The 72,089-nt window shown below is 36.9% G+C and overlaps 1 protein-coding gene across 1 annotated transcript; it reads right to left on the bottom strand.

The window, feature by feature from the left end:
- Window positions 1-35,637: 35,637 nt before the first annotated feature.
- LOC141722396 (mavicyanin-like) lies at window positions 35,638-36,667 on the bottom strand. The gene is made up of 2 exons (XM_074525040.1): window positions 36,417-36,667; window positions 35,638-36,096 (listed from the first exon to the last, which is right to left on the bottom strand). Exons 1-2 carry the CDS (start codon window positions 36,571-36,573, stop codon window positions 35,732-35,734), a joined length of 522 nt encoding a protein of 173 aa, XP_074381141.1. The 5' UTR covers window positions 36,574-36,667; the 3' UTR covers window positions 35,638-35,731.
- Window positions 36,668-72,089: the final 35,422 nt, after the last annotated feature.

Raw genomic sequence — 72,089 nt, 5'->3', positions numbered from 1 at the left:
ATAAGCATGTAGCATACATAATATCTGGTCTACTTGCAGTAAGATAGAGTAACGAGCCAATCATACCTCTATAGCTTGTGACATCTACCTTAATGGAGTTTTCACATGGTCCAAGCTTGACAGTTGTAGTTGACGGAGTCCTTGCTGATGCAGAATCCTCTAGATTGTACTTTTTGAGGAGTTCCTTGAGATGCTTGGATTGAAAAATAAAAGTTCCATCTAACCTTTGATTTACTTGTAATCCAAGAAAGAACTTCAGCTCTCCCATCATGCTCATTTCAAATTTGCTGTGCATTAACTTAGCAAATCTCTTACAGAGATTATCATTAGTAGACCCAAATATTATATCATCCACATAGACTTGGACTAATATTGTATCATTCTTATGCTTTTTAGAAAAGAGAGTTTTGTCTATGACACCTCTAATAAAGCTATTTTCAATAAGAAATTCAGAGAGAGTGTCATACTATTTTCTCGGAGACTGTTTGAGTCCATAGATAGCCTTGAAAAGAAAGTAGACAAAATCCAAATGATCTGGATCTTCAAAACCAGGAGGTTGCTCTACATATACCTCTTCATCCAGCTTTCCATTCAGAAAGGCACTCTTGACATCCATTTGATAAACTTTAAAGTTAGAGAATGTTGTAAATGCCAGAAATATCCTGATGGCCTCTAGTCTAGCCACTGGAGCATAGGTTTCATCATAATCAATGCCTTCAGCTTGAGAATACCCTTTAGCTACCAGTCTTGCTTTGTTTCTTGTAACCACACCATCTTCATCTAGTTTATTCCTGAATACTCACCGAGTACCAACAGCTTTCTTGTGTGTAGGTCTAGGTACCAGTTTCCAGACTTGTTGATGTTCAAACTGATTAAGTTCATCTTGCATAGCAATCACCCAATCTGGATCAGTCAGTGCTTCCTCAATCTTCTTAGGTTCCATCTCAGAAAGAAATCCTGAGAACAGACACTCATTTTTGAGTAGCACGTCTAGTTCTGACTCCAACATCTGGATCACCAATAATCAACTCAAAAGGATGAGTGTAATAACCCCCAAAATTTTCAACTTTTTGTAACCCTTGTGAATAGTGTTTTTTGCTGAATGAGAAAACTTTTCATGCCACACTATGTAGGGGTTCTGTTATTGATCTTCTGGGATATTATTAGTACTCTATGTGGTATATAAGTGTATGTAAGGATCGTCAAAATCCAATTTCCGAACACTTGGATTTTTCCCGGAAATCCACTAGATACGGAAAGGATTGAGTGTAAGGTAACAGGATAAAAATGATTTAAATTAAAGGATTATAATAGAGGATCATAAAAAGGAATATAATGTATTGAGAAAGGTTAAGGGAACCTAAGTAATAAGATCCCGGGTATGATCCTTCAAACGATAAACGAGAACGAAAGTTAAGCGAACCGTATAACAGATCAGCGGTCATTAGGCAAACGACTAGGAAGTTAAGCAAAGGGATTAGAGGGAGTGATGTCACCCAACCAATGAGAGGAGGACAAGGAGGGAAAGATGACATCACAACATGACATTGGCATGACATGGGAAGGAAGGAGGTGTGGTTGAATGAGAACCACACAAATTCAAGGGCAACAAGGTAATTAACTAAATCAAACACAAAAACAAGTCAACCAAGCCAAGCAAAATCATTTTCATCAAAATCAAAAAGAACCAAGGCTTTGTTCTTGAGAGCTCTCGGCTTTTTACTATTCAAAAGGCAAGGAAATTCAAAAATCAAAGATCCAAGCTTCCTAAATTGGTGAGTTAATTCCCTAATCATCTTCATACTTAGTTAGGGCTATATCATGAGTTTAAGCCATTAATTCCTTCTCCATCTTCTTTATTTAATCAAAGAAGAAGACTATGAATAGTGTTTTCAAGTTTTTAACTTGAAATTTTTCTTGTTTTCCTTGAAGATCCAAGCATTCCTAAGACTTCTCAAAGCTTCTTAAGGCTTCCTAGCTCCTCCCACCACTTCAAGGAAGGTATACCATCTCCAAACCCTAGATTCCTATGTATTATAAGATGATTTTGATTAGTAGGGTGATATTGTAGCTTGTTGTTGTGATTAGAGTTTGGGATTTGAAATGGTAGTGAAATGGAATGGTAAATGTTGTGGTTTTGATTAAAAGAACTTAAGTATGATTAAAGTTAAGCTTAGGCATAAGTATGAATGTTAAAATTGAATTGGTTGGGGTTGTTATGATGTGATAAGGATGGATTTTGGTTGTATGTTGGATTTGAGGTTGAATTGGGATGGTTTTGAATGGTTTAAAATTTGGAAATCGCGTAAACATAGCCGTCGTAACGTCCGATTTTCTTTGGACTATTTTTGTGCATAACATTAGGACCCGAGAAACCCCTGCTAGATTATTACCACTGCCATGTTTAGATAGCTCATGTTACGAGCTTCGTTTTGATATGTAGTTTGTTCGATTCCGATGCACGGTTTAGGAGAAACGACTGTTTCAGGTAACGGCGTTTCGCGAACGAAACTTTTCCCCTCGCCTTACTTTGAAACATAGGTTAAAGACCAAAAAGGGTTAATCAATGTATGAAACATTTATGGTAAGTGTGTTAGGCAGTTGGTAAGACACTCGCGAAGGAATCGTCTTAAAACTCGTAAAGGTTAAATTATTAAAAATGATGGAGCCGAGGGTACTCGAGTGACTTAAGCGAATCAGTAAGCGCAAAACAAGCGTTAGAGTCTAAGTTAGTTAAAGTATAGATTTACAAGTGACTTTGGTTTAATTCCAACTTGCTTGTTGTTTATAGGTTACCAGACTCGTCCCGAGCCTTTCATCACCCCAAGTCGCTCAGGCAAGTTTTCTACCCGTTATAACTGTTGTGGTGATGAGTATATGTATTTGCATTATCTTGCGATAGATGCATGTTGGTTAATTAGCAAATGTTGTTATATATTGAAGCATGCTGCTATGGTATATATATATGCATGCCTGTTTCGTATTCTTTCCATATATAATTGTTGACAATACCTATGCTAGAGGATAGCGGTAATTTGCATATACCCTTAGTATAGGGACCCAAAGGTGGAAATATTTTCTAAAACCGGGAGTCGAGGATCCCGAGTAGATTTTGTATATATGGATATAAATATATATATATATATACTTATATATATATATGGTCATAGTTTTCAAAACTATTAATCGAATAAGGTTTATTCGGTAACTTTAACTTTATTTTATTATTGAATATTATTTCGAATATTATTCGAAAGCTTATGACTCCTTTATATTAAATGAATATTATTTTGAATATTCAATCGAGGGCTTACGACTCTTTTATATTATCTATTGAATATTATTTGAATATTCATTCGAGGGCTTATGACTCAGTTTATATTATTTAATGAATATTATTTGAATATTCATTTGAGGATCTATGACTCCGATTATTTGCTGAGATATATTCTTTATTTTATTAAAGAATAAGGTGTCAATAATCAAACTTATTTTCGATTATTCAAATAAAGATAGTACTTTCATATAAGTATATCTTTGGTTATTTAATACTCATTTCAAGTATAAGTTTTAATACTTCTACTTCAATTATTTTATAAAGATTATTCTTTGTGGGAATATAATTTAAATAATAATATTCAGACATTTTCTAAATATTCTGGGGACTGATTTACTTCATTAAATCAGCTTTACTCCAAACACTCTTTAAAGTGTTTACGAGTCTTCAAAATGATTTTTAAAAGTTAGAGCGGATCCCAAAACTCATTTTTATATTTAAGATCTTCCTTTTTAAGGGGATTTAAATACTCGCTCAAAACCTGAGGGATCCGGCTCTGTGGTGTATTTTATATTCGCAACACGGTTGCAGTTTTGGTAAATGAATTGATTACTTACCCAACGTTCGGGAAGTAAGTCCATCTATTGAGTCGGCATAAGCAACATGGGCTCAGTGGGCGTCCATGATAGTGTAAGTGGCTTAGTGGGAGTCCATCAAATGCATAAGTGGCTGAGTGACAGTCCAGCATAAGGTCCTATTACGACCAGGGTGATGACCAGTGGGGAATTCGTCCATCTACTAGTAGAAAAGGTTACTTATGGGTATCTTCACCTGATCAGCAAGATATCTGGTTTATGCCAAATTCTTTTCCTTTCCAAATTTATTGGATATTGCAACTCTGTTCATACTTTACATGACAGAGGTTTCAGGAAATGTATAAAGAAGATGTATATGTGGATATATATATATATATCAGAACTTAATGAAGTATGTCATAACTTCATTTCCTTTAATAATATTTTAAAGATTTAATCTATTCAAATCTTGTCTTGTAGTCTCATCTATGTGATGAACTGTTGAAAACTCTTTATACTTTGAACAGTGGTAGTTCAAGTAGCTTTATAAATGATATAAGTATAGTGAAGTATTTGGTAACTTCATCCCTTGTTTTTACTTATATCTAGTAAGTAATTATCTTACACTTGATAAAAGATTCTAGTAAGTATCCATTTAGATACTTATATTATTGTTATCACTATATATTATCTTGCGAGCTGTAAGGCTCACTCTTGCTTTATTTCTTCATCACACGACAACAGTTAGGAAAGATGGCCAGACTCCAGCAGACCCAGCGCAAGCGCGTGGGAAGCATCCCGCGTCTTCCCGATGATGTTGTAGCTGCTATAGCTGCAGAGGTTGATCTATTGTAGACCAGACCATCTACTTTTGAGAATCAATTATGTATAATTATAACTTGTGGCAGATAATGGCAATTAACTGTAAATTTATCAAGTAATCGTTTTGGGTTGTAATAACTTTTAAATTGTGGATTCAAAGACTTGTACTTATTTCAATTTCATCTCTGAGACTATAACGGGTTGTGGTGTGTGTTAGTGTGGGGTCACAGCATAAGGTTATTATTATTAATTAAGTGAAGTGATATTGTGGAAAGAAAGACCGTGACGACCCGAATCCCCGACCCCGGATCTGGGGGTGTTACAGAAATGGTATCAGAGCCAAGCGTTATAAACCTCAGAGATGATGCGACGATATAATAACAAACTCACAAAGATAATAAGAACTCTTGCCAAGTTCATGGTCGGACTACTTAAAGTAGTGCTGACAATTAAAACCCTTATGGGAACCCTTATAAGTATCATGATAGTAACTTAGCTCGTTTAATGTGTAGGCGCCTGAGATAGAGTACCCTGAGATGTTCGAGCGTGAGCATGATGAGGCATTGCTAGATGTTGAGGATCAGGAGGAGCCTGAGATGGAGGAGGATGAGGAGGACCCCTCAGAGGAGTCAGAGACAGAGGTCATTGCTATTTCAGATGAGGAGGACCCCTCAGAGGAGTCAGAGACAGAGGTTATTGCTATTCCAGATGAGGAGGACCTGGATGAGGTCCCAGTAGCTGAGGAGCGTGTTGGACCTATGGTAGTGTATGCTGGTACCCCATTACCCACACTTCCGGTGGTCAGAGCCCCTACCCCTCCACCACTATCCTGGAGTCCCGATGATGACAGCTCAGAGACCCATACTTCCGAGCCTAGGCAGACCGAGGAGGCACCCTCAGCGGCTCCGGATTCACCACCTCTTGACCCTGCCCACAGGCAGTCTTCGTTAGCTCATGGATATGTTCAGGATGTTCTGAGGACCCGAGTGGCCATTGCCGAGGGCCGACTGGATGAGGCCAGGAGGGAGCTGGATGCAGAGAGGGCGGGTAGGCGTACCCGAGCTTATGAGACTAGGGCTTCTATACCCCGATCCTTGAGGAGGGAGCTTACGGGGATAGAGCTCACATCCCGAGCGAGGCTCAGATCGCTCCAGGGGGACAGGCATGGTAGGATCTCCAGGCGGCAGGCCGACTATATCTTCCGTCGTGCGATGGAAAGGGTATGGGAGCTGACCCGCTCCGGTGTGTGATTCAGGATTGATGATGGAATAGTCTAGTTGTCTAGTTAGCCGAGGCCTTAGTAAGAGCCAATTTTCCGGGATAGTTGACTTGTATATAGCATCCCTTTTTCTGACTAGACAGATAGACTCTTGTGTATCACTTTTGGGACCGATGACTATAGCACTGTTGTACTTTTGACCAGATCAAACTATGTATTTCTCACATTATGTATATATTTGTTTCCTTTGGTTCAGTTCATTAGTGACGGGATCACTGTTTTTATCATTATTATTACTGCACTTCGTATTAGAACTTTCTTAAAATAATAGAATTGCGATATACGTTCTCCCCATTATAAGAGCTGTGCAAGGCACAATGTTGTATATGATTGTGACCTAACGTTGAATTTTCCCAATAATTTTTTTATTATTATCAAAATCATGCCGCCAAGAAAGATTGGAACTAGGGCGAACCCTGGATCTGAGGACCAGGGAAGCTATAATCAGGATGATAGGAACCAGGAACACAGTGAAGAGGAAGATGAGGATTATGTGGAACAGGATGACTCCCTGTATGAAGAGGAAGAGGAAACATATGATGTTGAGGGATTTGAGATAGAGGGTGAAGAAGGAGAAACCGAGGTTGAGCAACCAGTACCAAACCCAGGCATGGATCCCATGGGCCAGTTCATGCAACTCCTAAGGCAGAATTTGGAACGTCAACCCAACCCACCCCCTCAAGAAAATAACAATACTGTGGCAAACTCTTTCAGGGCTTTTAAGTCCCTTAAGCCCCCTGAGTTCCACGGATCAGCCTACCCAGTTGAGGCAAGGGCATGGTTAAAGGAAATGGAGAAATCCTTTGAGATTTTGAGTACCGATGAGGCACAGAAGACTGTATTTGCTACCTACCTTCTGAAAGGATAAGCTAACTACTGGTGGGAGGCCAAGAAAAACATGGAGACAGATGCTATTATAACCTGGGAGAGATTTAGTCAGTTGTTTCTGGGAAAGTATTTCCCGAGGTTTATGGAAAACCAGATGGAGCTCAAGTTCTTGGAGCTAAAGCAGAATAACTTGTCTGTAGCAGAGTACGAAGCGAAATTTACTGAGTTATCAAGGTTTGTGCCGGATTTTGTGAGCACCGAGGAAAAGAAAGCTAGGAGGTTTCAGTAGGGACTGAAACCGTGGATTCAGAATAAGGTGGCAATCCTTGAGCTTACGGACTATGCCACTCTGGTGTAAAAGGCAACGATTGTAGAAGTCGGAAGTGAACAGATGCAGAAGGAAAGAGAGAAGAAAGGAATAAAGAGGAAAAATATGAGCATGGGTGGAGGTTCCGCAGGAAGGAGCTTCCCAACTAGATTTAATCGAGGAGCAGTGTCCCTACCAGGAAGGAACACTGGGTTTAAGCGGCCAATGAGTGTGAGTGTGAGCCAGGGCGGCCAGAAATCAAGAATGTCCTATTCCAACCAGTCTCGACCCCCATTGCCAGCCTGTAACATATGTGGAAGGAATCACACTGGGGAGTGTAAAGGAAAGCCAGTAACCTGCTTTAAGTGCGGTCGGGAAGGCCACTATTCAACTAAGTGCCCATCATCAACCCCTGCCGTCATTCCAACCACCACTTGTCATCAGTGTGGACACCCAGGTCATTGGAAGAGGGAATGCCCAATGAACAAACCAGCAGCTTCGGGAGCAAGCTGGGCCGCTTCTAATAAGCCACCTACTGCGAGGACTTTCAACATGACAGTCCAGGATGCTATGAAAGATTCAGATGTGATAGCAGGTACCCTTTCTCTAAATTCAGTCAGTGCAAATGTTTTATTTGATTCGGGAGCAACTAAATCTTTTATATCAAAGGACTTTGCGCGTAAGTTAAGACTTAAGGCTGAACCCTTGATAGAACCCTTGCAAGTAGAAATAGCCAATCATGAAATTATTCCTGTTAACCAGATTCACCCCGCCTGTGAGATAGGCATAGGGGAGCAATCCTTTAGTGTTGATCTGATTCCTTTTAAATTAGGGGAGTTTGATGTAATTTTGGGAATGGATTGGCTATCTAGCAATGATGCTCAGATAGACTGTAAAGGGAAGAAAGTTAAGCTAAATGTCCCAGGGAAGAAAGAAGTTATATTTAGAGGAAAGAGGCAGACGCAGAAATTTTTGACCATGGCCCAGGCTTAAAGGATGCTACGAAAAGGAAATGAGGCCTACCTAGCCTATGTGGTGGACACGCAGAAGGAGGTGCCCAACTTACAAGATATTCCAGTAGTCAATGAATTTAAAGATGTATTCCCACAAGACCTTCCAGGATTACCACCCGATAGAGTGATTGAATTTGCTATTGAGTTGGCCCTAGGGACGGCGCCAGTTTCAAAAGCACCTTATCGGTTAGCCCCGTTAGAAATGAAGGAATTAGCTATCCAATTGCAGGAACTCTTGGATAAGGGTATGATAAGACCCAGTGTGTCTCCATGGGGAGCACCAGTTTTATTTGTTAAGAAGAAAGATGGGAGCATGAGGCTGTGCATAGACTATCGAGAGTTGAACAAGCTAACCATAAAGAACAGGTACCCATTACCTAGAATAGACGATCTGTTCGACCAGCTAAAGGATGCTGTTTATTTTTCCAAGATCGACCTGAGAACTGGATATCACCAACTAAAGATTAAACCTGAAGATATTTCCAAGACAGCGTTCCGTACCAGGTATGGGCATTATGAGTTCTTGGTAATGTCCTTTGGATTAACCAACGCCCCAGCGACTTTCATGGATTTAATGAATAGAGTATTTAAGAAGTACTTGGACAAATGTGTGATAGTTTTTATCGATGATATTTTGATCTACTCAAGGACTGAGACAGAAAATGCAGAGCATTTGAGGATAGCTCTAGGAATACTCAAAAAGGAACAGTTATATGCCAAATTCTCGAAGTGTGAATTCTGGCGGAATGAAGTACAGTTTTTAGGACATGTGATCAATAAAGAAGGAGTATTGGTCGACCCCTCCAAGATAGAGGCGGTCTCAAATTGGGAAAGGCCAACCACACCCACAGAGGTAAGGAGTTTCATAGGATTGGCCGGCTACTATCGTAGATTTGTACAGGACTTTGCGAAGATCGCAGCCCCTTTGACACGACTTACTCGTAAGACAGAGAAGTTTGAATGGACGGAGAAATGCGAGAACAGTTTTCAGGAATTAAAGAAAAGGTTGATAACGGCTCCGGTATTGGCATTGCCGGACGGAAAAGGAGATTTTGTGATATATAGTGACGCGTCGCACAAAGGACTAGGGTGTGTGCTTATGCAGCACGGTAAAGTGATTGCGTATGCGTCGAGACAACTGAAGGAATACGAGGTTAGATATCCTTCTCATGACCTTGAGCTCGCGGCAATAGTATTTGCCTTAAAAATTTGGAGGCACTACTTGTATGGAGAGAAGTGCGAGATTTTCACAGACCATAAGAGCCTCAAGTACATATTTACGCAGAAAGAGCTCAACATGCGCCAGAGGAGATGGTTAGAACTAATCAAGGACTATGATTGTGAGATTCTCTATCATCCAGGGAAAGCCAGTGTGGTGGCTGATGCCCTTAGTAGAAAGGAAAGACTCAGAATGATAACGACTTCGGAAGAATTGATAAGGGATTTTGAGAAAATAGAAATAGAAGTAAAGGTAACCGGAACCGGAACTGAAAAGCTTTTTGAGATCTCAATGCAGCCAGAGTTATTGGAAAAGATCAGATTGTGCCAGGAGAAAATAATGAATGAAGGCAGAGAGTCAATGACTGGAGAGGAGATCCATACTGAGAAAGATGATAAAGGGATAAGGAGGTACTCCTACCGGATTTGGGTTCTGAATGTTCAAGAGCTTAAAGATGAGATATTGGATGAAAGCCATAGTTCAAGGTATTCCATTCACCCGGGAAGTACCAAGATGTATAGGGATTTGAAGGAGTATTACTGGTGGCCCAACATGAAGAGGGACGTAGCAGAATGGGTAAACAAATGTTTGACTTGCCAAAGGGTAAAAGTAGAGCACCAGAGACCCAGTGGACTCTTACGACCCCTGGAGATTCCCGAATGGAAATGAGAACAGATAGCGATAGATTTTGTTGTAGGCTTGCCAAGGACGAAAGCCAATCACGACGCCATATGGGTAATTATAGACCGACTGACAAAGTCAGCTCATTTCATTCCTATCAATGAGAGATACACAGTCGATAGACTGGTGGACATTTACCTTAAGGAAATAGTGACGCGATATGGAGTCCCAGCGTCCATTGTCTCAGACCGAGACCCCAGGTTCAACTCCAGATTTTGGAGGAGCTTTCAGGAATGTGCGGGGACCAAGTTAAATATGAGTACCGCGTATCATCCCCAGACGGATGGGCAGAGTGAAAGGACCATCCAGACACTAGAGGATATGTTGAGAGTCTGTGCAATAGACTTTAAAGGGAGTTGGGATGATCACTTGCCGTTGATCGAGTTTTCTTATAACAATAGCTTTCATACTAGCATCGGAATGCCGCCTTATGAGGCCCTGTACGGAAGAAGGTGTCGATCTCCCTTATACTGGGATGAAGTAGGAGAGCGGAAGATGCTCGGACCCGAAATGGTCCAAAGGACCAAAGATATAGTGGATCTTATCAGAGGGCGACTTGTAGCAGCCCAAGACAGACAGAAGAAATATGCAGACCTAGCCCGAAAGGACAAGGAATATGAAGTAGGGGACTTAGTACTGCTAAAGGTATCCCCTTGAAAGGGATTGATGAGGTTCGGAAAGAAAGGAAAACTAAGCCCAAGATACATTGGACCTTTTGAGATATTAAGACGGATTGGAAAGTTAGCTTACGAGCTAGCCTTACCCCCTAATTTGCAACAAGTTCATAATGTGTTCCATGTGTCAATGCTAAGGAAGTATCATCGGGATGCCAGACATATAGTGGAGTATGAGCAGGTGGATATGCAGCCAGATCTAACTTACGTGGAGAAGCCAGTAAGGATTATAGATAAGAAGGAGCAGGTGCTTCGGAACAAAGTGATCAAGCTAGTCAGAGTACTATGGCAGAATCATAATATGGAAGAATCAACTTGGGAACTAGAGAGCGCAATGCTAGAAAAGTACCCCCATTTGTTTTCTGTTTGATTCCGGGACGGAATCCTTTTAAGGAGGGGAGACTGTAATAACCCCCAAAATTTTCAACTTTTTGTAACCCTTGTGAATAGTGTTTTTGCTGAATGAGAAAACTTTTCATGCCACACTATGTAGGGGTTCTGTTATTGATCTTCTGGGATATTATTAGTACTCTATGTGGTATATAAGTGTATGTAAATATCGTCAGAATCCAATTTCCGAACACTTGGATTTTTCCCGGAAATCCACTAGATACGGAAAGGATTGAGTGTAAGGTAACAGGATAAAAAGGATTTAAATTAAAGGATTATAATAGAGGATCATAAAAAGGAATATAATGTATTGAGAAAGGTTAAGGGAACCTAAGTAATAAGATCCCGGGTATGATCCTTCAAACGATAAACGAGAACGAAAGTTAAGCGAACCGTATAACAGATCAGCGGTCATTAGGCAAACGATTAGGAAGTTAAGCAAAGGGATTAGAGGGAGTGATGTCACCCAACCAATGAGAGGAGGACAAGAAGGGAAATATGACATCACAAAATGACATAGGCATGACATGGGAAGGAAGGAGGTGTGGTTGAATGAGAACCACACAAATTCAAGGCCAACAAGGTAATTAACTAAATCAAACACAAAAACAAGTCAACCAAGCCAAGCAAAATCATTTTTCATCAAAATCAAAAAGAACCAAGGCTTTGTTCTTGAGAGCTCTCGGCTTTTTACTATTCAAAAGGCAAGGAAATTCAAAAATCAAAGATCCAAGCTTCCTAAATTGGTGAGTTAATTCCCTAATCATCTTCATGCTTAGTTAGGGCTATATCATGAGTTTAAGCCATCAATTCCTTCTCCATCTTCTTCATTTAATCAAAGAAGAAGATTATGAATAGTGTTTTCAAGTTTTTAACTTGAAATTTTTCTTGTTTTCCTTGAAGATCCAAGCATTCCTAAGACTTCTCAAAGCTTCTTAAGGCTTCCTAGCTCCTCCCACCACTTCAAGGAAGGTATACCATCTCCAAACCCTAGATTACTATGTATTATAAGATGATTTTGATTAGTAGGGTGATATTGTAGCTTGTTGTTGTGATTAGAGTTTGGGATTTGAAATGGTAGTGAAATGGAATGGTAAATGTTGTGGTTTTGATTAAAAGAACTTAAGTATGATTAAAGTTAAGCTTAGGCATAAGTATGAATGTTAAAATTGAATTGGTTGGGGTTGTTATGATGTGATAAGGATGGATGTTGGTTGTATGTTGGATTTGAGGTTGAATTGGGATGGTTTTGAATGGTTTAAAATTTGGAAATCGCGTAAACATAGCCGTCGTAACGTCCGATTTTCTTTGGACTGTTTTTGTACATAACATTAGGACCCGAGAACCCCCTGCTAGATTATGACCACTGCCACGTTTAGATAGCTCATGTTACGAGCTTCGTTTTGATATGTAGTTCGTTCGATTCCGATGCACGGTTTAGGAGAAACGACCGTTTCAGGTAACGGCGTTTCGCGAACGAAACTTTTCCCCTCGCCTTACTTTGAAACATAGGTTAAAGACCAAAAAGGGTTAATCAATGTATGAAACATTTATGGTAAGTGTGTTAGGCAGTTGGTAAGACACTCGCGAAGGAATCATCTTAAAACTCGTAAAGGTTAAATTATTAAAAATGATGGAGCCGAGGGTACTCGAGTGACTTAAGCGAATCAGTAAGCGCAAAACAAGCGTTAGAGTCTAAGTTAGTTAAAGTATAGATTTACAAGTGACTTTGGTTTAATTCCAACTTGCTTGTTGTTTATAGGTTACCAGACTCGTCCCGAGCCTTTCATCACCCCAAGTCGCTCAGGCAAGTTTTCTACCCATTATAACTGTTGTGGTGATGAGTATATGTATTTGCATTATCTTGCGATAGATGCATGTTGGTTAATTAGCAAATGTTGTTATATATTGAAGCATGCTGCTATGGTATATATATATGCATGCCTATTTCGTATTCTTTCCATATATAATTGTTGATAATACCTATGCTAGAGGATAACGGTAATTTGCATATACCCTTAGTATAGGGACCCAAAGATGAAAATATTTTCTAAAACCGGGAGTCGAGGATCCCGAGTAGATTTTGTATATATGGATATAAATATATATATATATATATATATACTTATATATATATATATATGGTCATAGTTTTCAAAACTATTAATCGAATAAGGTTTATTCGGTAACTTTAACTTTATTTTATTATTGAATATTATTTCGAATATTATTCGAAGGCTTATGACTCCTTTATATTAAATGAATATTATTTTGAATATTCAATCGAGGGCTTACGACTCTTTTATATTATCTATTGAATATTATTTGAATATTCATTCGAGGGCTTATGACTCAGTTTATATTATTTAATGAATATTATTTGAATATTCATTTGAGGATCTATGACTCCGATTATTTGCTGAGATATATTCTTTATTTTATTAAAGAATAAGGTGTCAATAATCAAACTTATTTTCGATTATTCAAATAAAGATAGTACTTTCATATAAGTATATCTTTGGTTATTTAATACTCATTTCAAGTATAAGTTTTAATACTTCTACTTCAATTATTTTATAAAGATTATTCTTTGTGGGAATATTATTTAAATAATAATATTCAGACATTTTCTAAATATTCTGGGGACTGATTTACTTCATTAAATCAGCTTTACTCCAAACACTCTTTAAAGTGTTTACGAGTCTTCAAAATGATTTTTAAAAGTTAGAGCGGATCCCAAAACTTATTTTTATATTTAAGATCTTCCTTTTTAAGGGGATTTAAATACTCGCTCAAAACCTGAGGGATCCGGCTCTGTGGTGTATTTTATATTCGCAACACGGTTGCAGTTTTGGTAAATGAATTGATTACTTACCCAACGTTCGGGAAGTAAGTCCATCTATTGGGTCGGCATAAGCAACATGGGCTCAGTGGGCGTCCATGATAGTGTAAGTGGCTCAGTGGGAGTCCATCAAATGCATAAGTGGCTGAGTGGCAGTCCAGCATAAGGTCCTATTACGACCAGGGTGATGACCAGTGGGGAATTCGTCCATCTACTAGTAGAAAAGGTTACTTATGGGTATCTTCGCCTGATCAGCAAGATATCTGGTTTATGCCAAATTCTTTTCCTTTCCAAATTTATTGGATATTGCAACTCTGTTCATACTTTACATGACAGAGGTTTCAGGAAATGTATAAAGAAGATGTATATGTGGATATATATATATATATATATATCAGAACTTAATGAAGTATGTCATAACTTCATTTCCTTTAATAATATTTTAAAGATTTAATCTATTCAAATCTTGTCTTGTAGTCTCATCTATGTGATGAACTGTTGAAAACTCTTTATACTTTGAACAGTGGTAGTTCAAGTAGCTTTATAAATGATATAAGTATAGTGAAGTATTTGGTAACTTCATCCCTTGTTTTTACTTATATCTAGTAAGTAATTATCTTACACTTGATAAAAGATTCTAGTAAGTATCCATTTAGATACTTACATTATTGTTATCACTATATATTATCTTGCAAGCTGTAAGGCTCACTCTTGCTTTATTTCTTCATCACACAACAACAGTTAGGAAAGATGGCCAGACTCCAGCAGACCCAGCGCAAGCGCGTGGGAAGCGTCCCGCGTCTTCCCGATGATGTTGTAGCTGCTATAGCTGCAGAGGTAGATCTATTGTAGACCAGACCATCTACTTTTGAGAATCAATTATGTATAATTATAACTTGTGGCAGATAATGGCAATTAACTGTAAATTTATCAAGTAATCGTTTTGGGTTGTAATAACTTTTAAATTGTGGATTCAAAGACTTGTACTTATTTCAATTTCATCTCTGAGACTATAACGGGTTGTGGTGTGTGTTAGTGTGGGGTCACAGCATAAGGTTATTATTATTAATTAAGTGAAGTGATATTGTGGAAAGAAAGACCGCGATGACCCGGATCGCCGACCCCGGATCTGGGGGTGTTACAATGAGCTTTATTCCAGACAGTCTGTCTTGGAAGATTTGATCTTGATGATTCGCCTTGAAATTCATTGGGATGTTGTGTCCTACTAGTTGATCCTTCAGCATCTCCCCCTAAGTTGTTGCCATGTTGACTTGAAGATTCTCCGTCAGTAGCAGTGGTATCTCCATTGTTGCCAAAGTTTCCATTACCATTACCTTGAGTATCATCATGATTAACAGGTTCTTCACCAGCAACAACCTCAGGTTCTTGACCATGTTCTGATTCTTAATCTGACATATCATCAAACTTCAGTTTCTCAGAAGGATCTTCAGTTTGGATACTAGGGAGTTTAGTGTCATCAAATATAACATTGACACTCTCAGTTACTTTGTGTTGATCAATGATATACACTCTGTATGATCTTCTTCCATATCCAACAAAAATACCCTCATATGCCTTTGCCTCGAATTTACCACGACGATCATCTCCATCCTTGAGCACGAAGCATCTGGCACCAAATACATGAAAGTATTTGATAGAAGGTTTCTGTTCATTCAAAATCTCATAAGGAGTTTTTATGAAGTCTTTATTGATTAGAGTTCGATTCTGAGTATAACATGCAGTATTGACAGCTTCAGCCTAAAAGTACATTGGAAGACCTGATTCACTTAACATCGTTCTTGCAGCTTCAATCAATGTACGATTCTTCCTTTCTACCACTCCATTTTGCTGAGGGGTTCTAGGAGCTGAAAATTGTCTGGTAATCCCTTTATCTGTACAGAATCTATTGAGAAGTGAATTCTTGAATTCTGTTCCATTATCTGACCTTATTGCTCTAACAGGGACATTAGAATCTAACTCGATCAACTTGATATGATCAATCACAATTTGTGGTGTTTCATCCTTAGAGCGAAGGAATAAAACCCACGTATACTTGGAATAGTCATTAACTATCACAAGACAGTAACACTTCTTTGACATCGAAAGGACATTAACTGGTCCAAATAAATCCATGTGCAATAATTGCAGAACACCAGTTATGGATGATGTGTCAGTGCCTCTGTGACTTGCTTTCTTTGACTTTCCTTTCTGGCAAGCCTCACATAGTCTTTCTAGGGAGAATTCCAGCTGAGGCAGACCTCTGACCAATTCTCTTTTGACAAGAGAATTCATTGCTTTTAAATTGAGATGAGAAAGTCTCTTGTGCCATAGCCAACTCTCATCTGACGATGCCTTTGCATAGAAACAATTGACTTCAGGATTGCTTCCAGAGTTCATATCAGCTACGAACAGATTTCCTTTCCGGATTCCCATCAAGGAGGGTTTTTCACTTTTCTTGTGCAGAATCTGACACTTCAGCTTGTCGAATAAAACATTGTAGCCGTTGTCACAGAACTGACTAATGCTAAGCAGATTATGTTCAAGTCCTTGCACAACATACACATTTTCAATGATAACATTTCCAGATAGTAAACAGCCATATCCCTCAGTTAAACCTTTGTTGTTATCTCCAAAGGTAACCACTGGGCCAGCTTTCTCAACCATATTTGATAGCAGGGCTCTATCTCCGTTCATATGTCTTGACGATCCGCTGTCAAGAATCCACACTACCGGTTGCACCTGTTTAATGCCCTGCAATACAAATGGATTAGACCTTCTTCGGAACCCAAGCTTGGCTGGGTCCAGCATACTTGTAAAATTGGCCTTTATCAGGCAAAACAACATTCTTAATTTTAATGTTCTCAACTTTCTCAATGACTGGACATTTGACCTTGTGAACAGCCTTGACAAATTTCTGTTTAGGCTTAGGCACAAATGTCTCCTTTCTAGCTTTAGGAGGACTAGCAGTCTTAGACCTATCATGCTTCCTATTATTCACATGCTGACGAGGAGTAGTCTTATCATTAGAAACATGCTTACCATTAAAATAAGCATACATCAAATTAAAAGCACAAGACATACAATCAGGAACACCACATGCTTTATGAGAGGAATTAACAATAGGCAACTTATGCATGGTAGACATGGCATTTGTGTTATCCAACTCATGTGTGTCTGAGTTAGTCTCAGTTGCTTTCACAACTTTGACTGGAACCTTTGACACACTTGACTTGGAAACAGCTTTCTCATTAGCATGATCTTCAACACGGATTTCTTCTTGAATAATAAATGAGGTCTCATCAAATGGTTCAGCAATTGATTCTTTATAGAGGGGTTCATCAACACCCTTAAGCACATGTGGTACTTCCCTGCCTTTAGCACAGACATGAGGAGGGGAGTTTATGCCTAATTTTCCAATAGCAACATTGTAATCATAACCTATTCCAGATGTTTGATTAACAGCTTGCTTATTGTAAAACTCTTTGGACTTCGAACAAGAATTAAAGTAATCTTTAACCTTAGCCTAAAGACCGGTGATCTTGTCTTTGAGAATAGTTTCGAGTTGTCTATAACAGTCAACTCTATTCTCTAGAAAAGATACTCGTTCTTTTAATTTATCTTGATTAATGTGCACAAGTCTTAATTCATTGACCTCTTTCTCAAGGTCTTTGATTTGTTGATTTAACATTTCATTATCACGACGAGCACAATCTAATGAACCTCCTAGATGATAAACTAATTCAGCATCAGTAAATTTTACCTCTTTTCTTGACGATGAGGTGTTTGCATCACTAGCCATGAGAGCAAGATTCCCAACTTCTTCATCTTCACTGTCAGTATCATCCCAGCTTCTTCCCTTTTCCAGGTAAGCTCTTTCAGATTTACTCTTCTGATTAGAATCGTAAGAGTTCTTCCTAACTTGTTTTGGCTTCCTGCATTCTGTGGCAAAGTGTCCCAACTCATTTCAGTTGAAGCATCGAATGGTGCTTCGATCAACCATCCCTGTTTTGTACCCACCACTGCTGGTGTTAGAGGATGAAGATCCACCTTTCTGGAATCTATTGTAGTTGGACTTGTACTTGGGATTTCTTTTGAATCTGACATTTGAGAATCTCTTGACAATAAGGGCCATTGACTCATCCTCCAATTGCTCCAGTTCTTCCAAGGAATAAAAATCATTTCCTGATTGATTTGTAGTAGGAGGATCAAATTCTGCTACTATCACATTTTCTTCAACCTTGGAAGACTGTACCATTCTTTCTAACTGTTGAGATTGTTGTTGATATTGTGGTTGTTGTTGTTGTTCATCAGCTACTAGAGCAGTAGACGTGCTGACCACTCTTCCTTTCCCGTAAACTTCCTTCTGCTGAATCTGCTCCAACTCATAAGTCTTTAACACACCATAGAGCCTTTCCAAAGAAATCTCACTCAGATATCTTGCTTCTCTTATGGCAGTAATTCTATGTTCGAGATGAGTTGGCAGTGTTAAAAGGAACTTTTTGTTGACCTCCCTGATGGAATAGTATTTACCATTAATGTTCAGGTTGTTGATCAATGCATTGTACCTCTCAAACACTTCAGTGATTCCTTCTCCTGGATTGGATTTAAAGTATTCATACTCAGAGGTTAGGATTTCTAACTTGTTCTCCCTAACTTCCTCTGTGCCTTCATTAATAACCTCAATAGTTTCCCAGATGTGTTTGGAATCTTTACAGTTCATCACATGTCTATTCATCAAGGGATCAAGGGAATCTACTAAAATTAATTGAAGGCTAGCATCCAGGGAGGCTTCTTCTTTTTCAGCAGGAGAAAAATCCTCAGGATCTTTCACATAAGTTCTTGCTTTGGTAATCACCACATCATTTTCTATTACCTCTGGTTCAATAACCATCGGAATTTTTGGACCCTTCTTTAACACTTCCAGATATTTGGAATTTGCAACTTGTAAAAACAGTAGCATCTTCTTCTTCCACATAACATAATTTTCTTTATTGAATAGTGGAATTTTAACGGTTCCAACTTTTTGTGTAGTCATTATGAATTTTTGAGTAAATAAAAATTCAAGGAGTGAAAGAATCACAAAAGTCTAGGATCTTGATTTGTTCGTTAATCAGAAGGCTCTGATACCAATTGTTAGGTCTCAATATGTTTGTAGAAGGGGGGTTGAATACAAACAATACCGTTTAATCGAATAAAATGCGGAATAAAAAAAGTGAAACAAAATTCAAGTTAAATAAAACTATTATTAAACTTGAAAGGTGTTACAACAACGGTATCGTTTACAAGGAATTAATCTCAAATCAATTATTACAAATCTAGAATAAATTCGACATGAACTTTTTCTATTTTTGAAAGAAAAAGATCAAAGGCTAAAAGTGATTTGAGATTAAGTTCTAGGGATTTCGATCCGCTAGATAGTTACACAAGAACAAGAAAGGTATTTCTAGTGGATTGTATTTAACAATAAATACTAGAAATAAATGATCTGTGTATTTGCAATAAGTTCTCTGCAGGTTTCTTTTGTTCTGTGTTCTGCTGAATGATATTCAATACTCTGCTTCTTTTGAAAAACAGCTGCTCTGCTTTATATTGACTCCTGTGATTTTAATTGGCAAGACAATCCATTTAGCTCAGCATGACAATCCTTTGAACTGGTAAGACTTTCGGTAGGACTATCAATTGAACTGATAGGACTTTCGGCAAGACAATCTAAATGAATTGGCAAGACAATCAAATGAACTGGCTTGACTTTCGGTATGACTATTGATTGTCATACCGATTGTCTTGCTAATACAAAAGATAGTCTTGCTGAGTTAATATAGAATATTAATTCAAAATCAATTCTGAAATAGATAATATTAATTTATAATTAATTAATCAATTAATTCAATTAATCAATAAATTAATCTTTACAGATATAATTTATTTTCTTAATTAAATTATACGACTTAATTAATTAATAGAGAATTAATACTACTCTTGAACATCAACCATTATTCTGAAAATCTTCTGAAAATCATTGTCAATTATGAATCAATTCCACCACTTCAATGTTGACACTCGATGTACTGTCTGGTTCATGAGTGACTAACTCCCGTGACGTTTCTTCATACCTTGACCTTGATATTCTTGATTTTCTTCAGACCAAATCCTTGTAATTAATTAATACCCTGGCGAGATCTCTGTCACTTGATTAAATCCACAATCTTGATTTATATCACTGAGGCTTGATCAATTTCTTGAGCTTCTTCCAGTGAATTAAGTCATCAAGTCTGTAGACGAACAATGTTACTTAATCGTTTGACATATGTTACTATGAGAGATCTCTCTAACGATAGAACCACTATTTACTTGTTACATCCTTATTTGAGTTGAGTTAAATCCTCGAATAAACAAATAGGCTATGACATATGCCTTTCAATGTCCATCAGCATGATTCCTAGAAAAGAGAATTTTGTATCTACTCAGTTTCCTCAACAAAGTGATTCTTCATAGGTAGATCAAGGTGTGAAGATCACTAGTCTAGAATCCTTCGATGGCACTACAGATCCTAATGATCATTTGAGCTATTACAAAAACCTTATGATCTGTCATTGATACAATGATATAACAAAATGCTGATTATTTATCTCAACTTTCAATGATAACGCTCATAATTGGTTCTCTAGCTTACCCCCTCAAAGCATAGGATCATGGGAAGAATTGAAAGCAGTGTTATTAGCCAAATTCTGAGTCAATACACATCATGCTATGCATACAATATCTCTAGAAAACATTAAGCAAACTCTTGGAGAATCTTGAGAGATTATATCAAGAAATTCAAAACGGCCGCCTCAAAGGTAAGAGAATTACTACCCGTTAACGACGTAGATTCCTTCCCTCATAACAAGAAGTACAATAAATGTAAAGATTGATGTAAAGAGCTCTGTAACAAAGAGCCTGTGAATTTATACGATGCCTATAATATTGCATCTACTTACATAGCTACAAATGAGAGGATCAGAGCATATTACCCTAGTTCCATATATGAAGCCTCAGGGTCCCAAAGGCACAACATATATAGATAGATGGTATAGATGATTTCAGGGGTAAAGGTCCAGAAAGGTTCCCTACGGACCGCAGATTTCCTATGGATCGAAGGTTTCTTCTTTGGCCACAAAGAGAAGCCTCGTTTCACTCCTCTGAACAAAAGCATCTATGATATTTTGAAAGAAATCTAAATTAAAGATTTATTTGCACTATCCACTTCCATGAGGACACCAGTAGAAAAAAGAGATCGCTCTCATTCCTGTGATTACCACGCAATCATTGGTCATGCCACTGAGGAATGTACTTCCTTGAAATATTTCTTGGAAAGATCAGTGAAAAGGGGTTTGTTGGATAACTTTATTGGTCCTCAGAGGAAAGATGACCCATCAAGGCAAGATCCTCCAACAAGGAATCTTGGGCACAATAATGCCATTGACATGATAATTGGAGGAGGTTATCCAAGCGAAGAAATTATGCAAATTGACATTTCCCCTCCCGCCTTCAGAATATCAGACTCTGCAATCATTTTTTGATGAAGATTATCCTCGCAAAGGCTATTTCAAAAATGGGCCTTTAACTGTATAATTTGACATAGCAAACCAAGATGTCAAAAAGTGCTTATGGATAATGGCTTATCTGTGAATATCATCTTTCGACATGCCCTCAGAAGAATGATATTGAAAAACCAGAAAGAACAATTAAATGTGGACAAGGGACATAGACCATTTTATGCTTTTGGAAATCATGTCATACCCACACAAGGCTATATTGATCTCCCCACTACCTTCGGCACTTCGCCCCAAGAGGTAATTGCTTTTGTCAGATATCATATTATGGATATTGCTTCCCCCTATAATATTATTATAGAATGGCCCCTCTTTATTTGCTTTGGGAGCTATTATTTCCACTCCCCATATGAAAGTAAAATTTCCTACGGGTATGGGTACCAGAGAACTAATATCTGACAACGAGGCTACTCAATTCTGTTACTCTACCTCTCTTAGTCTGGCTCAGACTCAACCCAAGAAAAGAAAGTTCTTTAAAGAAACAAATACCCCACATCTTCCTCTAATGTTTCCAAAAACTCTAAAACCGAAAATCCTCACGTCTTGGTGATCGAATATTTTGATAATTCCTCTCTCATTGAGGAAGACACACCAAAGCCTTCTTACGTTCCTAAATTGATTCCCACAGAAGCCACGAAATTCGTTGAGTTGATAGAAGAAAACCCATCTAAAATGACATCTATACGAAGTGAACTTGAAGAACCCTTAAAAGGAGAACTAATTACTTTGCTTCGAAACTATTCTAGTGCATTTGCACAGAATCCTAAGGATATGCATCGATTAGCTGAAGATGTTGTTAGATATTGAATGTTATGAAATGTAACACGGGGGGTGAATGTGTTTCTTGGATTTTTCTTTATTTTTAAGCTAGTTGAATTATGGTTGAACAAAACAGATAATATTTATAGAGATATTATGTTTCACAAGATCACACAGAACACACAATATCAAAAACTCACTTAATTGTATTAATTAAGTTGATCTTGCTACAAATCTGCGTTCTTAAAAAATTAAGAACTCGGATTCTATCTTGAGAGAATACAAGAAAATATAGATCTGTTTGTTGCTAGTGAACTAATGATGAGGATCAAGGAATGAATATGTTAATTTGGATTTGGTTATGTGTACTTGTGGTGATGTTCAATTGGAGAGGATGCAAAGATGGGTTATGAAGCTTACTTGGACAACAAGGAATAAAGGAGCGGTGCATGAAGTTGGACAAGTAGCTGATTATTATATAATTATTAATTCGAATTTTGCTTGCAAGTTTTTACCTTTCACTTGAAAGGGTTTTTCTTGTTTTAAGCACTTAGGATTTTATTTTCCTTTTTGGATTTGGTTTTTGTCTTTTTTCCCATTCAGGTTTGGTTTTTAAATTTGTTTCCTAGAAGGATTCAGATATTGGATAAATTCAAGCCGATATTAAATTTCTCTTTGAATCCTATTGGGTTTGGGTTATTGTCTAAGCCTATAAATACCCCTATCATGTAATCTTTTAGGAGATACAATGGATGATATAAAACTTTTATTTTGAGATAAACTATGAGTAGTTTTTCTTTCCTCTAAACTTCAAATACTGGATTGTTTTGAATGTTAGATTCGAATTACTTAGTTTCTGGATTGATCTAAGTAATTTGAGATTCAAAGTTCACATTTTTGGATTGATCGTGTTCTTTTGAAATATCCTCTTCTTCTCTTATCCCTTTTCTTCTTCTTCTTTTCTTTCTTTGTGGAGAGATCCACATCAATTTGGTATCAAGAGCCAAGGTTTTTTCTCCAATTTCTTAATTGTTGGGAGATCTAGGTTCAAAAAAAATAATACTATACACGAGTCACTGTTCACGAGTACTGTTCACGGGTTACTGTTCACGAGTACTGTTCATCGCACTATTCCCGAGTACTGTTCATGGGCACTGTTCACGGGTACTATTCAAAAAAAATTCAGATTTTTCTTATCGCTACGGATGAATTGCTCAGAAAATTACTTGGAAAATTGGATGAGATTGATAACCGTACTCAAAAGCTTGCTAATTCAACGGAATCGAAGTTTGATGAATTGGATAAAATTTTAGTTAAGGTGAAAGATTGTGATGAAGTCTATGATCCTGGTATAGAGCTTGGTTATTTTACAGATTTGGGTAACATAGATAATTTTATTGAATGGGTTACACAAGTCGACAAGATTTCTGCTTATACAGGTTGGACTGAGATGAGAATATTCAAGATTGCAGCACTTAAACTTACAAAGAAAGCAGGCTTGTGGTTTGATAATCTAAACACAAAAAGAGTTAGATCTGGAAAAGAAAAGATTATGACCTGGACATCTCTGAAGAAGAAACTTCGTGTAAAATATATTCTTTTGCATTATAAATTAGAATGTATAATGAAGATGACATCCCTCTCTCAAGGTACTATGAGTGTTTCTGAGTATACTTCTGAATTTTATAGATTGCGCCTTATTTGTGACTTCGAGGAGACGGAAACAATAAAAATTGGAAGATTTATTCGTGGATTGAATTTGCCTATTTATCGAAAGGTTAAATCATGTCCATATATCTCGTTTAATGATGTATGCAATCTTGCTTTGGAATTTGAATCTTTTCACCAAGACGAGAAATTGAAGTCTTCCCTTCACGAGTTCACTCTTTCAGAAGAAACTAAAGAAGAAGACTTTGTCAGTGTGGAGAATGTCGCGGATATTGTTGTTGATTACCAGATGTTACATGTGGCGACTACATCAAGTTTGGATAAAAAGGATGAACCAATTGCAAAAGAAGCTATGATAGAGAAGTATGAAGAAAGAAAGTCACTTGTTGACAAAGTTTTGGTTGTTGAAAATAATCAGATAGATGCATCTCCTAAATTTTTGCGTGACGACATTGTTAAAAGAGAAGAGATACTAAAGGAGAAGTTCGAAACTAAAGAGGTTGTGTACAAGGAAAACAAAATCATTCTAATGGAACACATTGATTTTCTGGGGGTAGAGAACTTGTTGAATGCACCTATCTCAACAAACTACTATCTTATTCTTTCGAGTTTACTTCCTAAGATACTGATCATGGAATTGCAATTCAACACTTTCAAGTTCTACGAGAAATCATCTCGTTATGTGCTTATTCTTAAATATTTTAGAACTCGAGGATGAGTTTTCTTCAAAGGAGAGGAGAATGATGAGGATCAAGGAATCAATATGTTAATTTGGATTTGGTTATGTGTACTTGTGGTGATGTTCAATTGGTAAGGATGCAAAGATGGGTTATGAAGCTTACTTGGACAACAAGGAATAAAGGAGCGGTGCATGAAGTTGGACAGGTAGCTGATTATTATATAATTATTAATTCGAATTTTGCTTGCAAGTTTTTACCTTTCATTTGAAAGGGTTTTTCTTGTTTTAAGCACTCAGGATTTTATTTTCCTATTTGGATTTGGTTTTTGTCTAAGCCTATAAATACCCCTCTCATGTAATCTTTTAAGAGAGACAATGGATGAGATAAAACTTTTGTTTTGAGATAAACTATGAGTAGTTTTTCTTTCCTCTAAACTTCAATTAATGGATTGTTTTGAAGGTTAGATTCGAATTACTTAGTTTCTGGATTGATCTAAGCAATTTGAGATTCAAAGTTCACGTTTCTGGATTGATCGTGTTCTTTTGAAATATCCTCTTCTTCTCTTATCCCTTTTCTTCTTCTTCTTTTCTTTCTTTGTGGAGAGATCCACATCAATTTGGTATCAAAAGCCAAGGTTTTTTCTCCAATTTCTTAATTGTTGGGAGATCTAGGTTTCAAAAATTACTATACACAAGTTACTGTTCACGAGTACTGTTCACGGGGTTACTGTTCACGAGGACTGTTCATCGCACTGTTCACAAGTACTGTTCACGGGCACTGTTCACGGGTACTATTCATAAAAAAATTCAGATTTTTCTTATCGCTACGGATGAATTGCTCAGAAAATTACTTGGAAAATTGGATGAGATTGATAAACGTACTCAAAAGCTTGCTAATTCAACGGAATCGAGGTTTGATGAATTGGATAAAATTTTAGTTAAGGTGAAAGATAGTGATGAAGTCTATGATCCTGGTATAGAGCTTGGTTATTTTACAGGTTTGGGTAGCATAGATAATTTTGTTGAATAGGTTACACAAGTCGACAAGATTTCTGTTTATACAGGTTGGAATGAGATGAGAATATTCAAGATTGCAGCGCTTAAACTTACAAAGAAAGCAGACATGTGGTTTGATAATCTAAACACAAAAAGAGTTAGATCTGAAAAAGAAAAGATTATGACTTGGACATCTCTGAAGAAGAAACTTCGTGCAAAATATATTCTTTTGCATTATAAATTCGAATGTATAATGAAGATGACATCCCTCTCTCAAGGTACTATGAGAGTTTCTGAGTATACTTCTGAATTTTATAGATTGCGCCTTATTTGTGACTTGGAGGAGACGGAAACAATAAAAATTGGAAGATTTATTCATGGATTGAATTTGCCTATTTATCGAAAGGTTAAATCAAGTCCATATATCTCGTTTAATGATGTATGCAATCTTGCTTTGGAATTTGAATCTTTTCAACAAGACGAGAAATTGAAGTCTTCCCTTCACGAGTTTATTCTTTCTGAAGAAACTAAAGAAGAAGACTTTTTCAGTATGGAGAATGTCGCGGATATTGTTGTTGATTACCAGATGTTACATGTGGCGACTACATCATGTTTGGATGAAAAGGATGAACCAATTATAAAAGAAGCTATGACAGAGAAGCATGAAGAAAGAAAGTCACTTGTTGACAAAGTTTTGGTTGTTGAAAATAATCAGATAGATGCATCTCCTAAATTTGTGCGTGACGACATTGTTGAAAGAGAAGAGATACTAAAGGAGAAGTTCGAAACTAAAGAGGTTGTGTACAAGGAAAACAAAATCATCCTAGTGGAACACATTGATTTTCTGGGGGTAGAGAACTTGTTGAATGCACCTATCTCAACAAACTACTATCTTATTCTTTCGAGTTTACTTCCTAAGATACTGATCATGGAATTGCAATTCAACACTTTCAAGTTCTACGAGAAATCATCTCGTTATGTGCTTATTCTTAAATATTTTAGAACTCGAGGACGAGTTTTCTTCGAAGGAGAGGAGAATTTTGAGGATCAATGAATGAATATGCTAATTTGGATTTGGTTATGTGTACTTGTGGTGATGTTCAATTGGAGAGGATGCAAAGATGGGTTATGAAGCTTACTTGGACAACAAGGAATAAAGGAGCGGTGCATGAAGTTGGACAAGTAGCTGATTATTATATAATTATTAATTCGAATTTTGCTTGCAAGTTTTTACCTTTCACTTGAAAGGGTTTTTCTTGTTTTAAGCACTTAGGATTTTATTTTCCTATTTGGATTTGGTTTTGGTTTTTGTCTTTTTTCCCATTCAGGTTTGGTTTTTAAATTTGTTTCCTGGAAGGATTCATATATTGGATAAATTCAAGCCGATATTAAATTTCTCTTTGAATCCTATTGGGTTTGGGTTATTGTCTAAGCCTATAAATACCCCTATCATGTAATCTTTAAGAGAGACAATGGATGACATAAAACTTTTGTTTTGAGATAAACTATGAGTAGTTTTTCTTTCCTCTAAACTTCAATTACTGGATTGTTTTGAAGGTTAGATTCGAATTACTTAGTTTCTGGATTGATCTAAGCAATTTGAGATTCAAAGTTCACGTTTCTGGATTGATCGTGTTCTTTTGAAATATCCTCTTCTTCTCTTATCCCTTTTCTTCTTCTTCTTTTCTTTCTTTGTGGAGAGATCCACATCAACTAAGGACCCGAGCATGCTTTATAGACTAACAACTAGGGTTTACGGAATGAATGGTTGTAATATCCCATATTTTCAATTATTATTATTATTATTATTATTATTTGGAATTGTTTATGTGATTTTATGTGAATTTTGGTGAATTATCTGGTAATTGGAGTTGATATTTTGGATGTTTATATATGATATTCTTTGAGTATTCTAATTTTTATATGTCCAGAATAAAATATAGATAATTGTGATATTTTTCTGGTAATTTTTGGATTGTTACATGATTTTATAATGATTTATGGAATTATTAATTATTTTCTGAATAATTACCAAAATTATTTTATAAAGCCGGGAATCGTTCAACTTCAACTATTTTTACGTTTTTACAACCCGAAACTCTTTCGAAAACTCCGTCCTAACCTAATCTGGTAATTCCGGACATTTTCCGTGTTTCGACTTTTTCGATCCGGATTACGGTTTGACCCGTGCGCGGCCCGGCGCAAGATTTTCGGTACAATAACCATTTCGATAAATCAACAAAACCCGTATTCTCGAGAGACGGGATATTTTTACATTATTTTCGTATATGGTGTTTTATGAAAAGCTCGGTTTTGATAATTATCCAAATCTGATATTAAATTGTATCGTTTTTATAGTTACGTAGCGGCTAAGTAATCTATTTTTGGATCATTTTGTAGTTACTTAGCGGCTAAGCAACTAATTTAACGATCCAAAATGATCCAGAACGAACCAATATTCCATAAATATAAATAGCCTATGTCTTATTTCATTTATTTCGTTTATTCATTTGCAACCAGAAAAAAATACTGTAAATACAGAGAAAAACCCTAGAAACCGATACGTTCCTTAGAATCAAACGCACGAACGAGGACGTTACCGAACTCCGATTCGGGCGTGTAATATATCAAATCGAAACTCTCGAAAAATACTTTCTGATTCAACCAACCATTTCAGTGCAGAAATCAAGGTGATTTTCTTATTTAATTATTTTAATTCGAAGTATTTAAGGAATAAAATATGAATTTTTGCAGACGTGATTATTTGAGTGTTTTGATGATTCCATGTTGTAGAGCATGTTTTTCTGGTCAATTTCATATATTATACTTCAAAAATAGAGTTCAATATCATGTAGTAATTGAAGTTTGATTTTCTGGAAATTCTGTAAAAAGCTGTTCTTGGTGTTCTTGAAGAGTTCTGAGAATCAAACTCAAATTTGAAGGTGATTTGAACACCAAATCACAAGTATTTGTAACCGCTGTGAAGCCCTTGATGGGAGCTATCTGTTTGTACTTATATCATCAACAGAGGTTGATTATTTTATAATTTCGAATTTTTAATTTTATTAGTTAAATTCGGTTTTTGAGTTTAAGGGATTGTTTGATGTTTGTGATGATTGATTGTTGTTCCTAAGGTCACGAGGATTATTTTGGTAGTTTAATCGTTAATTTTGGTTTGGAAACCCCTGAGTTCGTGTTTCACCGGGGCGGAGGTCGGGTCGCCGGAAGATACGGTGATTCCGGCCGAATCGAATTGTTTTATGGTAGATTACAAGTGTTACGAGTCGTTGTTGTTGACTGTTGTGAGTAGGGAAGAAATCGGGTGGATTCAGGCTGGGAAAACGATCGAACGGAGCCGTTTTTTGGCTCGCCGGAATCCGGCAGAGGCCACCGGATTCTGGGTCGGCTTCGATCCGGATCCGGGGACGGTTCTTCGTGACCCGATTTCTTCTGAAATTCGACCCGGTTTAAAACCCGGGTTCGATCTAAAAACCCCCTTTCTTGTTTGCAAAAATATGTTTCTGGATTTTCTTTTTACAAATAATTCAAAAATCCTATTTTTTATTTCTAAAAATTCATTTTTATTTTGAAAATCATTATTTTAATTCTGAAAATTTATTTTTATTTCAAAAATAAATCCAAATTATTCAATTAATTAATTTTAGTTGATAATTAATTATTTAATTAGTCAATTAATTTAAATATTAATTGATTAGTTATTTTAATTAGTTATTAATTAATTTTAATTGATTATTTAATTAGATTTAATTATTTATTTTTTACTTAAAAATTCTGAAAAATAGTTTCGAGCTTTAAAATATTATTTTAAATTATTTTCTAGGCTCGATAATTCTTATAAAATTATTTTCGGGTGTTCGAGCCTTATTATTTAATTATAAAACGATTCGGAGAGCCATTTTAATTCTGAAAAATGTTCAAAAATTCATATTAAATAAACCGTTCGTCCGTTTAATACGAAACGAACGCGTATAGACTCAGAAAAATATTTCGCTTTCATTAAAAATACTTTGGAGACCCAAATCCTTTTGTTTCGAAAGGTCGCTTGTTTTACGAATCATTTTGAGTTGATTTTTGAGCGATAAATCATATTTTTGACCCGATTTCAGTTTTAAACGTACCGAGTCGAATATTTTGGCGAGACGAGTTCTGTGTTATATGAATTATGTGATACGTGGATTATGTGCTTACGTTCTATGTGAACTAAGTGTGTACATGGGTCAAGAGTCTTGTGTTTGACTGTTTTCTTTATGTGTGGGCTATCGTATGGGTAGACGATAGGGTATTGACGCGCAGTTCGTCGAGTGATTATCGTTTAGGCGATTAAAGTTATATCTTTTAATTATAGATACGAGTCTTTCAAGACGATCAGGACCAGATGAAGTGGATAAAGGCTAGAGTTGAATAGTATGGAATATTAGGTTGCAGCACTGCATGAGCAGCAGGCCAAAGGATTAGTAGAATAAAGGCGGTGATGTTTTGAGACAGAATGTCAGAATAGATGCGTCTTTGCGAGTGTGACTAACTGCTAAAAACCCAAAGGCAATTATCCCTATCATCACTTTTTGTTCAAGTGATATTTATTTTAAATCTTATCATGCAAGTATTGCTTTCCTCAGTTCGGAATAGATAAATGTTTTACATATCGCTGGATTAAATGATTCTGCTTATGCAAGTACTCTTCTGCTATTCTATGTTCAGAATAGCTAAGTGATTTTACTTATCAAATTACTGGATTTATAAATGTTTTGGATTTTGAGAAAGATGATTTGGTTGCGAGTATTCCTACCCAAGTACATGGGGGAATAAAATTATTTCCGGTGTCGAGTATTACGACCCTTTTCAATAAAATGTTTTAAGATTGGATGGTTACTGGTTGCGTAAGAGGCCGAGGCACCGGTCCAGCGTGAGCTATTATACGGAAGTGTAATATCTTACAAGGTGAATATATGCCTTTTCTTGGCGCCCTATAGGTACCGTATGGCTGCGGGATACGGGTAGTACCTATATTTACGGTATGGCTGCGGGATACCGGTGATGTTTTGTGACTGATCATCAGGAACAACATAGTGCATAATTGGTTCCAATCTAAAATGTTGTTTCTAAATTGTTTTGATAATCATAGAATAAATGATTTATCAACTGTTTTTGTTTTGGACTAAAGGTAAAATGCCCTTTTGATTTAGTTTCTGCTTGATGTGGATATTTAGGTTGTTGTTAAATATCAAAGGTGGTATTAGTATAGATGATTGATGTTGACTTTAGTATGGGATGTTGTGATCATCAAAGTTCATATTGATATCTAATTTGATATGACAACAAAATGAATATTAATATCAAGAGTTCGATTTTGAATAAAGTTTATGATTCATTCCATAATCATTGCTTCGTGTTATGGTTGTTTACAATATTTCCGTAAACACTATTTTACGAGTTTTATTCTCGTCAAGATTCAAAGTATTACTGAAGCAGTTCGCTCGAAAATAGCAAAAAGAGTTTTGAATATAGTGAGAAATAATTATCCGATTCTTTAACAAATTTTCTGTTTCAGCAATTATGATTTTAAAATGATTTGCGCTATTGCAGATGTCGGTTTTATATCAAAACGACCCTATATTTGCTATAATGATTTTTCTGAGCATTTCTTTTGCTCATACTTGCCTGTTTTAAATTTAACCTCCAGTGAGGATTAGCTTGCGCTGTTTAGTTGCGTAATTCGAGGAAGCAAAGAAGAAGTTTTTAGAAGGTGGTTGGTCCAGGGTTTGCGGGCTAGTGTAAGTTCTATTGTGTAAAGCTGTTTATATTATATTGAATTATATTTATGTTATTTAATTTGGGCCTAGTATACTTCATTTCGAAGTTATACTAGTGGGTTTAGTTTTGAGTTGGAATTTGTTGAAAAGAGTTTTAAAAGAAAGTGGAAAATTATTTATGGAATTTGGAATTTGGAATTCTTGTTTCTAGAACTGTAACCTTAAAAGATCTTGGATTAATTGGGGTAATAGATGATAAATATCTTCCGCTGTCATTTATTTATTGATTTAATAGATTAATTTGGATTGATGTTTCATAGTGACGACCAAATCCCTTGACCCCGGATTTGGGGGCGTTACAATGGTTACGAAAATGTTTAGGGATGGAGTGGACCCTATGATTTATTAGGCCAACATGTGCCAGGATACCCAATATGATGGTGGTTCTATGCGGTTGAGCATAGATCCGTATTGTATTCCGACTGATATAGTACATATGTTGGTTCTACTGTCCAATCTAATTTATTGTTGATCGCCTTTAATGACATTCCTTCTTTTAAATTTTCTTGATTATGAGACAAAGTAAATAATGAACTCGTGAGATGAATCAGAGACTTTTCAGTTTTATTTCACATAAATTAAATTTAGTATTTATAGTCAATAACGGCTAATATTTTAGTCACCCGATGATTTGAATAAGTGAAGTCATTTATAAAATTATTCAAAAAGTATTTCCAGTGGATTCTTTTGACATTGATACTGGGAAACCAAATTATAGTACTTGCTGAGCATTCTTGGCTCACTCTTGTTTTGTCATTTTCTTATTCTTTCAGTGATATCAAGGAGTATCATAAGTAGATCGCAGCAGGCAGCGCTATGAAGAAAACCGATTTCAAATAACTAGACATTTCAGGGACATTTCAGGGCATATTAGACGAGGAAGTTGGCGAAAAAGGCAATAAAGTTTGAGTCAGATATTATAGTAATTCAGACACTTTTTATTCTTATTTCATATCATAACCTGGTATCGATGCAGAAATCAGGGGTCATCTGTATATTCATATTAATATACAAGTTTACGTTTTTTAAATTTGTTTGGTGACACCCAATCATGACCCTGGATTCAAGGGCTGTCACATATTTTGTTCCCATAATCGTCATCCGAGGATGAAATGACCGGGGATGGGTTTCTTCTCGGTGTTTTGGAGTTTATTCTGAATACCTCTTGCACGATTTCCTTGTTCTATTAGAGCTAACTCATGCGAAATGTCCTCCAGATATGAAGTGAATGATTCTGTCTTGATCATATTGTGGTTGAGGAGGAGGATGATCATCTTTGACAGCAAAGTGTGAGAGTCTTTCGCTCTGAATTTTGTCTTCGATCAGTTTTTTTAATTGATAGCATCTTTCTATCGTGTGTCTTGTGTCCTCGTGGTATTCGCAGAACTTGGTGCTTGGAGGCCTGTTTGGGTTCATGGGCCTCGGAGGCCTGTAACCTGGCTTTGCCTTGAGTATAGCCAATATATGAGCTTTATCGATGGTGAGCTTTGTGATGTCCTATTCTTCACGAGGTTTAGGAGGCCATATGCGTTGTTTAGAAGGAGACATGCAAGACGTCAACGACCTGTCCGCAATAGATGAAGTGTTTTCTTCTTTCTTGTCCCGTCTAGGAGATTTTTGGCTTGGTCTATTGTCAGATCCACGACTTCGATTAGTTTCCATTGTGTGGAACGATCCGTGGACCTTTTAGACCTCGGGGACCTGGATGACTGTACGCTACTAACTGCTTCTTGCAATGTTAACCTGTGTTCAAATAGCTCTATGGCTGCTTGGAGTGTTGAAGGGCTTTTTTCAAAGAATTCTTCCAACATCAGATTATGACGCCCTCTATCAACACCAGCTGCCAGGTTATTCAGTGCTAATTTTTTTTATAAAGTCAGGGATCTGGATTTTTTTAGCTCGAAACCGATTTAGGTACTCTCGGAGATTTTCATTTGGTCTTTGGTGAATGTTGATGAGCGAGGCTGTCATTTTCCTTCCCTCTTTATTGATTGAGAATCGTGACTTGAATTTGTTTTTTAGTAGACCACGATTCAATGGATCGTAACACATTAGTTTTGGACCTTTCAAGCATGTCAGAGAAATATTGGCATTTCGCTATGTAGGAGAGACCATAGAACGCCGTACGACCATTGAATGGATGGATGAAGTCGGCGGGTAATTTTTGCTTTTTTTATTCGTTTCGACAGAGGACTCTCCGAGGAGGTCTCGATCTCCCCTGATTGGGTCTTAATAAAGTCTTTGAACAGTACGACCTCGTCCTCTGTGAGGTGTTTGGAAGTCGACTTTCTTTCGTCATGATAATCCTCATCATCCGATGACTCGTAGGTCTCCGGCTTGCGTCTACGCCTTTTATATGAAAACCATGGTGAAGAGTCCTCAGCTCTTGTATACTCGCTTCCCATAAATGTCCTCAATGAGAACTCATAGTTGTCCGTTTGGTATTCTGAGGAGGTGTGACCCTCTGAGACCTCGACTAGCTCTTTTTGTAAACGAGCAATTTCTTTTTGCGTATGCCTTCTTCATTTGTAACAGGGCGACTGGTGTCATTGGAGCCTTACTTTTGCCTGTTTGACGCTAGAGACGTCCTTAGTATTTGGAAGCGCAGCTTTGCTTGTGCTTTGTTGTAGATCGGCCATTCCTCAATAACAATGAAGAATTAAGGTCCAACATGGGCAAACATCATTGTAGTTGCTCTAAGGACTGTTCCTTCTTTCTCCAGTTGGCAGGTACCACGCAGCTGGAAGGTGAAAAAAAATGTTGAAACTGCTGTTATAGTGAGGGAGCTGTTAACAGTAGGGGTAGAGAGGTTTAAGGGTAGATGGAAAGCAGATATGGCAGAGGTAACAGCGGCACACTTTGTTGCGTTGGTGGCTACCAGACTTCAGTTTGATGCTATAGAATTGGTGTGCGGTGCAGGCTATAGTGATAGGAGGAAAGCAACGACACTAGTTGATTAACCATTAAAGACATGTATATTATGAGTTGTAGTTTTAGTCCCTTCACATAGTCATGTTTGTAGAGTACGTAATGCTGTAGGCTGTAGCTCATCTAGCAACTAGGTTCTTACCTCAAAATGAAGTAGAATGTGTACTTGAACCTTGGCTGAGCTTGATTTTAATGAACAAATGGTTTCTTGGATTTCTCATTTCAGATGGAAACGAAAAACTAAAGAACTTAGAGATTGAAGTTGTCCAGAGGATTTAGGAAGAAATGTTGAAGAGTACCAGAAAATGCCAAAACGTTTGGATGATGTTAGTGCTTTACTTTCAGTACTTTTAAATACTGATCTGGAGATATATAGCTACCGTTTCGGAAAACTATCATTAATTCTTATTTAATTTAGGTAATTACTTTTATCTGCAATTGAACCAAATATATCAGAGCTTTCTCTAATCTTGTTACTTATCATTCACCACATACATATGAATAACTGAGTAACAAAATTTATAGAATGGGAACACTTGGAAAACCTTACTACAATTTAGTAGGTACAAAAACATGATATCTGACTGGAGTATCTTCTTAAGCCGTCTCATAGATTTCAGCGACATTAGAGCAGACTAATAAATGGAGTAAGTTGAATTGAATTTACGCTTGTCCTAGATTGAAATTCAATTTTGCAATAAAGAGAAATTCATATCATGTAGGAAGGTGAGACCACACTGTGATGCACACTGAACCAACTCCATTTTTATCAGGGCAGTTTGAGCTGCCACTCTTCTTGCAGAAGTCTATTATTTCATAGGAAAGGGTCCTGTGATCACTCTTGATGCTAAAACCGGAAAAAATAAATCAATTATAGGTTGTTTCATAATATATAAGTTTGTGCTGGAAACAGCCACAAGCAACCACTTAATGCAGAGACAGAATAGTCTAAGCCTGATTCTTAATGAAATGACGAACCCACACATTAGTAACCAAAACAAACATATGTATTCTGCTTCTAAAATGAAGTCTAAGTGGGTAAGATGCGCACATGCCTTGATTATTATCCTAAGAGTAAGGATATCGCCCCTATGGTTTAACCGATAATTAGAAAATTTTGAGAACCATCCTTGATTACTGGCAATTTACCTCTTCTTATTCGAAAATTTAGATCTCTTTTGAATTATATATAATTGCGTATGATTGTGATCATGGTTTTAATTTTACATTTGCTTGCTATCCTCTATTTTATTAAAAGTTGTTGAATATGATGATGAATATAAAGTAACGTTTATTCATCCAATGGTATTGACACAGCACAAATACAGCGTTACAACGAAGTAATTAAACTAGAGCACTGCCTCTTCTCTAGCTCATAAATCCCATAAGACCTGCGCAAACAATAGAAAGTCCTAGCACCAACTTGTTTATGTAACCAGAGTCACTAATTGCTCCACTAGGCGAGTCTTTTGGAGTGGATGGCGATCCGGGGGTGGTAGGTGGCGTTGCTGTTGGCGTGGTGGGCGTGGAAGCAGCTGCCACGGTGATGCTTAATTTCATGCCACCACCACAGTGACCAAATGATGGGCACAGAAAATACATTGGACCTGACTTTTTCAATGCGACTGTGTTTTGGCCTCCTGTGTACGCATTTAGTGCATTTCCAGCAGTACAAGAATTGTAATCGGATTGACTTACTTCATCCACACTGTGGGAGGACCCGTAATTGAATACTGCTCATCAAATTTTACACTTCAGTACATGTTTTTGCTAAAATAACCAAAATATATGCCAATGATCCCAAAACATACTAGATAGTACACGACGTGATAGTGATCATGCATAGATTGAACGATTTGAAGTATACGTTGTACATGGTCAACTACTGCATTAAAATTAACTACAATGTTCTGTAAATGTTTGGGACATCTAAAGCAATCCTAATATATAAAAGCATGCAATTTAAATTAGCCAATTGTTTTAACATGTTTTCATTCTTCACTACTAAGTGTTAAACTTAACTTTCAAAAAACAAACAAAGTGTTAAACTTACTGAGATTGTCGCCTACTGCAAATTTTTCGCTGGAAGCCCAGTTAGCATAATTTACCCCTTGATTCCAACCACCACTGCCTCCAACAATATGATCGACAGCATGAGCTGCAGGAACTACTAACAAGCTAACAATAAGACAAACAGCTGCTAAGGCCATGCTGAAGAGTGATTACTTCAATTTTTTTGATATGAAAGAAAAGGAAGGGATGTATATATGAGCAATGTTGATGACAATCTTTATATAGAGCTAGAGGGAGTAAAAAATTAATAAGGGAAAGTGAAATAGTAGCAGGTAATGTATATTATCTAGAACATATATAACAAAATAGTAGTTATAAATGTTTCATCTTCTACACCAAATCTAGTCTTTTGACAAGTAGTTTATGTTGTACCTAATGCATTAGGACTTCTCTTCTTTAGTTCTATCCTTTTAGCTGACTTTAAGCTCCTGTATATAGACAGGGTATGTCCACCTGCTAAAGTTTGTAGTTAGTTTACAACTAATCTCTATTTATGTGATACTAGATAACATATTGAAGACTTGGAAAAAGATTATAAACCAAAGACTTGGAAACTGGTTAAAGATTTTCTTTTTTCCCCTAGTATATCTGCTACATGATGCAAAGAAAACAAATTCAAACTGAGAGAGTAATACACACAATGCCACGATGTTAATTTCCTAGCATAGAATGACAGGTGTGACCTCTCGTAAAGGGAGTACAAATGGCGCTAAATCAATATGTGTTAAGTTTTACTTTATTCAGTAAACTTTACTCAAGGCCCTATTATTGGACAGACCTGGAGCAAAACCTTTTTTTCAGTAGGAGTTCAAAATGAAGAAATGTAATATATAATTACCTATATGCAATTAGTTTCCAGATAAATATTATTAGTTGAAAATAAAAGGTTGGTCTTCTCTTACTGTTTTCTCTCTGACTCAGAGCAGAGTGCTGTGAACACAAGATTACAATTTTCTGTGAGTTTAGTCTATGCTTACTCTTAGTGCTACGGGATTTTTTTCCATAGTTCGTTATAATTTAAATTAGATGGAAACCGGTTGATTTTCACTTAGTATGCTACAATCCTAGCTGATTTTTTTTTGAGCATCATTACTGAGGCGGTGTACATGTTTGCCACCAGGCTGATCACTGATCCTCTTTTCTGTGTTTCATTTTATCTATATATTGGCATGATCAAGTTTTCCACCGACTTCTAAAACCCAATAGTCTAACATAAAAAGTTTTAAGTTCGCACAATTAAAAGAAGTCAGGTGTTAGTTCATTTATGACTTTTTTGTAAGTTTTACGTTTATCTATCCACTGAATCATGATACTATCTTCTCATGCTTATACTCTGAGTATGAAACAGTTTTAGGAGATGACATGAAATATTTGGAGGCACTCAAAACTGAGGAAAGGAAGGTCGAAATAGACAATATCTGTTAGCTAGCAGGACGAGCAATGATGAAATTTTCGGTCGATCTACTGAGTTTTTTGAGTATTCTGATTACACATATTGTGTTGGTTACAAAAATATAAATTCAGTTACATATATGTGGTATGCACTTGAAATTCGATTATGATTCTAGGGTTCTGACTAGGAAGTGAAAAGATTTTGTTAATGAGGAGATAACCAAGAAGGTACCTTTTGTTGCCTTGTTCCTTCTTACAGTAAACGAGCCACCTGATGTATAGTATAATTGAATTCTCATTTCTGTATCTTTTAGCTATGCTCTACTGATCTTTGTGTAATTTTAAGTGGTTTGTTACCTTGTTCCTTTGTGCATTCTGAATTTGCTAGTGTTGTTAATGAAATGTTCTGCTTCTTAACCACTTCTTATCCAGCTACCTTCCCTGATGTTTTATGGGTGTAAATAGTAACTAGCTTTCCTTCTGGTGTTGCATTCCAAACTTATGATCAACCTTGAAGCGTAGTAGGAGCACCGTACTGCCACTTTTATCGACTGCATTCCACCTTGATCCCAATATTACCATAAGCCATGGCATACATTATCTGATAAATGAGCAATAGGGAATAAATGAAATTATTAATGTCCATTGATCCATTTTGTAAATTTCATGAAAATTAGTAATGTCCATTGACAGTACACACCAGTGATGGCGTTAGGGATACTTGAGGTGGAATTAGGATATTACAAAGCAACTATTGAGAATTTGTTTTTCATTGTACAAGCCAGTAGCAGCCACAAGTCAAGAAGCGCTGAAAATGTTGTATAGAACAAACTTAAAGAGGATTTTTAGTTTGGGACTTCGGCTTGAAGTTTTAACATGAAATCGATACACTCTGTTCAAATCTATATCCCCAAAATAATGTTCGTGTATTAGGCTTAAACAAATCAGTTTGAGATATTCCTAGCTAAAATATCATGCATAAGCCTTTGAGATAATAATTCTAAAATTCTATTTATGTTTTGCGTGTAAGATTTTGGTATTATTGTTAGAAGCCAGAAGGTTATGTTAGAATGGAAGGTAGAATGAGACATGCATTAGACAAGCATCTCTTTATGATTTATCTCAGAAGCCAAAGACAAGATGGTATAATGCGGTGATAATAGCATATTAGTTCAAACTTAATAGCGAGTAGCCGAACTTACATATGCATGAAATAGACCCCCCTGGAAAAGACCCTAAATGTTATATAAGTTCAACCCTATTAGCTTGCGATAACAACTGTTGTAAATGTGTTTGGTCGTGGTAACAACTTTTGGACTCGGGTGAATACAGATAGGGAGGAGATGCAGTTTTTTCTTGATGATCAACCAAAGTTATGTGGAGGACAGAACCACATCACATGGAGTCATGGAGACAGAGGTTGAGGGGATCTCTGCTTCTTGTGCTTTCCAGTTTTTGAAAGACTTTTCCTTCCTCTCCTTGGGCGCCGCTAATGCATGGGCTGAAAGACTGCCACATTGTTTATTTGTTCTTCGGCTGGTCACTAAATAAGGAGCATTTTATATTAGTATGGACAAGCTATGGCCGTCACATGAGAATGGCAGTTGTATGTTATGTAGTATGGCGGAGAAGAAGCACAGTCATCTCTCCCGCCTTTTCGTCTTGTTGGCTAGTAAGGAGGTTGAACATTGCTGACCACATTTTGGCTAGAGCAGGGGTATTAGCTGGGCAACCACATGCTTGAGGGGTAAGCATACTGTAAATATATCCTATCGTATATTTTTGGCTACTTTGGTAAGAGTGGAACGAGGGCATGTTTGGGCAGAGATGGAGAAATCCACATACTGTTACTTTCTTAGCTGTAGATGTTAGAAAATTAGGATTTTAGAGTTTAATTTAATTATGTTCTTGATGTTAATCCTAAAATCTAATGATTGGAAATTGTTCAATGATATTTGAACTTAAATTTTCATGTATGGTTTTAAGAATTTTCTTAATGAAATCCATATGAAATGAGAGATGAAAGTAGCTTGGAAAAGCTTGGAAAATTTGAGAATGTTTGTCCCACATTGAAATAAATAAAGGGGGTTGTGTGCTTTATATGGTATTACCCACATGAGTAGTATACAACTACTAAGGTGTGTGATGGTCCATTGTGTTGTAGTGTGCTTCACGCGCGCCCCGCCCCGCCACGCACCGGACCGGACCGGGTCGGGTCGGGTCGTGTCGGGTCGAAGGGCGATTTGGGCGAATGTCTCGGCGTCTCGCGTACGCGAGGCGACCTGGGCGAGGATTTTATTTATTTAAGTTCTGATATAAGAATCAGAACTTAAGAACTGATGAATAAAATCAGAACTTAACAAGTTCTGATATCAGAATCAGAACTTAAGTACTGATGAGTCTAACTTAAGTTCTGATAATAATGTGGGTGTTAATGTGAAAAGCTGTTACAAATAATTTAAATTCAAAAGCTGTTCAGTTTTGATTTTTTCATTTATGAATTCAAAATCTGATCAGTTTTGATTTTTTCATTAATGGAGCAGTTTAATTCAGACATTAAGTGTGTGGACAGTTTCATTTTTCCTCTCCTATAAATAGAGGCTAAACTGAATGAATACTATACACTACATTCTTATCTCTTCTCTTCAACCTCTCTGTATTTCTCTCCCATAAGTCCTGAAGTGCTGTTTTTTTCCGGCAACTGAGGTGCTGGTCGAAGTGGAGGTTTTGTTGCTGCTGTTAACATAAACTCCGAGCTGTTTTATCCTGGTGGAGATATTGCGCACATCCCAAACGCAGCAGGTAGGGGGCAATAATCTCTTCAAGAGCAGCCAGGACTTCGAGCAAGGCCTGGTGACTCAGCTGTAATCATTTTCTTGGCGTTTTGTATCTGTAAACCTTTATTTCAGTCACTGTTGAAAGCTATGGTTTTGGGTACATCTTTCTTTCTCTCTACGTTATTCCAGTTACTGATTTTATTTACCTGCATGTTTTGTTTTGTTAACTGTGGTCTTGGCCTAAACTTGTTAAATTCTTTATACACTTGCCTCTATGTTGCTTTACTTGTTAGTGAGTTTCTCAACATTCTTGAAGAGATTATTGGTTATTTAGAATTTAGCATAATGGTTAACGAAAGTGAGGTTATCGTTGGTGGTGGTAGCAGTTCGAGTGTAACTGCTGGGGCCATTGATTGGACCACCTATAGTTTCCCACAAGCTGTTGAACTAACCGGTTTACCGGAGAAATTCAACGGTGGCATTGGCTTTTCTCGCTGGCAGAAAAGGATGAAGTTGTGGTTGACTATAAAGGGTCTGTGGCCGGTTGTGGAATATGAGAAACCAGTAGTGGATCAAGAGAAGGCTGACACAGTTAAGGCTTTTGCGAAGTGGGCTGAGAAGGATGGAGTGGCTAGGGCGGCCATTCTGGAGGCACTAACAAACACTTTGTTTGATGTCTATTCTTCTGATGCCTACTCTGCAAAACTCTTATGGGAGAAGCTGGACCAGACACATAATACTGACTCACAAGGTCTAGAAAAGTATTCTGTGGCAAGGTTCCTCGAGTTCAAGCTGGTGGACAATAAGTCCATGACTGAGCAGGTGCATGAGTTCGAGATGATAGTGCATGCTTTGAAGGAGTCTGGAATGAATCTCCCGGAGAAGTTCAAGGTGATGAGTGTGATTGAAAAGCTCCCGAAGTCTTGGGAAGAGTTCTCTCTCTCCCTGAAAAGACAGAAAGGAGAGATCACCTGGACCAACCTTATGCTGGACATCTCGGTGCAAGAACAACACAAGTCCAAACAGGGACATGTGATGCCAACTGAACACGGTACCTCGAAGGTAAACATAGTAACTGTAGGACAAAAGAGGAAGGCTTTTGCTAAGAAAGCTAATAGTAATAAACCTAAGAGTGACAAGGCCAAGAAACCCAAGGCAAACAAACCATGCTGGTCTTGTGGGCAGGTTGGGCACTGGAGTAAGGACTGCCCTACGAAGAAAGCGAAGAAAACCGAGGTAGCACAAGCAAATGTTGTGCTTGGAACCGCAAGTGGGCCTGTAGTGAACATGGTTGTTGGTGAGGCTACGGCTTCTGAAACCAACGTTGACCGGTATGTATCCTACAACCCTGTGATATTTTCTACCTATCTGTCAAATGAATGGTTGATAGATACTGGAGCTAATGTACATATTTGTGCTGATATTAGTTTATTTGTATCTTATCAACAGAGTCATAGCTTGACTGTGAAGATGGGGAATGCTAGTGTTGCTCAAGTACATGGAGTTGGAAACGTGGATTTGAAGTTCCCTTCAGGACGTATTCTATCTCTGACGAGAGTGCATCATGTTCCCGACATGCGTAGAAATATAATAAGTGGAAGCTGTTTAGTTTCTAGTGGTTTTGAAATTTCGTTCAAGTGTAATAAAGTAGTTCTTATTCACACTGGTACATTCTTTGGCAAGGGTTACTTGTCAAATGGTTTATTTGTTATTAATGCGGATCCCGTTTTGGGAAGTTTGAATAATAATGTTATTCCTACTGTTAATTGTATTAAATCCTCAAATATATGGCATGCTAGACTAGGTCATTTAAACTTTGGTGCTCTTAAGAACATGATGAACTTAGAGTTGATTCCAAAATATACCATAGAAAAGAATTCTAAATGTCAAGTATGTGTGTCTGCTAAACAGATAAGGAAACCTTTTCATAATGTTGTTAGGGATTCAGACTTGTTAGATTTAGTACACACTGATATTTGTGAATTTGGTGGTGTGTTGACCAAGGACCAGTTTAGATACTTCATTACTTTTATAGATGATAGTAGTAGATATTGTTATGTTTATTTACTTAGACATAAGGATGAAGCACTTAGTAAATTCATTATATATAAAACTGAAGTAGAAAAACAAACTAGTAAGTTACTTAAAAGATTGAGATCTGATAGAGGTGGTGAGTATACGAGTAATGCTTTTAATGAATTTTGTGCAAACAATGGTATAGTTCATGAAGTTACTCCACCATACACACCTGAGTCTAATGGGGTTGCTGAGCGAAAGAACAGAACATTTAAAGATATGATTAATAGTATGCTTATTAACTCTGGGTTGCCTAAATACATGTGGGGAGAGGCTCTAAATACGGCTTGCCATATTTTGAATAGAGTCCCTCTGAAACACATGGATAAAACACCCTTGGAGTTATGGAAAGGCAGGATGACTAGTCTTAAGTATCTTCGTGTGTGGGGGTGCCTTGCTAAGGTGCTTGTTCCTGAACACAAGAGAAAGAAACTAGGTCCAAAGACTGTTGACTGTATCTTTCTGGGTTATCTTGAAACCACTACAGCTATGAGATTTTTAGTGTTAAAATCTGACATAGATGGTATAGTGGCAAACACGATAGTTGAATTTCGAGATGCGACATTCTTTGAGGATGTCTACCCTATGAAGACTGGAATACCTGAAACGACTTCTGAGGAAGATCCTACTCACACATCAAGTTCTATTCCTGATCATGTGGAAAAGATGACAAATGTGGGGGCGGAACCTAGTAGTAGCTCTATTCCTAAGGAATTAGAGGAACCAAGGAGAAGTAAGCGTGCGAAAATAGTCAAGGATTTTGGAGGTGATTTCATCACTTACAATATCGAGGATGAACCTTTAACTTTCCGGCAAGCTATGGATTCTTCTGAGTCAAGGCACTGGAAGGGCGCTGTCAAGAGTGAAATTGACTCTATTGTTTCCAATGGAACATGGGAGTTGGTTGATCTCCCTCCTGGGTGTTCTACTATTGGGTGCAAATGGGTCTTTAAAAGGAAGTTGAATCCTGACGGCTCAATAGATAAGTACAAAGCTAGACTGGTAGCTAAGGGTTTTAAGCAAAAGGAAGGAATTGATTATTTTGATACATACTCTCCGGTTGCAAGAATGGTAACAATCCGAATGCTTATAGCATTGGCTTCAGTCCATGGTCTTATCATTCATCAGATGGATGTAAAGACAGCTTTTCTTCATGGTGAACTTGAGGAAGAGATTTATATGGATCAGCCTGATGGATTTGTTGCATCAGGCAATGAAAGGAAAGTATGTAAGTTGATCAAGTCCATCTATGGCTTGAAACAAGCTCCCAGAGATTGGCATAAAAAGTTTGATGAAACTATATTGCCTTTCAGTTATAAGATTAATGAAAGTGATAAGTGTGTCTACACTAAAGTTAAAGGTAATGAGTGTGTTATCTTGTGCCTATATGTGGATGATATTTTATTGTTTGGAACCAATATTGAGATTATTAACGAGACTAAAGAATTCTTGAAAAGGCATTTTGAAATGAAGGATATGGGTGAGGCAAGTGTGATTCTTGGAATCAAATTGATTCAGTCCACTGAAGGAATAACCTTGACTCAATCTCATTATATAGAGAAATCTATACTTGAGAAATATGGTTATTCACAGTGTAGAATCGCTAGTACACCTTATGATTCGAAAGTTGCCCTTGTCAAGAATACTTCAGGAGTGCCTGTGTCTCAGTTAAGGTATTCTCAGATTATTGGGAGCTTGCAGTATCTTGCTAACTGTACTAGACCAGATATTTCATATTCTGTGTCTAAATTGGCGAGATATACAAGCTGTCCAAACAGAACTCATTGGGATGCTCTTGATAGAGTACTTAGATATCTAAAAGGCACAATGTACCTTAGTTTACACTACAGGAGATTTCCTGGTGTGCTTGAAGGGTACAGTGATGCAAGTTGGATAGCTAAGAAGTCTGGTTCCAATGGAGTGACTGGATACGTGTTCACCTTGGCTGGTGGAGCAATATCCTGGAAGTCAAGCAGACAGACTATTGTTACTCGGTCTACTTTTGAGGCTGAGTTGTGTGCACTTGATGCCACAGGGACGGAGGCTGAATGGTTACATGGACTTATGTCTGCAATACCTGTAGTAAGCAGACCGCTTCCTGCTATTGCTATTCACTGTGATAGTCGAACAACTATCGACAAGATTAGCAGTAAAAAGCATAATGCTAAAACTAAGAGACACATCCAAGTTAGACTCAAGTCTATAAGGGGTTTAGTGACTGATAGGATCATAGCTATAGAGTTCATAGGAACTCAGAATAATATAGCTGATCCTCTTACTAAAGGACTGGAACCTGCAGTGGTCCTTAAGTCAAGGTTGGGGATGGGATTGTCAACCCATCATAATTCATCAACAGTGGGAACCCAATACACATGAGAGGAGATCCCTTGAAGTGTATTCAATGGGTAATAACAAGCTGTAAGGATGAGTTGGTAGTACCTTTGCTACATAGATGATACTATAGTATCTGAGTCTATCCCCTGTAAACCTAGAAGGTACTGACACTGCCAGAAAAGCAAGAGTGTTGAAACTCTGAATGGGATCAAGTCATTTGACGAGATAGAGGCAGTATATCTCTGGAGATGCCCAGCTAAGCGAATGTAATTGTGTGGTCGCAATTAGAGGATAGGGTTAATCCTTGAAGCATTCGACGAACAGGATCGAGACATGACCATTAATGTCTCAAAGCCGTAGATTGGCACCATAACCTTTGACTTGTCGTCGTCTATGGAATATGGTTATACTAAACGGATTAAGATTCAAGGTGAAACATTCCATCTGAGTCCGATAGCCATTGAAGTAGAGGAATTAGGAGGGTTCAAACCCGGAAGGGTACCGACTCTGAAAAACAAGTCATGATGGGAAATTGATCACATTTCTGTATGGATTTGTGGGGGATTGTTAGAAAATTAGGATTTTAGAGCTTAATTTAATTATGTTCTTGATGTTAATCCTAAAATCTAATGATTGGAAATTGTTCAATGATATTTGAACTTAAATTTTCATGTATGGTTTTAAGAATTTTCTTAATGAAATCCATATGAAATGAGAGATGAAAGTAGCTTGGAAAAGCTTGGAAAATTTGAGAATGTTTGTCCCACATTGAAATAAATAAAGGGGGTTGTGTGCTTTATATGATATTACCCACATGAGTAGTATACAACTACTAAGGTGTGTGATGGTCCATTGTGTTGTAGTGTGCTTCACGCGCGCCCCGCCCCGCCACGCACCGCACCGCACCGCACCGGACCGGACCGGACCGGGTCGGGTCGAAGGGCGATTTGGGCGAATGTCTCGGCGTCTCGCGTACGCGAGGCGACCTGGGCGAGGATTTTATTTATTTGAGAATTATTTTAATTCGAATTTATTTATCGGTGATTGGATTATTGGGCTGGGTTCTGAAATAGGCTTAGTAGTCTAAATATATTGAACCTGCAAATAATCTGATCTGTAACAAGTTCTGATATAAGAATCAGAACTTAAGAACTGATGAATAAAATCAGAACTTAACAAGTTCTGATATCAGAATCAGAACTTAAGTACTGATGAGTCGAATCAGAACTTAAGTACTGATGAGTCAAATCAGAATTTAACTTAAGTTCTGATAATAATGTGGGTGTTAATGTGAAAAGCTGTTACAAATAATTTAAATTCAAAAGCTGTTCAGTTTTGATTTTTTCATTTATGAATTCAAAATCTGATCAGTTTTGATTTTTTCATTAATGGAGCAGTTTAATTCAGACATTAAGTGTGTGGACAGTTTCATTTTTCCTCTCCTATAAATAGAGGCTAAACTGAATGAATACTATACACTACATTCTTATCTCTTCTCTTCAACCTCTCTGTATTTCTCTCCCATAAGTCCTGAAGTGCTGTTTTTTTCCGGCAACTGAGGTGCTGGTCGAAGTGGAGGTTTTGTTGCTGCTGTTAACATAAACTCCGAGCTGTTTTATCCTGGTGGAGATATTGCGCACATCCCAAACGCAGCAGGTAGGGGGCAATAATCTCTTCAAGAGCAGCCAGGACTTCGAGCAAGGCCTGGTGACTCAGCTGTAATCATTTTCTTGGCGTTTTGTATCTGTAAACCTTTATTTCAGTCACTGTTGAAAGCTATGGTTTTTGGTACATCTTTCTTTCTCTCTACGTTATTTCAGTTACTGATTTTATTTACCTGCATGTTTTGTTTTGTTAACTGTGGTCTTGGCCTAAACTTGTTAAATTCTTTATACACTTGCCTCTATGTTGCTTTACTTGTTAGTGAGTTTCTCAACAGTAGAAGAGTTTGAGAATCAAATGGTTTGCAATGCTTGTTAAGGCCTGAATGATACACGGGAATACGGCCGGTGACCCCAAGTGTTCCTGCTTCCTAGCAGAACCCGTTTTCCTAATTCTCCACTCATTGGCAACAGGTAACTTCTCAGTGATCGTTTTCTTTCACAACAAAAACGTAGCTCCTCAACTCCCGCGTTTACCAACCAGTTATTTTTTTATTTTTTTATCAAGTGTCTACACTCCCGCGTAATACACATCCCCCTGCCTCCTGTCAGTGTTTTCTCATCACTTGTGTTCTCTCATAATAATGGAGAAGGAGAAGATTCAAGAGATTATATCATCCAATCCTATAACTAATATTTCTTGATCGTTTACTTGTTATTCTCTTTTCTAAAATTTTACAGTTCTAATTGATTTAATAATATAATTGCCTTTTGTTAATTATAACAGAGATTCAAGATCAACCTTGATCTGTAACCCACAAATTAGGTGTGTAACACCTAAAAAGTTGATTTGTTAACCATCCACCAAAGTATACACTCCAAGAAAAATTTCACATTTGATTGAAAAAGCTAACATACTAAGGCAAAATATTTCAAAGATGGTGCTCGATTTTAAAAGTCATGTTGAAAAGTCCAGTCCAATGTCTGAAACCCGTGTTGCAAGTAATCAAGATTTTGTGAATATGGATGTTGATGGCCTCGATCTGAATTTCCGGAATTTGGTCTCTGAAAAAGTTGATAATGTTGAAGAAGCATTCAGTGTGATTCAAGAATCAATTATACAACTTGAGAATTTTGGAGAAGACGATTGTCATCCTGAAGATCAACCATGGAGCCAACCACTTATGTTTGTGGCCGAGTATTTGATTGAAAAGATGATAGAATCACATAGCAAAATTATACCCAACCTTAATGAGATTGATGATGAGTTTTGGGCTAATCACAACACCTTAATTCCCTATCACATTGCATGGAATGCTAGAAACAATATTTTGGAGAAAATTAATGGCAGTTATGATGAAAGTTTGAAACTAGTACCAAGCTTATGTCAGATGATTACCAGAACCAATTCAAAATCAATTACAACTTACACATATAACAGGTACTTTTTTAATTTATTGTATTCTCTATTTTTAGTTTATGATAATTAATACATACTTTATTACATTAGTACCTAAAATAATATATATTTTAGCATTAAAACTACAAAACAATACATATTTAAGTGTTTAATATTGATTTAGTTTTAAAATCAGTAGATACTTATTTTCTTTCAGATAAATTAACTTCATATATTAGTACAATATTATTGTAATTTTTTAAGTTTACTACATCTTTTTTCCATACAAATTAATATATATGTAAGTGTTAATATTGCTGATATGGGCCTGAAGTTAGCCTAGAAGCATAATTTATGTTGAATTAATTAAACCCGATATGGTCCAATAACAAAACTCAATTAGTGAGGTCTGAAGCCTTAATTATTTATTAATTTCGTAATTAATAAATACGGTGAAATAACAGCTCATAAAGTATATCCCATAAAAGATATAATCATTCATTGAGTAGGCTCCAACGCACCCAAACCAATAAGGAATCTGCTTCCTACTGTTAAGTGGCATTTGTATCCACTTAGAATGCTTCATAAAGGCTTGAATTGGTGATTTGTACTCAAGTTATTTGTGTTTTTGATACATTTTTGTAGTGTTTTGCATTTCAGGCATAGATAAGGGAATGAGGAGATTTAGCATTGTTTTGGTGCTAAATTGGTGTTGGGAAGGTGCCTAGGAAGATTGCTCGTTGAATGCCATAAAAAACCAGCCAAGAAAACAAGAAAATAATTTTTCTCCAGAAGCTTAGTGCGCCTGCGCTGTGTTAGCGCGCGCTCGCGCCGGTTGGCAGAGTTACGGCGCGCTTGCGCTAGGATAGCGTGCGGCCGCACCAGGTCGAATTCTGAGAATCCTGATTCAAGTAGAAGATTGATTTGCTGGACTTCTATTCTGATTGGGCTGCTATATAATGACTCTAAAAAGACATTTTTCATAACGGAGACTTAGGAGAAGACGGGGAGAAGACCTAGGAGCACAAATGCAATGAAGGAGAAGAAAAGCTTGTTTTTACTTGTGATTCTTTAATTGAGTTGTAATCTTGAATGCTTGTTTTCTTGTTTGTTGAACCTATTACTCTTGATTACGTACTTGTTTTCTTTAATTAAGTTTTATAAAGACCTAGTTTATTATACCATGCTTTCATCTGAACCCGTGATGATGATGAGTTCGGTTATGTACTAATCGTTATCGTGGGGTTCTAACGGATTTACTTATGGATTTCAATAGTTAATTATTTTGATATCTTGGTGTGTGATGATTGATTGATATCCTAGTATCGGTTGTGCTTATTCGTCTTATGAGCGTCGCGACTTATAAGATAGCGTGTTGATCTTTATTGAAGCGAAAGTGAATATAGGGGTTTAGAACTTGCCATGCTAGCATAGGTTCATGTATTTGATATGCATGATTCGCAGGTAATTTTAACCTGTTAGGAATATGTTGTGAACTTGATGATAAATTAAACAAAACACCTTAGTAGATTTAATTTAGTGAATTTTGTAGCACTCGACGGATGATCAAATATAGTCCCGACGGATGATTCAATATAGTCCCGACGGATGCTGATTTGACATCCATCAAGTGAGTAGCTTATGTAATAATAAGTATTGTAGCACATTTCCGCAAACAACTTTGTGTAGATTCTGTAGGAGCATATGAGTCATGTTGACTACTAGTAGATATGCTGAATATGTTGATTAATTATAAATATGAGATGTCTTGTAATTCTGCATAAGTGAAATAGAGTCAAGTGACAAATAGCTACCCAAAGGATGATCAACAAAGCTACCCGATGGAAGATCAACAAAGCCACCCGACAGATGACAAGCATGTACCACACGGATGATCAAATTTAAATATCTGTTGACAGTGGCAACACAGTCACATGCGTCGAGTGTTTGCAAAAGGAATGTGACAGCCTGTTTAGCAGGGATTTGAGAACAAAGAAGCATTACCATTTCCATGCTATTATGAAGATATTCAAAGATGCTGGAATAGAGTAGTGAAGTAGCATGGAGTTAGACAAGATATATTTTGTTTTATTATCTTGTCTTATTGTCATGTAAACTTGGTGATATATAAACCAAGTGTAGCTAGTAGAGCAACATGCAACTAACTAAGCACTCACATTTTCAGAGAAACATTTTCAAGCTGTATTCTGTAGCATTTCTCTGTAAGTTTAGTTGTTCTACTTGTAAGCAGCTGTGAGCTATTCAAGCTTCACAGGGTTCTCATTCGATATATATATATATATACATATATATATATATCTGGTAGATACTTTCAATCCACCAGAAAGTTTTAAAAGCTTTTGTTTTTATTACTTTGTGTTTTGATTCATATAAATCATTTATTCCGCACTCTGCAAATTAAACACATATATATTATCAAGTAAGAACTGTTTTAAAATCTTGATAAAGAAGCCAGAATTATATTCAACCCCCCTTATGTAATTCTTGTTGTATTGTTAGGGAATAACAATTGGTATCAGAGCGAGCTCTTGAAGTACAAAGAGTGTAAAGATCACAACAAACAACAAGATGAACAAGAAGGATGTTGGAGTTTAGATTTCTTTTTTGGACAAAGATAATTATCACCACTGGAAGGTGAAGATGCACCTACATCTTCTTTCCCAAGATGAGGCCTATGTGGATTGCATAGAGAGAGGTCCTCATGTACCAATGAGAGCTGCAACTGGCAATGAGCCATCTATTCCAAAACCAAGGCATGAATGGCCAGACCCTGATATTGAGCAAGTCAAGAAAGACAAAAAGGCCATGAATATATTGTTCAATGGAGTTGATGGTGATATGTTTGATAACATCATTAACTGCAAAACAACCAAGGAGGTTTGTGACACTATCCAGATTATTTATGATGGTACTGAGCAAGTAAGGGAGAATAAGATGCAACTGCTAATTCAGCAATATGAGCACTTCCATTGTGAAGATAGTGAGTCTCTCACTGATATTTTTAGTAGATTTCAAAAACTACTAAATGCTCTGAAGTTGCATGGAAGAGTTTATCAGAAAAAAGACTCTAACCTCAAGTTCCTTAGATCTCTTCCACAGGAGTGGAGACCAATGACAGTCTCATTGAGAAATTCTCAGGATTACAAGGAGTTCACCTTGGAGAGACTGTATGGAATCCTAAAAACTTATGAGCTTGAAATAGAGCAAGATGAGAGGATGGAGAAAGGAAGGAAAAAAGGAGGGTCCATAGCACTGGTTGCTGAGTTAGAGAAGGAGAAAGAGATAAAGGTAGAAGCTGTTGAGTCTACATCAAAGGTCTGTGAAAACAAGGGCAAAGGGATGGTAGCTGATAATGAAGATCATTTGAGCCAAGATGATATGGATGATATTGATGAACATTTAGCATTCCTTTCCAGAAGATTTGCCAAGCTCAAGTTTAAAAAGAACTTTGGAGCAGCCAAGCCTAGTAGAAATATGGTGGATAAATCCAAATTCAAATGTTTCAAATGTGGCTTGGCTGGGCATTTTGCCAGTGAGTGTAGAAAGTCAGATTCTAGCAAAAAGAAATTTGAGCCTGTTGATTATAAACAGAAATACTTTGAGTTGCTCAAGAAAAAGGAAAGGGCTTTCATTACACAAAAAATGACTGAGAAGCTGATGGATTGGATGAAGATGAAGAAACAAGCTATGTCAACCTAGCCCCGATGGCCAAATCTGATGAAACAAAAACAAGTTCTTCAAGTAATCAGGTAATCACCACTAATCTAGCACATTTATCTAAATCTGAGTGTAATGATGCAATCAATGACATGTCCAAAGAATTATATCACTTGCTTGTTACACTTAAGTCCCTCACTAAGGAAAATGCTAAAATTAAAGAAAACAATTTGTTTTTAAGTGAGAGGAATAATGTGCTAGAGTCTCAGTTTATTGAATTTGAAAAATTGAGAATTGAATGTAAGATTGCTAAGGATGAATTAACCGAGTCCTTGAAGAAAGAAGAGATTTTAAAGAAGCATCCTGAACGAGAACATGAAGTGATTAAAGCATGGAAATCATCCGGGGATGTCCATGCTCAAATTACTAAAGTTCAAGGTATTAAGTCCTTTTGTGATGCAGCATGGAAAAAGAGTAAGGAGAAGCTGGAATCCAACTTGGTTGAAGGATTGTTGACAAATGTGGACTCGACAGATGATGAGAATCATCTGTCGGATAATCAAAAGGATTATCCGTCGGGTGACAAAGATCCACATCCGTCGGCTGTGAGTAAACCTGTGAGCAAAGTTAAGCTTGCCAAGCTGAATGAGAAATATGGATCAGTTTCCAAAAACTTTGTTCCAGGAGAATCAAGTGAAGTGAAGAAGGAGAAGAAAGTTAATGTTGGTCACCTGTCCATCAAGCAATTGAATGACAGATTAGAAAAGATTGAGGTTAAAACATAAACTAAAAAGAAAAATAATAGAAATGGGAAAGTAGGAATTAACAAGCATAACAACTACACACCTGATAAATATGCACCAAGAAAATTCTGTGTTAAGTGTGGTAGTGTTAATCACCTGTCTGTTAATTGCAAACTTGCCATGCCTACTCCTATGTCTGTGCCTCCCTCTTTTCCCAACATGACTGCTATGCCTACCATGACTATGAATGCTATGTCTACTCAGAATATGAATGCATAATTTGATAATATACCATTCGCACCTAATCCTTATTATGCTGTATTTAGTATGCCACAAATGTCATTTAGCATGTCTTATTGGAATAACATGTTTGCAAATAGCATGTCTTTTCCTGTTAATCAAAATGTGCATGATAATTCTGTTTTAATGACTGGTTTCAAAGGTCAAACTCAAATGACTAAGGATTCATCAGAAATTGCCAAGTCAAATGAGATCAAACCTAAGAAACCAAAGAAGGAAGCTAACAAGGCAGGACCCAAGGAAACTTGGGTACCAAAATTAACTTGATCTGAGTTTGATGTGTGCAGGGAAACAGAAAGAATCTTTGGTATCTGGATATCGGTTGTTCAAGGCACATGACTGGAGATTCTACCCTGCTCACTGAGTTCAAGGAAAGAGCTAGCCCAAGTATTAGTTTTGGAGATGACAGCAAAGGTTATACTGTGGGATATGGATTGATTTCAAAAGACAATGTCATTATTGAAGAGGTTGCCCTAGTGGATGGTCTCAAGCACAATCTGTTCAGTATCAACCAGCTTTGTGATAAGGGCAATTCAGTAACCTTCGATTCCGAAGCCTGTGTTATGACAAATAAAAGAAGCAACAAAGTGGTTCTCACTGGAGTGAGAAAAGAAAATATGTACCTAGATGACTTTAACTCATCTAATGCAAAATCTGTCACTTGTCTTCTCAGTAAAGCAAGTCAAGATGAAAGTTGGCTATGGCCCAAGAAGCTGTCCCATCTAAACTTCAAGACCATGAATGAGCTTGTCAAGAAAGAACTAGTTAGAGGTATTCCTCTAGTGGAGTTTACTAAGGATGGATTGTGTGATGCCTACCAGAAAGGAAAGCAGATTAAAGCATCATTCAGAAAGAAGCTTGATTCAACAATTGAAGAACCTTTGCAATTGCTACACATGGATTTATTTGGACCAGTCAATGTGTTTTTCATCTCAAGGAAAAGATTTTGCCTAGTAATTTTGGATGATTTCTCAAAGTTCTCTTGGACATATTTACTAAAGTCTAAAGATGAAGCTAGTGAAATCATTATCAATCACATAAGGCAAGTCAACAATCATCCTGATTTTAAAGTAAGAAGAATCAGGAGTGATAATGGAACTGAGTTCAAGAATTCTATGATGAGATCATTTTGTGAAGATAATGGGATTATACATGAGTTTTCTGCAACAAGAACTCCACAACAAAATGGAGTAGTGGAAAGAAAGAACATGTCTCTTATTGAAGCTGCAAGAACAATGCTTGAAGAATCAAAATTACCAACATATTTTTGGGCTGAAGCTGTTAATACTGTCTGCTACACTCAGAATATTCCTTTGGTTAATCAATCAAAGTGTATGACACCCTACGAATTGTTCAAGAACAAGAAACCAACTCTAAATTTTCTTCATGTATTTGGCTGCAAATGTTTTATCTTGAGGAATCAAACTGATCAAAATGGGAAGTTTGATGCTAAAGCAGATGAAGGAATTTTTGTTGGATATGCTGTGGGAAAGGCATATAGGGTCTACAATCTTAGAACCAATATTGGTATGGAATCAATACATGTTGTGTTTGATGATAAAAAGATTGAAGGACTGCAAGATGGAGATTTTCATTAAAGCCTCAAGTTTGATAATGTGGAGATGGTTAGTGATGACAGTGATGATGAAAGTGATCAAGAAACAGTGAATAAGGATAATGCAGAAAAATCTACAACTAATGAAGCACATAATTCAACATCTGTCGAGTTACAAAATGCTTCATCCGTCGGGAGACAATCCGCCTTATCCGTCGGGAGACAATCAGCTTGATCCGTCGGGACACAAAGTACAACATCCATCGGGTCATTAAGAGAAGCTGAAAGTCAGAATAGATCACTTACAGAATGTTTCCCTTTCTCAAATCAAAGATTCACAAACTCGGGGGACTTTCTAATAATCAAAACTCAGTCACACATCAAGACAACAATGAGGCCTCTTCATATAGAGCTAATCTACCTCAATAAAGAAAATGGACCAAAGATCACCCTTTTGAGCTCATCATTGGTGATGCATCTTCTAGAGTTCAAACAAGGAGAGCAACTTAAGAAGAATGTCTATACAGTAGCTTTCTATCTAGGGAAGAACCAAAGAAGGTACAAGAAGCTTTGTTGGATCCTGATTGGATTTTAGCTATGCAGGAGGAGCTAAACCAATTTGAGAGGAACAAGGTATGGAAGCTGGTACCCAAACCTAAAGGAAATAATCCAATTGACACCAAGTGGGTATTCAGAAATAAGATGGATGAAAATGGCATAGTAATCAGGAACAAAGCTAGATTGGTTGCTAAGGGCCACTGTCAACAAGAAGGAATATATTTTGATGAAACCTTTGCACCTGTTGCAAGACTTTAAGCCATCAGAATCTTCTTAGCCTATGCAGCTCATGTCAATTTCAAGGTCTATCGAATGGATGTCAAAAGTGCTTTTCTGAATGGAGATTTGGAGGAGGAAGTCTATGTTAGTCAGTCTCATGGTTTTGTAAACCCAAATTTTCTAGAATATGTTTAATATCTTTTGAAAGCACTTTATGGACTGAAGCAAGCACCTAGAGCTTGGTATGACACTTTATCAAAATTTCTTTTGGAAAATCACTTCACAAGAGGTACTGTTGATAAAAATTTATTCTTCAAAAATGTTAGTGGCTCTAGTATACTTGTTCAAATCTATGTATATGATATTATATTTGGCTCTACAGATGAAAAACTTTGCAAAAAGTTTGCCAAATTGATGCAAAGTAAGTTTGAAATGAGCATGATGGGAGAACTAACTTAATTTCTTGGTTTACAAATTAAGCAAGTTAGTGATGGAATATTCATTAGTCTAACTAAATACATTCATGATCTTTTAAAGAAGTTTGATCTAATGGATTGCACATCTGCAAAAACTCCCATGGCCACTGCAACTAAGCTTGAATTAAACACTATTGAAAAGTCTGTGGATATTTCAAGCTATAGGGGCATGGTTGGCTCACTTCTGTACTTAACAGCTAGTAGGCCAGATATAATATTTTCTACTTGTCTTTGTGCTAGATTTCAGGCTTATCCTAGAGAATCTCACTTAATAGCAATTACGAGAATTTTCAGATATCTCAAGGGAACACCAAAACTTGGCATTTGGTATCCTAGAGATTCTGGTTTGATCTAACTGGTTATTCAGATGCAGATTATGCAGGTTGTAAAATAGACAGAAAAAGCTTAACAACAACCTATCAATTTCTAGGGAACAAGTTTGTGTCCTGGTTCAGTAAAAAGCAAAATTCAGTTCCTACTTAGCTGAATATATTATTGCTGATAGTTGCTGTGCACAAATTTATGGATGAAAAACCAATTGTTGGATTATGTTCTACAAGTGGATAGAATTCCTATTTTCTGTGATAACACAAGTGTAATTGCCATCAATGAAAATCCAGTGCAACATTCAAGAACAAAGCACATTGACATCAAGTACCACTTCATAAGGGAATATGTGATGAATAGTACTGTGGAACTTCATTTTGTTCCAAGTGAAAAGCAGCTTGCAGATATATTTACCAAGCCACTTGATTAATCCACCTTTTCAAGGTTGGTAAGTGAGTTAGGTATGCTCAATTATTCATGAATCATTTCAGATATTTTTGCAAGTTATTGTGTAGCCAGAAATTTAATTGATTTTTCTATTTTGAATAAAATTTTGGCTAAGTCAAAATTTATATCCCGACGGATGCTCATTATCCATCGAGTTTGATCATCCATTGGAATATTATTTGTTAATAAAAATCAATTATTTTTCTGGAGTATTTTGTAACTCGATGGGTAACTGATTTATCATCATCCGTCGAATTGTCTCAATCTTAGCCGTTAAAACTCTGAACATTATCCATCGAGTATACTTACAGCTTGTAAGCATGACACGACGGACAAATGACAGAAATTTTACAGTTTATCTATTTTTAAACGGCTAATTTGGGCTTTTTTGATTGGTCACTTTATTTCACTTTATTAAAAGTTTATTTCTGAGATAGTATAAAAGCATAATTCATTTTTATTCTACTCTTTTATCATTCTCAATTCAATTGCTCTAACTTCCTTTCTTTTCCAAAGCAAATATTTTCTCTGCAAATTACTCAGTCTCTAATAATGGCACCAGTCGTCGAAATTATGTCTCAAACTGGATATATCTACTAAAAGAACAACTTCACAGCTCTTGTAAACAAGGAGATTCAACAGTCTGGAGAGTTTCACAAGATGATGGATTTTATTAAAAGCTGTAAACTCAGTTATGCTATGCTGGAATTACCCACTATTTACTGTGAAGTTGTGGAGGAGATATGGACAACTGCAGTGTAAAACTCTACTGAAAAGACCATCACTTTCACTCTCAAAGGTAAACAGTTTTGCATTAATAGTGACATTGTCAAATCATGCTTTAAAATTCCTGATAATACTGTTATTGTTCCATACACAGATACAGATATAGTTAACATGCTAAATTCCATGGGCTATGCACTTTCCACTTCTAAGTTAAGTGAAATTAGGAGGTTAGGTCTTAGAAAGGAATGGAGCTTTTTGTGTGATGTGGTAACTAAAGTTTTCTCTGGTAAAATTAGCAACTTTGACTCTGTTAACATCTCCATGCTTAACATGCTTTACATGCTAGTTACTGATAAATACTTTAATTTCAGTGACTTGGTCTTGTTTGAATTAGGTTAAAAGTTAGGAGAACTGAATAAGAGAGGTAAAAGTGTCTACTATGCTAGATTCTTTATGATGCTTGCTAACCATCTCATTGAGAACACTGAAATTGAGAACCCAACTAACAAGCTGAATTGTTGGGTTCAAGAAAGGAGGATTATTGCATATCTCAACAGGACAAATCACCACAAAGAGGTGCCTCTCCTTTATTTTCCAATCATGGAGGGACCTCAGGTAAGTGAGGTAAGTTCTACTGTCTCCACTCTTCCAACCTCACATATTTCTTTGCCTTCAAGTATAGCAATGTCATTTGTGTCAATGACCCAACAGATGCCTATCAAAGCTACTAAACCACAAATTTCAAAATCCAAATCTAAGAAAGCCCCCTCTGGTTTCTTTCAAAAGAAACCAGTTGTAAAATCCACTAAAACCAAAGAGGGGAGTGTAAAGGAGGGTAAACAAGGTGAGGGATAGGGTGAAAATCAAAGAAGCCCTAAGAATAAGGTTGGAGAGGTGAGTGTTTCCCAGCATAGCCACACTACAACTTCTCAACAAACTACAGTGCTTAAAAAGGACTTAAGCTCATTACTAGTTGCATCCTCCCAAAAGGATGTGACTATTGAACAAAGCTCTCAGCCAAGAGCACAGACCAAGAGGGTAAGGGAGACTAACTCACCCCAAACTTATGCCAAAAAGAAGAAATCTAAACCAACTGGGGATACACAGGGAACACACACAGTGCAAACTGGAGCTAAAGACCCAGTCACTGCACCTTCTCAAAGTCAGATTGATGTGGCTCCAATAAATATGGAGTCACAACCAAAATCTTTAACAATTGAAGCACCTGAAACACCAAATTCACCCACACACTAACTGGATATTGACATGATCAATACATCACTTCCAAATTCTCCATCTTTAACTCTTGTGGAGAAGTCAAAAATCCAAGCAAGTGAGCATCATCTTTTAGATGATTTGTTGGCTCACTTGCCATTTCTTTCTGAGTCAGTTGAGACATCTGTACCTAAATTTTCATCAATCTGCACAGAGTCTACAATAGTCTCCACTCCAAACTCATTCATTTCTTCTATCCCAATAGATATTCATCATCCGTCGAGTAGTGATTGTATCCCGACAGATAAGCCTAACAGCAGTCATCCTTCAGATAGCCATACTACTGTCCCGATGGATATTCATCATCCGACGAGTGTCTCTGCACAACTTCAACTTTCTTCAATTCTTACAAGTGCAGAAGACTTAGTGGTAGTGCAATCACTTTTAGGAATGAGGGAATGGAGTGAATTGAGTGAGAGTCTGGGTTGCTCCCAGAAAAAAGGAGAGAAAATGAGTGAACAAATGCAGTCCATTTCTTCAGGACTGGCAAAAGTGAGTGAGGAGTCCCATCTTAGATGGTGAAGGTGAGGGAGCGAAGGGTGGGTAGCCAAGGGAAGCCCTTGATGCAAGAACAGAGAGATCATGAGAGAAATGCAGGTATAGGAGAAATAAGGGTGGACATCATTGTTAGTGAGTCAATGAATGTCAATGAAGCAAACAAAGAGGAACTATCTCAGCATAGTCAAGCTGTTATAGATTCCACCTCTTTGGATGCTGAGACATTTACTCATCCTGTTCCAGCATATCAACTTTTGGCTGGACAGGGCAATGAAAATGCAGAAAGGATGCTAAATTTGGTGCACACTACTCAATCCATGCAAAGAGCAAATGATGCCATCACAGCTATGCCTTCTATAGCTGATGATGACATAGATTATGAGGCTGGTGGGTTAGAAAAATTCTTTGGTGATGATAGTGAAGAGGGATCACTGGATATAGGGGGAGAAGTAGGGCCTAGTTCCAGATCTGGTATGCCAACTTGGGCATTTTCAAATCAATGTGATGAACATTATTTCAAGACCACCCTCATTCAACTCATCAGTCAGACACAATCTGCTCTTCAATCAAAAACAAATGCCTGCACCAAGAAGCTCCTACAAGCACACCTTGCGTCTCTTCAATTACAACAAATCTAAGGCTTTCAACACAGTCAGAATGTCACTTATATCAGAAATGAGATTGATCAAATAAAGAAGGACATTTCTGAAAGATTGGATGCTAAACTTCCAGAAGCAACAATGATTGATATTAAGAGACAGCTAAGGAAGAACTCTGATCTTGCTACTCAAGTGGATTCCTTGGATAAAAGGATGACTGCTATGGAAGCTTCTCTAACAGCTATTCATCTACATCAAGCACAACAAATAGACTTGCTTCAAAAGCTAGTGGCAACACAAACCTTTTCCTCTACTATACTTGCTGATAACAAAAAGGGGGAGAAAGAAAGCACTATTATCCCAATCAGTCAAGAGGGATCAAGGAGTGAGGGGGAGCAGAAAGTGCTAAACATCCAAGTCAGCAATGTAATTATGCCAACAATTGCTTTCACAAAGCCACCAGCCATGGACAACATTGACATCATAAATCTGGCAGCAACAAAACTAAACACAAATGACAAACTGCTAAAGATTGATGTAGCAGCAGCTGAGAAGGAGTTAAAAGAAAAATGGAGGAAAATAGATGCAGAAATTCAACAAAAATTTGGACCAATTCAGAAGCCAAACAAAACATTCATTCATCATTCTCAAGTCAAGAATATTTCTGTGAATGAAATGAGTATAAATTATCTGGAAAAGGCCAAACATCTTGCATCAAATCTCCAAAAGCAGATCTAATCATGAAGCCTAAAAGGAACTACTCAAAGTTCACAGACAAAAATCCTATGGATATTTTATATGAGACACCTAGGCCAGATGAGAAGAAGCTGTTGGCTAGGTCAATTGCATTTTACAAAGATCCAGTAGATTCAACACTCAAAAGAAGATTAGCCAAGATTTACATAAATGGTAAGGAAATTTGTGTGGTGGATGGACACCCTATGTTTGTGGAAGTTTAAAAGGAAGAGAAGGAAAAAATAAGGCAAGAAAAGAAGCAAGCTACTCTGGATGCTAAGAAGCTCAAACAAAAGAAGAAGCAAGCTGCTATCTTAGCCAAACTTCAAGCTGTGAAGACCACAACTGAGGTTTCTGCACAACCATCTATAATTGCTGAACCTCAAGGTCAAAAAGTGCAAGATGAACCATAACATAAAAGAAGATTCAGATACAAGCTCCACTCCAAAAGAAAATTGGACTTTAGTGATGAGGAAATGGAAGACTATATTCCCAAAAAGCCTACAACTTCAACTCAGACATCAAAACCCTCAGTGGTATTTGAAGAATTCAAGGTGGTGGATCCAAATAGGAACATTCATGGTGAGCCCATTATTCCTAAAGATGGGCCAGTAGACTGGGATAGTTTGCCAATTCCTGAGCTAAATTTTCCTATCTTCAACAAGCCAAAGAAGACAAAGACTAAAGCAAACAAGAAAGTGAAGCCTGTGACTCTCAGATCCAAGACCCTAACCAAATCTCAATCTACAGTCAACAAGGAAGATTTGCTTTACATTTGTGATATCAAGGAGTTCTTTGACATAAACCTCTACTTAGATGAATTGGAAGAAGTAAGAGGAATTGATGCTCACAGACATCTTCCTGAAAGGCTGGTGTTTAAATATAAGGGAGGAAAAGAGAAAATATGGCCACTTCACAGGATTCTTCTAGAAAGCCAAGCTATTCTAATAAAGATCTACTTATCTTTCAAAAAGAACTTTGGATACAATGTGACTGCAAGGAGATTAGTTCTAAAGAAGATTGAGGAGCTGAGGAGTAATAGAGCCAAAGATGCACTACCAAAAACTCTATCAATCCCTTCACATAAAAGAGAGTGCATTCGAGGCCCTATTGACTGATGGAATTCAGGGATGAAAAGGGAGTAAGAAGATTCTTCAGATTGGAGGACCAGTTGAGTATCTCTAGCAATGAGACTCTATTGGAAATGCAAGAAATGCTAGATTTCTCAGAAGCTGATGAACTTGAGTTCCACAGACAACTCCAAATTCAGATAGAAGAGAACAACAGGAGGCTTGGGAAGAAATCCAGACAATCAAGGAAATAGACTTATCTGCTCAGACTAGAGGAGTACCTTGATAATGATTGTGAGCAATTTCTTTGTACACTTCGCATTGTTCAATTTTCAGTAAATATTGTAGCACTTGTCAGTTTTATCTACTATTTCTATTTTGTATCTTTTGGATGTTTTGTTATCATCAAGTTTCTCTTAATTTATGGCTACAATTTCAGTAGACATAAATTGAGGGAGATTGTTAGGAATATGTTGTGCACTTGATGATAAATTAAACAAAACACCTTAGTAGATTTAACTTAGTGAATTTTGTAGCACTCGATGGATGATCAAATATGGTCCCGACGGATGATTCAATATAGTCCCGACGGATGATGATTTGACATCCATCGAGTGAGTAGCTTATGTAATAATAAGTATTGTAGCACATTTATGCAAACAACTTTGTGTAGATTTTATAGGAGCATATGAGTCATGTGGACTACTAGTAGATATGCAGAATAGATTGATTAATTATAAATATGAGATGTCTTGTTATTCTGCATAAGTAAAATTGAGTCAAGTGATACATAGCTACCCGACATATGATCAACAAAGCTAACCGACAGATGATCAACTAAGCCACCCGACGGATGACAAGCTTGTACCCGACGGATGATCAAATTTAAATATCTGTTGAAAGTGACAACACAGTCACATGCGTCAAGTGTTTGCAAAAGGAATGTGGAAGCCTGTTTAGCAGAAATTTGAGACCAAAGAAGTATTATAATTTCCATGCTATTATGAAGATATTTAAAGATGCTGGAATAAAGTAGTGAAGTAGCATGGAGTTAGACTAGATATATTTATTTTTTATTATCTTGTCTTATTGTCATGTAAACTTGGTGATATAAACCAAGTGTAGCTAGTAGCGCAACAAGCAACTAACTAAGCACTCATATTTTCAGAGAAACATTTTTAAGCTGTATTCTGTAGCATTTCTCTGTGAATTTAGTTGTTCAACTTGTAAGCAACTGTGATCTATTCAAGCTTCACAAGGTTCTCATTCGATATATATATATATATATATATGTATATATATATCTGGTGGATACTTTCAAATCCACCAGAAAGTTTTAAAAGCTTGTGTTTTTATCACTTTGTGTTTTGATTCATATAAATCATTTATTCCGCACTCTGCAAATCAAACACATATATATTATCAAGTAAGAACTATTTTAAAATCTTGAGAAAGAAGCCAGAATTACATTCAACCCCCCTTCTGTAATTCTTGTTGTATTGTTAGTGAATAACATAACCATCTTACTTGCCCTATGTAATCACGATAGATAACTTGCACTTTAAACCTTTATGTTGTCAAATTCTATACACATATAGAGTCTCAGCATACTTGGTGTCTATTCAGCTTCTATCTCTTTTGTGGATATCTAGTAGTAGGGTATTCGTACAACGAAAGTTGGCGTTTACTAGTTTCGTGTTATCTGATTAGTTGTCATCACCATTGCATGCTAAGGTTAAAAATAATGACTTTAAATGAAGTAGTAATGAAGTTAGAATCCCATGTTTGTGTCATATAAGTAATTCAACTCAATTCTCTTAGTTAATTGCATGTTAGTTAATATCTTAGTTATAAACAATCTCAAATTGTTATTCGTCTTAGCATTGAATAATAACCATACCATTGTTGTATAAGTGCATAAATTAAATTTAACCTAAACCAGTCTTTGTGGGAACGAACTAGAAAGAATTTTAAATTACTTGGGAACGCGTATACTTGTGTGTAAATTAGCGCGTGTTTTCGTCCTAACAAGTTTTTGGCGTCGCTGCCGAGGACTCGGTGTTAATTTTTAGCTTATGTACTTGTCATAGGTGGTCGTTAAAGTTCACTGACTCAGATATTTTACTTACTTGTTTGCTTGTTACTTTTTCAGGTACTCTAGAGAGCGTGTATGCTAACGCGTTCTCAATTTCGCATAAGAACACTGGATAAAGCGGATGAAGTAGTTGAAGAAGTTTTTGTTGAGGAAAAAGTTGAAGAAGAAGAAGCTCTAATCATAATGGGAGAACCAGCAGCGAATCCGAAGGCTTTGATGGATTATTCTCAGTCAAAGATCAATGATATTCAGTCTAGCATTATGAGGCCAGCCATCACGGCTAACACCTTTGAAATCAAGTCGAGCACGATTCAGATGATTCAGATTTCAGTTCAGTTTGGGGATTCTCCTAGAGAAGATCCCAACATGCACACCAGAGATGTAATAACCCCAATTTTTGGGAAATTTTTGAAACCCTTATGAATAGTGTTTTTGCTGAATGAGAAAACTTTTCATGTCACACTATGTAGGGGTTCTGATATGGATATTCTGAGATTTTATTAGTACTTTATATGGGATATAAGTGTATGTAAAGATCGTCAGAATTCAAATCCGAACACTTTGATTTTTCCCGGAAATACACTAGATACGGAAAGATTTGAGAAAAAGGTAACAGGATAAAAAGGATTTAAATTAAAGGATTATAGGAGAGGATCATAAAAGGAATATAATATATTGAGAAAGGTTAAGGGAACCTAAGTAATAAGATCCCGGGTATGATCCTTCAAACGATAAACGAAAACGAAAGTTAAGCGAACCGTATAACAGATCAGCGGTCATTAGGCAAACAATTAGGAAGTTAATCAAAGGGATTAGAGAGGATGATGTCACCCAACCAATGAGAAGAGGACAAGGAGGGGAGGATGACATCATGAGGATGACACAAGCATGACATGGGAAGGAAGGAGATGTGGTGGCTTTTTAACCACACAAAATCAAGGGCAACTAGGTAATTTACTAAAACAAACACAAAAATCAAACCAACCAAGCCAAGCAAATCATTTTTCATCAAAATCAAAAAGAAACCAAGGCATTGTTCTTCATGCTCTCGGCCAAAACAGAACCAGAACACTAAAACTGCTGTATCTCCTTCATTTCTCACTCAAATATTGTGTTCTATAGCTCATTGGAAAGGTATTGAGATGGCCTACAACTCTTGTTCACAAGTCTCGTCCAAATAATCATGATAAGACCCTCATTTGTACAGTTCTTTAAATCGGACTTTTAGAAACTTCAAAGCCTAACTTTGTGTTCTTGATTTCTTTGGAAAGATCAAGCTTGTAGGAGGCTCCCTAAGGCTTCCTAGCAACTTAACACCTCCCAAGGAAGGTATAAACTTCAAACCCTAGCCTTTACTTTATTTGTTAGTAAGTTTAATGGTTGGTGTTGTGAAATGAGAAGCATGGATTGTGATTATTAGTAGTTTGGTTTGATTTGGAAGTGTTTTTGGTAATTGAAGCTTGATTATAGTTCATAGGTCGTGATTGTGGTTGTTTGAGTTGAAAACCTTGGAGATTATGGACTGATGTGGTATGGTTTAGGTGAAGTTTTGTTGTATTGATGGTTATGAGTTGGTTGGTGGTTAATTGGAGTAGTTTAAACATTGGTAATCGCGTAAACATAGCCGTCGTAACGTCCGATTTTCTTTGGACTGTTTTTGTGCATAACATTAGGACCCGAGAACCCCCTGCTAGATTATGACCACTGCCATGTTTAGATAGCTCATGTTACGAGCTTCGTTTTGATATGTAGTTCGTTCGATTCCGATGCACGGTTTAGCAGAAACGACCGTTTCAAGTAACGGCGTTTCGCGAACGAAACTTTTCCCCTCGCCTTACTTTGAAACATAGGTTAAAGACCAAAAAGGGTTAATTAATGCATGAAACATTTATGGTAAGTGTGTTAGGCAGTTGGTAAGACACTCGCGAAGGAATCGCCTTAAAACTCGTAAAGGTTAAATTATTAAAAATGGTGGAGCCGAGGGTACTCGAGTGACTTAAGAGAATCAGTAAGCGCAAAACGAGCGTTAGAGTCTGAGTTGGTTAGAGTATAGATTTACAAGTGACTTTGGTTTAATTCCAACTTACTTGTTGTTTATAGGTTACCAGACTCGTCCCGAGCCATTCGTAACCCCCAGTCGCTTAGGCAAGTTTTCTATCCGTTATACTGTTGTTGTGATGTATATATGTATATGCATTATCTTGCGATAGATGCATGTTGGTTAATTAGCAAATGTTGCGATATATTGAAGCATGCTGATATGGTATATATATGCATGCCTGTTTCGTATTCTTGCCAAATATATCTGTTGGTTCAGTTGATAATACCTATGCTAGAGAATAGCAGTAATTTGCATATACCCTTAGTATAGGGACCCAAAGGTGAAAACATTTTCTAAAATCGGGAGTCGAGGATCCCGAGTAGATTTTATATATATATATATTTATATATATATATATATATATATATATGTTTATAGTTTTCAAAACTATTAATCGAATAAGGTTTATTCGATAACTTGATTTTATTAATGAATATTATCTTGAATATTCATTCGAGGACTTATGACTCCTTTATATTATTTATTGAATATTACTTGGATATTCATTTGAGGATGTATGACTCCTTTATTTTATTTAATGAATATTATTTATAATATTCATTCGAGGGCTTATGACTCAGCTTATTTATTTATTGAATATTATTTTGAATATTCATTCGAGGACTTATGACTCCTTTTATTTTATATTAAATGAATATTATTTTGAATATTCATTCGAGGACTTATGACTCCTTTTATTTTATTATCTGAATATTATTTGAATATTCATTCGAGGGCTTATGACTCAGTTTATATTGTTTAATGAATATTTTTGAATATTCATTTGAGGATCTATGACTCCAATTATTTGCTGAGATTTGTTCTTTATTTTATTAAAGAATAAGGTGTAAATAATCAAACTTATTTTCGATTATTCAAATAAAGATAGTACTTTCATATAAGTATATCTTTGGTTATTTAATATTCATTTCAAGTATAAGTTTTAAAACTTCTACTTCAATTATTTTATAAAGATTATTCTTTATGGGAATATTATTTAAATAATAATATTCAGACATTTTCTAAATATTCTGGGGATTGATTTACTTCATTAAATCAGCTTCACTCCAAACATTCTTAAAAATGTTTTGCGAGTCTTCAAAATGATTTTTTTAAAAGTTAGAGCGGATCCCAAAACTCATTTTTTTAAGATCCTCCTTTCGAAGGGGATTTAAATACTCGCTCAAAACCTGAGGGATCCGGCTCTGTGGTGTGTTTTATATTCGCAACAAGGTTGCTGTTTTGATAAATGAATTGATTACTTACCCAACACTCGGGAAGTAAAATTCTTGGAACAAGTTAATCCATTAACAGGCATCGCCTGAGAAATATCGGTGAGTTCTCCTTTCCAAATAGATACGATTTCTTGGTGGAGCCGTATCAACAAGTTTCTACTTGGGGAAAGTGGGGACAAGCTTTACGTTTCAGAGTCATGGATTTCATCTGAACTAGGAGTGGCGTAAGTGGCCGAGTAGCGCCGGCCCAGCCTTATTATATTGGCCCAAATGGCCTGAAAGTTCCGCTAAGGCGGTCCATTCCTTAGGAGTTCAGTGTTCGGTTGACAAGTAAATCCGACAGGTTCTCCTCTACATGTAGAAAATGGTGGGGTTGTACTACTACGACTGATCATCGTAAGTGGTCTTCCTGGCGCGGCAAACTCCCGTAATGAGTTCATCATCCAATTGGATAATTTCTGCAACACTACCCAGAGCATTTCGATAGAAAGGCTACGGTTGGGCGATTGTTGAGTGTTGGCAGGGTCAAGTTTTCAAAATGATGTTTACATCAAATGAAGTATCTCGTAACTTCATTTTATTTTGATAATATTTTAAAGATTTAATCTATTCAAATCTTGCCTTATAGTCTCATCTATGTGATGAACTTTTGAAGCTAATTATAACTTGAACGGTGGTAGTTCAAGTAGTATTTGGGAAAGATATAAGTATATTGGGGTATCTTGTAACTTCATCTTTTAAACTTATATCTAATTAATAATTGTCTTATGAATGACAAAGATTTTCAGAAAAACGTTGAGACAAGGTTAGATATATGAGATCACCTTGGAACGATATTTTTTTTTATACAGTTATACACTGGGACTTTGTGTATATTGTGCATGGAAGAGGACTTCCAATATTTTCAAAAGTATATATGTATATATATATATACTGAATATTTTGCGACTTCATCGCATTAAGATATCAACTTGGTTCATTTCTTTTGACCAAGACTTTCATGAGTACTATGAGAAGGCTCATATATTGTTAATCATTATACATATTATTTTGGTGGGCTTCCTGCTCACCCTTGCTTTCTTCTTTCATCACATAACATCAGATAGACAAGATGAACCGGACCAAGCTCCCGATTCGCAAGAGGTTAGGAGACGTTCCGCAGTTTTCTAGAAGCACTGATGCCGCCATAGCTGAGGTAGGAACTACCAATAGGCTAGGCTTTCAACTTTTGATGTATCAGATTATGTATATTTATGAATTGTAATAATGGCAAAGAAATGAATGTAAATTTATTCAGAAACCTGTTTAAGGTGTATTGGCATATAATTGTGGAATAAAACGACTTATGATTATTTTTGGATATTCATCTCTGAGACTATAACTTGTGGTGTGTGTGTTTATTGTGGGGTCACAGTACAGAGTAGTTGATTATTTATTAAGATTGGGTGTTGTTAAGGGAAATGGAACTCGTGACAACCCGGATCCCCGACCCCGGATTTGGGGGTGTTACAGAAATGGTATCAGAGCCAAGCGTTATAAACCTCAGAGATGATGGGACGTTAAGATAATAAGTTCACTAAGATAATAAGAACTCTTGCCAAGTTCATAGTCGGACTACCTAACGTAGTACTGACAGTTAAAACCCTTATGGGAACCCTTATAAATGTAGCGATAGAAGCGTAGTTCGTTATCGTATATGGTAGCGGGACTCCGAACCCTGAAGTTGAGGAACATCAACGCGATGATGTTTTATTACTAATTGGAGATCAGATTGTGGATCCAATAGAGCATCCTAACGCTGGACCGGATGATGTTGATATTGAGGATGTAGCAGTTGAGGATGTTGTCCTAGAAGGGATAGTTGCTGAGGAGGATCCCATGGAGGATCCTGACGAGATTGGATAAAGGACCACTGATGAATTGATGACCCTGGTTGGGTCGAATACCAGAGGTAGGATTGGCCGGTCACTACCAGAGGTTCGTTCAAGTTTGTAAAGATAGTAGCCCCTTTAACGCGGCTTACTCGTAAGACTGAGAAGTTCGAATGGACAGAGAAATGCGAGAACAACTTTTAAGAACTGAAGCAAAGGTTGGTGACGTTCCCTATGTTGGCGTTGCCGGATGGAAAATGAGATTTTGTGATTTGTAAGTGACGCTTCGCATAAGGAATTAGGGTGCTTCTTATATAGCACAACAAGATAATCGCGTCTGCGTCAAGACAATTAAGGGAATTTAAAATTCGATATCCCCACCCATGAGCTTGGGCTCGTGGCAATAGTTTTGCCCTAAAGATTTGAGGCACTACTTGTATGGAGAGAAGTGTGAGATTCACAAACCATACGAGCTCAACATACGCCAGAGGAGGCGGTTAGAGCTAATCAAGAATTATGATTGGGAGATTCTTTATCATTCGGGGAAAGCCAATATGGTGGCTAATGCCCTTAGTAAAAAGGAGAGACTCAAGATGATAATGTCTTTTGGAGAGTTTATAAGAGATTTTGAGAAAATGGAAATAGTAGTGAAGGTAACCGGAGCCGGTACCGAAAAGCTGTTTGAGATAGCAATACAGCCCGAAGTATTGGAAAAGAACATATTGTGCCAGTAAAAGTGATGAATGAAGGCAGAGAGCCAACAAATAGGTATGAGATTAATACCGAGAGTGATGATAAGGGAATAATGAGGTATTCCTATAGAATTTGGGTTCCAAAGGTTTAAGAGCTTAAAGATGAAATCTTAGATGAAAGCTAGTTTGAGGAATAAGAGTTAGAGCGAACCCTGAACGTGATAGTCAGGGAGGTTGCCACCAAGACAAAAGGAACCCATAACATGATGAAGTGGAAAATGAGGATTTAAATTATGTAAGATGACCCCAATTATGGGGAGTAGGAAGAAATATTTAGACTGAGGAAACAAAAGTCGAGTAAGGACAGGAGACCCGAGATGGTACCCCTATACGGCAATTCATGGACCTGTCTAAAGAGAACTTAGACTATTATCCCCAACCACCACCCTGAGGAGACAGTGCGGTGGGAAATTCTTTCATGACCTTTAAGTCGCTAAGCTCTCAGAGTTCCAAGGAACATGCTGACCCAGTCGAGGCAAGAGCCTGGCTAAAGGAAATAGATGAATTATTTGAGATTCTAAATGATTGACGAACCACAAAAGACTGTTTTGTCACTTACCCTCCTAAGAGAGAGACCACCCGCTGGTGAAAGGCCAAGGAAGGCACGGAGCAAGAGATTATAATAAACTGATTTAAGTTCAGTCAATTGTTTTCAGGAAAGTACTTCCCAAGGTTATGGAGATAGTGTAAAAGCTTAAGAGCCAGAACAAAGGCAGACGAGTATGATGAATTATGAATCTAAGTTGTAAAAGTTATCAAGATTCGTTCTGAAGACACGAATCCAGAATGACGGGATGTTTGAAATCAATGCTTATGTTGTGTTGGTTCATGAAATAATGATAAGAGAAAGGAATATAAAGGCAAGAGAGTTTGAGGAATGATAAGGGAGTTGGGTATGAGGAAACCCTAAAGACTCGTAGAAATAGAAATAGAAAAGTAGGTAATCGTCCGGATGAGAGTGATTCACCATGAGTTAAATTGATGGTTGAAGGTATAAGAGATACATATATTTTATCCCCTGTAAGTTGGGAAGATTCGAGGAAACCTTGAGATAATTCGAAGGATAAATAATGAGACGCGGATAGACTGAGGAGACAAGAAAGTAAGAAATTAAGAAAATTGGGTGAAGGAAGTGACCTTCAAGAAGGTAAAGTGTAAGACCGGTGGCATGATACCCAGAAAGGGAGACGCCAGATATGAAAGATATCCCAACATTGAGATGACTGTTGAGATAAACAACAAAAGTAAATAAGGAATTATTAAGAAGAAGTTCACGTTGAACATGACCAATATCTTCCAGAACATCCATGTTATCATTACCAAATCAAGAAAGAAAAGTGGATGACCATTGTTATCTTTTGGAGGCCATATGGATTGACCTCAATTTGAATAAGGATGCTATTATGAAGTTAGGTATAGACTATCGAGGTGGGAATGATTGAATAAGACACCCTTATCAGGGATATATGACTTGATTTATCCATGGAAGGATGCAGGTACCTTTTAAAGGTGGAATTAAGGATAGAACATCGGTAACTTAAAATGAATCCTAGGGGAATGCATAAAGGTTGGAATTTCACCCTTAATAGGGACAGTATGAGTTTTGACAGTATGATTTGGAAAGGGTTAATGTAGCAACAACATTTAAGAATCAGTGGAGAAATTTTTCAGAAGTATATAGACAATGGTTCTAGTAATAGTAAATGGTATTTTAATATGCCCTGTATCTAGGGAATACAGGAGGAACGATTGAAGGATAACCTTAGAGGTTTTACAAGGAGAAAGGTAATATTCAAAATTTTCAAGAATAGAAATGTTGATAAAGGAAATATGACGTAATTATAATGTTGCCAAGTGGGGCACATGTTAAACCACGAGAAAGTATGGATCGAACCAGTAATGGTCGAAATTATTCAGGGCAATTAGGACTTAAGATAAAAGATGTTCTAATTATGATTGAGAGTCAGTCATGACAGTGATTAACCTCTAAAGACTGAGGCAATAACTTATGGAAAAATGGTGATTTTTTTTTTTACTCATCAGATTTTAAGGAAAGCATTTTCACATAAGCTGTGATTGAAATAAGGTAGAAAATTATTTGGAGATGGTTAAAGTGACATTGACTGTAAGGAAATTTTACTATCAGGAAAGGCCAAAGAGGTGGCCGACACTTTAAAGGTAAGAGGATAATTATAGGCGCTTGTGCCAAAAGAATACAGTGATGATGGTTAAAACTGTGAAGGTTGTATTATGGTTTGGAAGATTGACATTCCTTCTGATGACTGTGCAATACCCAGCCGTAATAGTAGTTGGTAAAGGTTTAATTCGTGTAATCGCCATGAGCGGGCTATCTATCTTAGAAGGTACTATCTTGAGAATGAGCCTGGACCATGTTTCAAAAGGACTAAACGAACCTTTGAGATCAGGAGTGTTCTTCATGAATCAGAAATGGTGATTATGTTACCTCCTTAGAAGGATTTGATACGACATGTATGGACTCCGTATGGTTAGCTATTAAGATTTCATGGAAAGTGAATGATGACAGTGGGTCAGTGGTGGACCATAGTAAGGCAGCAATGATTCTGCGAGTAACGAGCTGATTACAACCGTGAGAGTTGTATTGGAATGGATGTTGAGATTGAGTACCACTAAACGGGTCGTGGTAGTGTATAAGTTATCATTGATAGACTAATTAAGTAGAGTATCTACCTATTGAATATTTATTCCCTCTTATGAAAAGAGAGTCGTATTACTATATGAGGAAGGTTGCGGTGCAAGCATAGAACTCTAGTAACGGTGATGTCTAAAATGAGA

The sequence above is a fragment of the Apium graveolens genome, chromosome 1 (genome assembly GCF_009905375.1).
Source record: "Apium graveolens cultivar Ventura chromosome 1, ASM990537v1, whole genome shotgun sequence".
NCBI lineage: Eukaryota > Viridiplantae > Streptophyta > Magnoliopsida > Apiales > Apiaceae > Apium > Apium graveolens.
The sequence above is the reverse complement of the archived record's forward strand: the minus strand, read 5'-3'. Positions and strand labels throughout refer to the sequence as shown.

Coding starts and splice junctions, on each gene's coding strand:
- LOC141722396 (XM_074525040.1), bottom strand. CDS start 36,573: ATGGCCTTAGCAGCTGTTTGTCTTATTGTTAGCTTGTTAGTAGTTCCT. Junction 36,097..36,416: donor TGCAGTAGGCGACAATCTCA/GTAAGTTTAACA, acceptor TTTGATGAGCAG/TATTCAATTACGGGTCCTCC.